General features: G+C 35.9%; 1 protein-coding gene, 1 long non-coding RNA gene and 1 other non-coding gene across 3 annotated transcripts; 1 reads left to right on the top strand and 2 right to left on the bottom strand.

Moving 5' to 3' along the window:
* The first annotated feature begins 6,011 nt into the window (after window positions 1–6,011).
* LOC130822976 (U5 spliceosomal RNA) lies at window positions 6,012–6,127 on the top strand. The gene has a single exon (XR_009046470.1). It is a non-coding gene; the product is annotated as a U5 spliceosomal RNA (small nuclear RNA).
* A 4,008-nt stretch (window positions 6,128–10,135) lies between these two features.
* On the bottom strand, window positions 10,136–30,437 carry LOC130820152 (uncharacterized). Its single transcript, XM_057685415.1, has 3 exons — window positions 29,842–30,437; window positions 17,265–18,720; window positions 10,136–11,599 (listed from the first exon to the last, which is right to left on the bottom strand). The coding sequence occupies exons 1-3, from the start codon at window positions 30,236–30,238 to the stop codon at window positions 10,513–10,515; spliced, it is 2,940 nt and encodes a 979-aa protein (XP_057541398.1). The 5' UTR covers window positions 30,239–30,437; the 3' UTR covers window positions 10,136–10,512.
* Window positions 30,438–38,106: 7,669 nt separating this feature from the next.
* On the bottom strand, window positions 38,107–41,591 carry LOC130820163 (uncharacterized). The gene is made up of 3 exons (XR_009045120.1): window positions 41,307–41,591; window positions 40,244–40,321; window positions 38,107–38,926 (listed from the first exon to the last, which is right to left on the bottom strand). It is a non-coding gene; the product is annotated as an uncharacterized LOC130820163 (long non-coding RNA).
* Window positions 41,592–51,494: the final 9,903 nt, after the last annotated feature.

Genomic DNA, 51,494 nt, shown 5'->3' with positions numbered 1-51,494 from the left:
AGGATGCATTTGAAAAAGAGTTCTCTCAATGTCTTAGTTAGTTCAAAGTCAAGGACAAGATTCATGTCTTTATGAGTTGTCTCAAGAGCTTAGTCAAAGCCATACGACGAGGAAAAAGTAAATAAATTGTCAAAATAAGCAGTAACCAATCGTTCCAAAGCCTTTGACGAGAACCAAACACTATTGTCATCCGTAAGGCTATGGATAATGTTTCTCCTCTGTCTCGAGCTTGCTTTATGAAGAAAGTACTTTGTATTTTTGTCACTGTCCTTCAACGCATATACCAATAAGATTCTTCCATTTGATAAAGATCATAAAGCCTCTTAGACATATTCGAACACAACACAAGGTTAGATGCATCAAGGCTGCACCTTGTGCCTTACAAACTCTTCTTAGTTTTCCGAATTTGCGTTTGATGTTCCGAAAAGTTTGTTCAGGCCCAATAAGATAAATGTTGGGAACAAGAAGTAATACGCCTAACAATGTTTGCACTTGGATGCTCATTCCAAACCTTCTCTACAACAACTCTACAATCATTTCTAGCTAACCACATGAACTCAAAACGAAACTGCATGTCACCCTTCCGATCGTGAACCATAGTAGTATTGAACATGATTGGGGCATAATCCGACCTATAGATGGGAAAATGAGAAACATTAATATGAGGAAACATGGCTAACCAATCACGGTAAACCTATCCAAATGCTCTCTTATCATCATTGCCGGATTATAGCTTCACCTCTATATAAATGAACTCCCACAAAACCCGAGATCTTCCAAACCACACACCTCCAAGCACTGACAAAAAGCATCCATATATGTATTATTATGTGAAACACCACCATCTTTATCGACTGAAAACATGGTCTCTTTAAAATCACTAAAACAAAGAAAATTGCCCCTTAAGCTATCATTAATGAAGCATAAAAGATCCCACAACCTAAATTTATTTAGCACGATCATCCAACCGTAGAAACAACAATGTGATGTTTCAACAAGGAAATAAACGAAATGTTAAGATCCCTCCACCATAATCCAAGACCCCCCCCTGAGTTATCATCAATATCCAAACATATCCTACTAACGAAGCCACATTTTTTCCTAACAATCTCAAGCCTACTCTCATCAATCATAGTTTTCATAACAAAGACTAAATTCTCCCTCTTTCTCCAATACCAATCTTGGAGAGCACTAACTGTCAAGGGTTGTGGGATTGCACAACCCTTGACAGTTCCAACTTTGAATTTTCATTATTCTTTGTGGGGTTGGCAACCTCCACTATTTGGCACACCATAGCCTGAAAATAAGAATCATCCACACAAATCTTTTTTAGCATTATGTCCTCTTCCTCCATAATAATATGTTCATCAATAGTTTTTCGCTTGTAACACTCCTTTTCAAATAAGCTTTAAGCCAACGAACCAATTGTATTCCTTCTGCCATATTCCTTCTCGTGCCCAAGACCCTTTACTAGGCTTTATACCTTGATAAACCTCTTAGATTCATTACCATCTTACCAATGTTAAAAAAATTACTTGATTCCACTGCCCTGCATAACCGTGTACCATCCACCAACACTTGTGAACCAACCTTAGAAAGCACATTAGAATTCAGCACCTCACACGCCCTAGCAGTAGCCATATCAGAACAATCCAACACCGCCACATTAAGAAACAAACAACCCCCTAGACCACATCATGTGGAGAACCGCCCACTACAACGGTTTGCAATCATACGTGCAGACAACCAATAAGATTAAACATTACCCATCATCTCTATCATATGTGCTCTCGATCCATCATCCTCCCATTTTGAAACAAAGCACATATTCTTCATAGATTTGAATACAACCACCTCTTGTAAACTTATTCAACCCTTTTCTAGAGAATCTTTAATGAAAAGACCCCAATGATAACCACCTTTTTTTTTCTCATCCGAAACAACGCTACAATCCTTATTGATATGTGTCATCATCCGACACAAAAAACAAAAGTGCAGGAGACGTTCATATTTGAAGTCCACTTTTAACACAACATTGCCCTTTGGTTTTAATGCATTAGAAACATTTCAAAGGTTTTGTCACATCAAGCATCACCCTAACTCTTTGATAGGGCTCAACATCATATTCATCATCCTCAATCTCGATAATATCCCCCATATTCCATACGATTGATTTAATCTTATTATTTGATCAGTACCCAAAAGGTTGATTATATATCCGAGCCCAATAGGAGACGAAGATAAGGGACATCCGACGGTTACATTTCCTCCAGGATTTCTTGAAGAGCAAGTAATATTTAAACGAAGCACCAACGCCTCCACTGCAAGACTCTTTTGGATTATCTTTCAGATTCCGTGCATGGGACATTGTTTTCTTCAGGGCCTCAAAAATTAATTGGTTTATCTATCAAAAATTTCCCACAATACATAGCGAAATCTTGCTGTCACCGAAAGTTTCTATGGAGCTACCGAAATCCACAATAACATCTTCATCCCCATGTATTGATATTTGAGAACACTAATTAGCTAGATCTTCGGCCATTATGACTATGAGAAGTCCTAACAGAGACAAAAGACTAGTTTTGCACCTAGAGAAAACTCTAACTATAGAGAGAGAGGGCTGTAGATTAGTTATGTCTTTCCTAGTTTTATTTTTTGAGATTTTATTTTACTTTAGCAATATTTATTTTTGTTTATTATTTAGTTTTCTATACCTATCTTTGTACATTTCTATTATTTTTATTTAATATAAAATTAATCATAGACAAATAGTTTTATTGTGTATCAAAATTTTAGGTAACCCAATCCTTCTTCTTCCCTTCTCAAACTTTTGGTGCCCATCAGGCATGAATGGTTCGCATTGATATGATATAGTGCTCTTAGGGACGAGATCGCACGAGTTATTTTTGGGCACCTTTCCAAAATGCATCATACTAATTTGGAGTTTTCAATGTGGGAGTTCGGATGTACACTTAACAATCCTTCCCTAAAACTAAGGACCACATCACTCATGTCCTCTCCTCCAACAACATAATTTGTCCCTCTGCGTCGCCACCTTGCCACATAACCTGCTTCTTTGACTATCATATTAAGAAGACTCGAGATACAAGTCACTAAAATTAGTTTCTCCCAACATGAGGTTACACTAAGAACCTGCCTGCACATATATTCTAGTAATCCTACATGGTACTCATAGAGGTGCTCTACTACACATACTTTTTAGGTCTAACCTTTGGCAGTAATACCAATTGTTGGGTCCACCAGCCGAGAATGATCTATATTCATATGATATTATCCGAATTTGGTTTTAGGCATCTTCCCCCTCATACTAATTTGAAGTTAAATAACTTATATATTTGTCAACACTCTCTTTTTTTTTTTTTTCCGATATGAGAATTGAGATGTACACTCAATAAAAATCTTCCTACTAGTCTAAACCCTAGTCATACCCATTACCCACGGTTGGATCCCAACCATAACCGCCTCATGGCTAACTTTCTCTCTCTCAAAATCAACTTGTTTAGCCTTGGCATCATTTTTGTTTCCTTCAACCCTAAGTATAATGTCAAAATTTTTATTTCCGTCTCACTACATAATGATTCATTCTTTGGTTGCTTTATTCAAAGTTCGAGCACAAGTTCACAATGTGCTTGATCACATCATTCCTCCCATCGATAAAATAGTACTAAAAAGACGTTAATTCCACTCTTTTGAAATATCTCTCGATGACGCCGATCTTATTCCTAATGACTTTATCGAATAAGAATGATGTAGTGTTGCCATCGTGTTTCAAGATACCCAACATTCAAGGGATATTCTTTTTGAATCCCCTCTTAATAATCGTCTTGTTTTAAGAATAATAATAGTTTTGTTTAAATAATGGACTTTGAATTCACAGATGATTACCATAGTTGTATTACCCACATTCAACAAAATGACCCCTTTATTTTCCACCTTTGAAAATGCCAAATCTAAATTTACGCTAGATGCTCATGCAACCAAGATTCTTTAATGTGATGCTTGTGAACTAAAACAAAATGCCTTTTTAGCCAAAAACCTCTACAAAATACCAATTCTTCCAAGACACAATAATCGCCCACTGTACCCCCAAAAGAACACCAATCAAACCATCACCCATGGTGGCCTTGGGTCTGGTGGAAATGAACAAGCAAGAGTTAAAATTATTAGAGCTTCCTTCATTAGTTCACTAACCCTTATTCAAATAGACAACCACGAACTTTAAACATAAAAAATCAAATTTTCCGCTTTCGTACTCCATTAAAATAATTTCAAACTCTTAAAGTGTTTTGGGACATAGTTAATTGATTGAGTAAAATTTAGTCCCTTTTTTTTTTTTTTTTGCATTCTTTCGTCCTTTTAGGATTTGTTTAGAAAGTCTTTGTTAAATCAAATGTAACTCACAATTTACAAATTAATCCTTACTTGCTCATCCTAATTTGATATAAGGTACTTATTTTATTATTTATGTAATTTATTTATTGATTTTATATATTTTTATAATTGTGTATAGTTGATGATGGTAAGAATTTGAATGAGGGTCTCTGAATTAGAATTTGAGTTAGGCTTTTTAGAGTTTCTTTTGCTTTGTTCAATGAACTTGAATATGATGTTGATGCTGAAATTGGTTTGAATGTTTGGTATTCTTGTTATTGGCCTAACTTATCACGCTTTACTCGTTTTTTACCTAGTTTTTAATTTTTTTTATATTCTTTTATAAATTTTTGCACTCAATCGATTTTGTTCAGGAACTTCTCTTTTAATCATTTTTCTAAAGCCGAAGGACTTTTTGGTCGCATCCTCCTTTATGGGTATGAGTTGTCGCTAGAGGTGTTGAAAACAAACCCGACCCGAAAATCCGACCCGGAATCGAAAATTATCCGACCCGAAAAAAAGTAAGTTTTTAGGTTTACCGAACCGCAATTACCCGAGCTGATACTTCACTCGAACCGTTTGATAACCGAAAAGGGCAAAATCGAACTCGAACTGCAACCGAATTTTATAACCGACATATAAACCTTAACCGATGTTACCCGAACTGAACAGTGATCGACTCGAGTCAAATCCGACCCGAATTATGCACGTAACCGAATGTAACCTGACTAAAACCGATTAAGATCGAACTGTTTTTAACCCGAACTGATACAAACCCGATCGATTATTAATCGAACTGTTTTTAACCCGAACTGATACAAATTCGAACCGATTGTAAATCGAACTGTTATAAATCCGAATCAAATTTTCACCTAATTTTAGCAAATTAAGTCCAATTTCAGTTTTCTAATAATACGGAAAAAAGAAGAACACAAGTTCTTTACAGAAGAGATTGCATACGGAATATATATATATATATATATATATATATATATATATATATATATATATATATATATATATATATATATATATATATATATATATATATATATATATATATATATATATATATATATATATATATATATATATATATATATATATATATATATATATATATATATATATATATATATATATATATATATATAAACTAATTGAAATAAATTGATCTGCCTATTAGGGCTGGCAAAAGCTGACCCGACCTGCTAACCTGATCTGAAACCGATTCGAAATTAGCGGGTTTGGGTTTAGATTTTTGACCCAATTAATTAAATGGGTCAACCCGACCTGATCTGTTTATTAAATGGGTTAGGTTTAGGTTGAATATTTAAACCCGAAAAAAACCTATTTAACCCATTTATTAAATTTAAGACGGATCAACATTTGCCAAATACTTCGTAAAACTAAGATAATACCAATTACCATGTATCGAGGGATTTGTCAGCTGAAGATGACTTTCAATAAGAAAGGAAGTTGTCCCACATCGGCTAAGGGATTTGTCAGCTGAAGATGACTTTCAATAACAAAGAAAGTTGTCCCACATCGGCTATGAAAGATACTAATAAAAGAAAAATCCTTTTAATCACTTGCACAGATCTCATACCAACTTACGCAGCCACGCCGTGAGCACAAAGCGAACTATTCTTTCGCCTTTTACTAAAGAATACCGTGTGCTCGCTGCATTAAGTGGCATACGTTTATTTTTGGAGGAAGCCTTTAATTAAGGTTAAATGGGTCAAATGACCTGAAATATATGAATTTAATGACCTAAAAAAAAAGTAGGTTAAATGGGTCATTAGTAGATTGATCCGATTTGCTACAGATCAGGTCGGGGTTTCAATTTTTGACCCATTAATTAAATGGGTCAGGTTCAGGTTACGGGTTTATTGACTCATTTATATATGATCCGAACCTGAAAATGACTCAACCCGACCTGTTTGATACCCCTATCTGCTATATCTGATAAAACAATCGGTAATTATTTTTTGTAAGTAAATGAGCATACATCAATTAAAAACCTGACTATTAACTTATTTCGATATTGACCCGATCAATAGTTACCGTAACCGATAACTACTCGAAAAATAAAGCTCGAACCCGATCTGTACCCGAAAAAACCGAACCAATTAGTAATCGATGACAACCCGAGACCGATTGACACTCGACACGAACTTCAACCGACACCGAACTGATGCTAACCCGATAGCTTGAATAACCGATCTCTAACCGAACCGTGACTAACCGACTCGACCCGAGTGTGACCCGTTGTAACACACAGCCGAAAAATAACCGATCCGAAATGCAACCGAACCGAATAACACCCGTCCGAAACCGACTCGATCAACCGAATGAACACCTCTAGTTGTCGCCTTCCTTTTTTACCCAGACTCTAATTATAGTTTTCTATGAGCGAGACACACTATGTATAATGATGATAGTGATCGTTATGTACAAATTCAAATCCAAAATAAAGAAGTTGAGTATGTTGGTGGTAAACACAAATTATTTGTATGCTATTTGAACATTACCTTAGTTAAATTAAAACTACAAATATGTTGTTGACTCCAAGCTATCATCGTGAATTTAACTTTCAAATATTATGTGAATTAATAATTTTGTAGTCTATCCTATGAGAACGTATTACATGCTATGTAGTTGCATACAAAGTCTATGGGTAATTTTTCTTTAAAGTACTATGTGCATAAGAGAAAGAAAAGACTTATTTATATCTTTTGTTTGAAACAAATGATATAAATAGCATTTATTTATATCTTTGCCTCTAACAAAAAATACAAATAACCAATTTTTTTAAATATTTAAATATATATATATATAAATAAATAAATAAATAAATATATATATATATATATATATATATATATATATATATATATATATATATATATATATATATATATATATATATATATATATATATATATATATATATGATGAATTTGGGTACTTCAATTTGGCCTTCTATTGAAAGTGGGTATGCTTTAAGTTTTTGATAACTCCAATTTAGGGAGTCAATTTTACAATTCAATAGATCTATTTGGAGACGGTACCGTGGTGCATGTTATTCGCAGACGACATAGTGCTGGTAGCAGAAACTAGAGAGAAGGTTAGTAATAAATTGGATGAGTGGAGGGAAGCTTTAGAAGGTAAAGGGTTGCGCATTAGTCGTGCGAAGACCGAGTATTTGCGCTATGACTTTAGTGGGACATCACCGGTAGGTAAACCAAAGGTACCCATTGATAAAGCAGTTGTTAAAAGTACAACCAAGCACAAGTATTTGGGATCGATCATTCAAAGGGATGGGGAGATTGACGGAGATGTAAATCATCCTATACAAGCGGGATGACTCAAGTGGCGAGCAGCCACCGCGATGCTATGTGATAGGAAATTCCCAAGCAAGTTAAAAGGAAAATTCAACCGGGCGGCAATGAGACCTGCTCTGCTATATGGGACCGAGTGTTGGCCTGTAAAGAAGATTTTTTAACATAAGATGGAAGTTACAGAAATTCGTATGCTGAGGTGGATGTGTGGACACACACTGATGGATCAAATTAGGAACCAGGAGTTTAGGGACAAACTAGGGGTAGCCCCTATTTCTAGAAAAATGCACGAAAATAGATTGAGGTGGTTTGGACATGTGCAGAGAAAGACTTTCGACGCCCTTGTGAGGAGGGTAGAAAGCATTATAGTAGAGTGTAAGAGGAGTTGAGGAAGACCCAGGAGAACATAGGATGAGAAAATAAGAGTTGACTTGCATGAGTTAAAACTTTCATGAGAGTCTGACTAGAGATAGGAGTAGTTGGAAACGCCATATCCATGTTTTGGACTATTAATGTCCTCTTTGATTACCTTTTGGTGTTCTGAAGATTTGAAAAAAATAAGATTATTTAACAACTTAATTCCAAAAATAAGCTCCGTGAAAACTTATTTCCCAAAATAAGCGTCCGTACATCCAAGCCTAGCCTCGGGAAGAGTCGCTGTTAGTAACAGCGAAAGTGAAAAAAAAAATTAAAAGCCCAAAGTCGCTGTTAGTAACAACGACTTAAAAAAAAATTAAAAGCCCAAAGTCGCTGTTACTAACAGCGACTTAAAAAAAAATTTTTTTTTTAAGTTGCTGTTAGTAACAGCGACTTAGTGCGTTTTAAGTTTTCAGCTCACCTTAAAGTCGCTGTTACTGGGTGGTTAAGGTTTTTTATTAAATGTTTACTGTTTTAGTACACTAATAAACCATGCATTTCTTTGTTGTATTTTAATTTATTGCTTATATATGTCTGCATTTCTAAAATTGTTCATTTTATCTTTCAGGTTGTCTGATATATGAAATCTTTGCTGGTATGAAGCTTAACAAGACAGAAGAACTCCGAAATACTTCTTCAATTCCAAAGGTATCACATATTTTCTATGTATGATGTCGTTTTATGTTATAGTCAAATTCTTTAAAATAGCTACAAAATTTAATTGTTAATAAGCACGATTTTCTTACATATGCAAAATTATGATGACTTGGCTACTTGGTCCTCAAGATGACAACAATTCTTTTTGTATGTCTTTTTATTATTGTTCTTTCAGTCGTTGCTTCCAGATTATCAGAGATTATTGAGTTTTATGCCGTCCAAGAGATTAAATACTTCCAAGCTTATTGAAAATAGTGGTAAGTTTTGAAAAGTTTCTTGTACCAAGGTTATGATTTCTCTGATTTTTTTACGTTATTCAAGGAGGAATTACACATCTCATTCTCTCCATATGCAATCCTAGAACTATATCTATTGGATAAGTTCATTCATGCCGATACAAGCATGTACAAATGGCCCCATCTTAGTATTTCCCTTTCTAAAATGTAGGTTACGCTGCTGCACAAACTTGGTCATGTCAAATGGGACATGTTGCTGTTACTAATAGCGACTTTAAAAAAAATAATAATAATAAAAAATAAATTTTTTTTTAAGTCGCTGTTACTAACAGCGACTTTGGGCTTTTAATTTTTTTTTTCACTTTCGCTGTTACTAACAGCGACTCTTCCCGAGGCTAGGCTTGGATGTACGGATGCTTATTTTGGGAAATAAGTTTTTACGGAGCTTATTTTGGGAAAAAAGTTGTTAAATCGTCTTACTTTTTTCAAATTTTTTCAATTACCTTCTTGCTTTTTTCGTTTCTTTTACTATTAGTTTTTGTTTTCTTTTATTTTGTAGTTGATTTTACTTATTTATTTTATTTATAGGCATTGAATTTATCTTTCCCGTGTAGTTACGTCTTTATTGTTCTCGAGCCGGGGGATTCTTTTGGCCGCGCTCTCCTTTATGGCTATGAGTTGCCGCCGTCCTTCCCTCCCCAGACCCTGTCCATAGTTTTTCTATGAGCTAAATACACTGGGTAGGATGATGATGATGATGATGATAAGAAAAATTATCATGAATAATATAACCTTTTACTTATTTTTCTATAATAATATCAACTTTTGATTAACCATGAATAATACAACTTAAGTAGGAAAATTAATATGCTAAAAATCAATCTAAAAGAAATTATATGACAAAAAAATTGGTAAATTAGTTAATAAACTAAAATTCGTATTATTTAAAAAAAAACCCTTAAGGTAGTATAATTCATGGTTAATCAAAAATTTGCATTGTTATAGGAAAATTAATAAAAAATACATTATTCGCAGTAATTTTTTCTACATAAAAAAAACATTTCACAGTTCAGTAAAATGAATGGAAAATTTCGGAGAACCAAGCACAGTAAATTAAGGTATTATATTAAAACAATTCAAAGATAGAAGTCTTATATTGTTAGCTTATACAATGGAACATCATCATCAGTTTATGGCCAATTGGCTTTACAATAAAAAGTCTTATATTGTTAGCTGATCGAACAAGCCAATTAAACCAACCAAAAGCTAATAGTCAACAACCATTTGTCAAACACCCTTACTTGTCGGTGAATTCCACGCACGCATGCATGCTTCGCTACTACTTGCCAGTAATCAATTTCGCATAACAGTAAGTCAGTAACCAAGATTTAGCTTAAATGAAGAAGCGCATCAAACTATAAAATTTTGGATTCTTTTAGTTTTACCAGTAAAATTTAGACACTCCTTCACTCTTGCTCCTTTGGTTTGCCCGACTTCTTCAACGTACCCAGAATTACCTGAATTGTATCATCCGTCTCATTCTTGATAGGATTTGCAACGAAGTTATAGTTCTTCTGTGGTCTTTGCTTCCATTCACACTCATCAGAAGCGCATTCACTTTCAAAACTAGCGATTGACGATTTAGACGCCTTTGAATTCTGGTTTGCACCGTCTACTAAAAACTCGACATGAGAACCACGATCCTGAGAGTCATTGGTGGCGTACCATGAGTCCAAGATTTGAATCAAGGAGCTAACATCCTTATTCCCCTTCGACCTGTTTCGATCTTCTGCATTGACCGTTGATGAGGTTGCATTCTCTTCGGGTTCTGAAAACTCCTTATCATCATCTGACAAGGAGGGTTCATAATTGCCATTTACCCGACTTATAATTGAATCTCTCGCTTGTTCAGTAACAGGTCCAAGTTCCTCCCATGGTGATTCACCACCTTCATTCTTCTGTGAATCAGACAGATAGCTATCAGACCCTGAAGACTTCCCGGAAAGGCCAACGGACTTAACGCCAGGAGAGTAAACCACATTATCCTTAAGAATGTAACGACCAACTAGTTTAACATCAGGCATTATCTGTAGAAGTGATACCAATTTTGGGTAACCGAGCTTTTGGTGATCGAGATGATATCCATACTTATCAAAAAAATCCCTTTTGAAGTAAGCAATGTCCAAACCTTCAGGGTTCCGTGGTAAACGCTCATCTAAAAGTCTCTGACAATCGGCTAAGACATCACTTCTTGATTTCTCAGAAGGCTTCTTGTGCTCAGCAGAGATAGCTGTCAAATGTGGCTTTTCTTGAGACGAGCCCATAAACATAGAACTTAAACCCTTTGAGCTTTGGGATTGGACATTTTGAGGTTGGAACTCTACAAAGCTATCCACGGCAGGCTGAGTAATTGTAAATCGAGGGGTTTTAGTAGGAAACTCTTTAATCCATCTCTTGGAAATTAGTAAATCTACCAAGTTATGAAGATCGCTTTCTTGGAGAGTCTGAAGAACCAAAGGTCCTTCGTTTTGAAGCCTTTCAGCAAAATGCTCCCTGAGATGGAAGGCCATAATTAGCCAAAAAACTACCAAAAATAAAAAAAGGAATATTTACTTTCATGCACAAGTGACAGCAATATGTGAAGACATGGCAGACATTTTCAACATTATCATAAAAAATATTGGAATTTTGAATTGTAAAATAAGTTGCGTTAGCTGATAATCACAAAATTATTAGCTGATATCATAGCAAAAAAAAAGAAATGAATTATCAGTGACTCTAGAAATAATACTTCTAATCCGCAAAAAAACTGCAGCCAAAATGCCAAGTTCAAAGAACGCAGATCACTACATGTGACAAAAATATACATTAAAACCTAAAATATACAATGAGCTACTTTTGTAACTGGATCATTCAGTTGTTCACCTATAGGCCGAAACAAAAGGAAGAGTGGCCTTAGTCACGGGAAGCCTGTGGGTCCGCAAATAGTTCTTTATATTTCGATTATAAAGAAACGACTCATTAAATCATGTTCACTTCTTACTTATGTGAAGTTGCAAAGTTGCAGATAATGTTTGTAACCAATGGTCAATCGGGAAACAACCTCTTTGTTATCATTAAAAAGGGTAAGAAACCGTACATCCGGTCCCCAAACCCCCACTTGATGGCATAAGAGTAATGTAATGGATTGCAGGAATTTTCTACTAGTTGAGTTGTTTCGTCTATCGTTATAAATTAGGCTTCTTGTTTTGAAAATGAATTTAGATTACAGAAAGCGTCCTTGGGTCCATGACTTGGCTAACTTGAAGAAAGAAATTGCATAACTAAGGATGGACATAACAGTAAGAACACTAAAATCTCAATTGTGTTTTGTGGTTCCGCTAAAAAGTGCAACAGGCATTAAATATTTTTTAACCTGTACCTTTACAAGGGAAGCCAAAGATAGTCCTATGGATTTGCATCTGAAAGAACATTTTGTCCCTTCCCTCATAAAAAGAAGGGTAAGCCAAAACCATATATAAGCTCTGGGTAGAAAATAGCACGATTCAATCAAAATGTGGTTTAGTTGACAGCAGCAGCAGAATGTGCACAATGCAATATGGTCAGCAAGAGTTATGCTAAATTTGATCAGAACGCAGAAACTTTGATCCTTACCCTTACATAAGTTCTCTTATGAAAGAGTTTTTGGTATTTAAATTTCACTCCAGATTCGTAACTCGTAAGTTACGAGTAACGAATATTGGTTTTCATAGCACTGTGGAAGAGATATATAAAGGAATGACTCGACATCTTGACACCAAAAATACTGATCATGTTGGTTAACGGATACCAACACCCCAAGGCTCTAAAAACTACTCAAGTTAAAATAGAACTTTAGGGAAGATGACTTAGTAAGCAAATAACGAGAATTAATTAATCATGTTTAATCTGGGGTCATGAAGTCACAAACCCTCAACACAGATCCATAATTGCAATCGCAAATAGGGATATTTTACATGGTAGCAAAAGCGAGTGGTAACAAAAATTTTTATTTTTGTCCACGACGTGGCATCAAGTTGTACAATAATTTAACACTGTAAGTAACATTATTTATAGAATTTCGTTAAAATTTCCGTTAATTGTAAAACAAGACTAAAATACCCTTACTTTTTGTTTTTAATATAAAAAACAATTTTATCTCCACCCAATTTTCATGGCTGCCAAAGCTGCACCTTTGCGAAAGCATCTTCAAAAGGGCATGGTTTCTTCTAGCAACAATAAAACAGCACTTAATGACTCCAAGCACCATAACAGTCTGTGTAGCATACCCAAAAGTCATACTACAATTGGATATAATATTTTTAGTGCTTCATATCATGGACACTAAATAACCTCGCATGCTTATTTCTGTTTTATTATTTTTCTTTCATGCCTCCAGTATCCCAATTGATAAATGCTTGAGTGATCTATGGCATTTAGTGAAACAAAAGACCTTACCTCTGATTTTCCTCTCTTCCAAATGCCACAAAACTTGAGAGCTTAAAAATTCAAATATTCCAATGCCAAGGCTTTAATCCCAACAATATGGAGTGAAAATCAAATATTCAAATGCCTATGTAATCTCATTTTCACCAATGCCAAGTGCCAACAAAATGGGGTAAAGCTTCTGAATTCTGCAATCGGTTGAAAAAATTGGCATTTGCATGGTCATCTATGGCTGAAGTTAAAGATGGATACTTAGATCTTTCTTTTGATTTTTTATCCATTAATGAATTCTGAATTTTGATTTTGGTTTGCATGGTCATCTATGGCAGATGTAAAGATGGGATACTTAGATCTTTCTTTGATTTTTTATCCATTATGAATTCTGAAAATTTGATGTAGGTTGATTCAGTAAAATGTAGATGAAGGTTTAATGGTGTTGCTTTCCATCATGATGAAGCCCATGTTTGACGAAGATGCCATGTCATGATGTGTGACGAAGATGGATGATGAGAATAAAAAAAATTTAAGTTCTTTAGCTGTGGCAAAACGGAAATTCAAGTGCATTTTCATTTATTTAACTAAAAGACCCTAATTCTACCTCAAAAATAAAGAAAATTGTAAATAGTTTGGATTCAGAGTGCCAGTTCTCCTACAAAATGTGTCTTCTTCACATAACTTACATAACAAAATCTTGGTGCAAGAGTAAGCCATCTACCTTAGCAAGAGTGTGGGAGGCAAGGATGCTTTAACGAGCAACAATGGGCAAAGGTGGCATTCACATTGACCGCTCAAAAGATCAAGGTAAGTATTCCATTTAATGAGTGGTCAAGTAGGCAGTAGCAGCAAAGGCACTATGCACAAGCGAACAGTTTGGTCGAGCAATGAAGGTTTATGTCCAAGCAAGTGTTGTCTATTGTGTTACTTGAGCATAGATTTTTAGGCTTACGGAATTGTGGTTGGGCTTGCTTGGACGAGCGGAGGAGGTGCTCAAACTTTGGAGATTACACACATCCTAACTTTTAGGAAACTTATGGAAATATTATTTTGAGCATTTGTAGTCTTTGAGATGGAGTCTTAAATACTAAAATCAATGTGTGGTGAAGTGAAGACTTGCTAAAATTCATCAACATCCAATAGAAGCTGAAGAGAGAGTAAGAAAGGAGCCCAAACCTTGATAGGAAGAAGTCTTGTTCAAGAAAATTCAATTGTTGTTGGGTAAGGTAACTCAAGCTGGAGCTTGTTGAAGCTAATTGGGTGGCTATTTTGTGTTGGCTTCCAATTGATCTACCTACCTCAAAATACAAAAATGTTTGTGCAATGATCGGGTTACCCATTTCCCTCTCAAAATCATTTAGGTAATCCAAAATTTTCCTACTGTTGATGCTTTAAGGCCATTAACAAAACTATGCCTATATTTTAAAAAAACGCGCACAATCACTTAAATGCCTCATTAAGTCTAGGCACAACGCGATACAAGAGGCTCTTTAGAAGCATGGCTTTTTGGCGCCTCGTGCGCCTTTTGCGCTTCATGTATTCCAGATGTGGTTTTTAATAAATAACATGACTTTGCATAATATTAATAAAATAACATAGTTGTTTATTGAATGGAATGCCAAAATTTACCCCTCATTCTTGCCCTAAAGCTATCGAGGAGTAAAAATAAAAGAGCAAAGGTTGGTGCTTTACTTTGAAGGTGACACCATCTTCACTTGATCTCCTCTATTGGTTGACGTCCTTACAACCCAGGTATTGTCTTCTCCCTTCCTCTACTTCTTCTTGCTTTCTCTCTTTCTTTTCTTCTTGTTTCTTGCTTTCTCACTTTCGGTTTCTCCTCTTCGTGTTGATTTTGTTTTATAAAAGAGTAAAGGTTGTTGCTTTGTTTAGTATCTACAGTTGTTTTATGTTTAATTTGTTTTAGCGGATGAGGAGAAGGATGCGAAAGAGGAAATTAGTGATGATAATGGTGAAGATGCTTATGAGAATGATGATTCTAATTTAGACTTTTAGTGTTTGTTTAAGTAAGCCACAAAATGTTTTAAGTATCAAGAAACCTTGATTTGCTTTCTTTACTTTTGTCTTTGTTTTACTTTTTATTTCTTTTGTTAACTCAAGACGATGTTATTGACTTATCATATGACCTCGGTTTCAAAACGTTCACCCGATGCGTGAGGCGCACCAAGACGACTAGAAACATGCCTCAGTGCATTACAAGAGGCAAGGACAAACCTACGCCTTGTGCGCCTCCTGTATGTTACCTTTCATTTTTGCTTTTTTTTTTAGTTTCAGGTACTCAACTTTGCTTGATTTACTAGATTCCTTTTATAGAAATAAATGTTTCTTTGAATTTAGATGATAATAGCAACAGGAGCACGCTTGTCTCTTGTTACATTCCCTCGATATTTGTTGAGTAACTCGTCACATACTCCCTCAATCTATCTATAATCTCCTAGACTCAACATCCTTGACAAGGATTCTCTTATTTCTATCATTGATGAATTACAACATACTATCATATTTCTTGATGCATTACTACATAGTAATCATTAGCTTTAGTGTGTCTCCTCTTATTCATTTCATAGTATCCTTCTCCCCTTCCACTAAATCTAAATTTTCGCACGCTCTCGCATGCTTCTTTTGCTTTGGTCGTAGCAGCCTCGTATTTGGCAACATTTTCGTCATTCCGACATTTTCCTTAGGCTAAGTAAACATTATTTGTTCTTCTTCACTGCCACCTTCACTTCAACAATTCACCATATTGTATCACTCTTAACTACAATCTTTTCATTTGACTCACCCTAAATCTTATTAGCCAAACATATAAAAAAATTCTTCATCTTCACCTAAAACGAGTCTACATCCACCTCAATTGCACAATCAAACTCCACAATTGTTTTAAAAGAGGTTTCAATAATTCTTACTTTATCTAATTAACCAATCTCATAGGTTTTTCAATTTTATTTTGCCTTGCTTTATGCAAACATCAACTATATGAAGTTTATGTTGTTTAATTATAGACTCCCTTGTATGACTTTGCAGTCAAGCCAATAACTTTGACAAAAACCGCTTCTTCAAATATATATTCCCCTGCTAAAACTAAAAAGCCAGGGCATATTCCTAAAAGAAAGAGAAAGGAACAACTATTCCCCACTAAATCCACAAAATTTGCAAAATCCTCCAAACTTAATCAAGTATCTAACAGCAGCACAAACATAAACATCGCAAACCCATAATCTGAGGACATTACTGGTTATAAGTGATCCAAAACGCATATAAAATCCTTTATTTTTGTTTTCTTCTTTTGGGTGGGAGGAGGGAGGAGGGAGAACAGCAGAAGTTTTGAATTAAAACACGAGTGGATCGGAACTATAAGAAATATAACATCTCTTTTCTCATAACCACAAAAGGAACATTCTAAAGCACTTCACAATTTTCACAAGACTTGCAGTTTTACACGTTTCACATATGATTTGAGAAATTTATGCAAAAAAGTGAATGAGATCGTGTTCTAATTAGATTAACTTGGTATTTTATCCTCTACTAAGCAAAAAAGTATGCAGATTTTTATAATTGCTCACTTTCACCAGCTGCAAACAATCTAGAATCACCCGAGATTAGGGTAAAAAAACACAATACAATTGTGTTTTCAAAAGTATTTGTACATAGCTCTAAGTTAAACTTCATAAGCTCGGATGTTGGAACACTATTATACAGCTACCAATGAAATGCAAATTTAGGAATATAGTAATAGGAAAACCTGGATGTTGAGCTTGAGACAATGTCGACACCTTTGCATGTCTTAAAAAATGATTGAAGAGCATTCCAGAAAGTATCTTTGTAGAACATCTCAGGTTCAAGCTTCGTTGAGTGTGAACTATCATCCAACATTCTTGAGTTTCCCTCTATTAAGATTTGCTCTAAATTGGTTTGTTCATTTGTTGCATTGATAGATGAATTCGGCCAAGATTTGAACCAGCTTAGTACCCTTGTAAAGATACCTGGACTAGTTTCACATTTATCAGATGCGTCACTTTTAGCATTCTCATCCAATACATTAACCGGAGATGCATCTGCTGAGCGTTGAACAACATGTTGGTTGGATGAAATTGTATCCTCTTCTTTGGGAGTTGACAATACTGGGTTAACACAAGATGTATCTAATTTATCAGAAATATTGTTGCTAGTCTCCTTGACATCTGTAACTGTGCCAAACCATAATCGTTTGAAAAGACCAATCTTGCTTTCAGAGCTTTGTTCTTCCATGGGAGGCACAGGAATATTCATGGCTTGTTTGTCAAATATTTCCTTTCCTGAGAGATCCTCTTTAGAAGTAACTTGGGTGTCAATATGAGGACCACTTAAGTCCTTTTTCTCAGGGATTTCCTCCTTCACCTTCTCTTCCACTGCTTTCTCTGTATGATTAACATAAGGGGACACAGGCGACACCGGCTCAACATCCACCATTCTAGTAATTGCATGAGTCTGATCAGTTTCTTTTTTAGTTACTTTGACATCCTGATTCTTATTCTCAGTGATCAATCCTGAAGTATCATTCCCTTCAACAGGTTTTTGGCTTTTTCGAGATGCTGGATGTAGCAACATCCAGCCACCAGGACTAGTTTCAATCCTCACAATTTGGGGCATCGACCGTAGAAAACGAATAAATTTTTTCTTACTGGAAATGTCTTTTTCTATAGACACTTTATATTTTGCTATGGCAGAGCGTAATTCACTGTAGGTAAGTCCCTCTGGATAATCATCTACAATACGCTGTATCTGCCATAAAATTGGTTTGGGCACGGGACAACACTTAGGCTGTGAGGACTGCTCAGAGTTGGAGATGTTGTCAGTCTCCAGACAGCTTTTCTGCTCAGATGCATCAAATGGATCCTCAAGGGGCCCTCTGTGGTGGCCATACCAAGAATTGAAGGGGCCGTCTGGTGGTTGATTAAAATGCCTACCGGAAAGATTTTCCCCTTTAGCAAGCTCATCCCAGTTCCACATAATGGTTGCAGCACTACAAAGAACACCAGGAGTACTTCCGGCTTCTCGAGCAGCAAGTAGTATATTATAGTTGTTCATTCTCAATTTGTGTATCATCACAGCAAATTCTCTATCACTAGATATCAAAAAGACATGCGCAGGTGGAGGGTTCTGAGAAACCCAATACATAAGGTCCACGAGAAGTGACCTATCAGCACTGTTCTTTCCACCTGCCAAGAACAATATTATAAATAAGGGAACAAGAAAGAAAACAAAGCATAGAATATATAAGCTTAACCTTAAGAGAAATGAAATGATACGAGTTAATATTACAAAATTACAGGAACTTCAGGCAATTGCTACATACTTATGTGGTAGCTACAGCTAATTTTCAAAAGCATTTTACATAGCATTATTGCATGGACTTAATTGCAGTCCAAAATCAATGCTAAACTATCCCCAATTTTCCAGCATAACATAGGGAGGTTCACAATATGAGCAATCAAAACCTTTTACTTAGCAACTTTAATCTGAAAAGTGTGAAACAAAATACTCTTTAATAATCCAGGAGATATATTTTAGCATACATTCCAAAGGGTGACACATGAGTAGGACATGGAAAGTTGGCACATCAGTCACAATCTAGGTCACCACAGTTTTGCTCCTTTTTTCTCAAAACAGGCATGACTGCTGGGTATCCGTATACATATCCAGCATGAGGACAAGTAAATAAACATAGACAAAGGTGCAGGGACAAAGCACTAATGAGTTATGTTCCCGAATGTCAAAACTAATGGCATGTGCATGAGCAACTGATAGTATAGAGGAACGAACGGAGGAGGAACATAATGTGATAAATCATATCTATTGATATTATTAATGATAATTCTTAGATTAGTATTATAGATAAGGGCCAAACAAAGTATAAACTTATAAGGGACAAAGCACTAATAAAATATGTTCCCAAATTTCAAAACGAATGACATGTGCATGAGCAACTGATATTATAGAAGAACAACCGGAGGAGGAACATAAATTTGACAAATCATATGAATTGATATTATTAATGAAAATCTTAGATTAGTATTATATATAAGAGCCGAACAAAGTATAAACTTATAAGGGACAAAGAACTAATAAAATATGTTCCCAAATTTCAAAACAAATGACATGTGCATGAGCAACTGATAGTATGGAGGAACAACCGGAGGAGGAACATAAATTTGATAAATCATATGAATTGATATTATTAATGATAACTCTTAGATTAGTATTACATATAAGGGCCGAACAAAGTATAAACTTATTAGGACAATTCTTCTCATGTTGGTTTATTTGGTTTACATAGCGGACCCCATATATGGGATTGATACTTTGGCATTGTTGTTGTGTTGTATTATCAAAATGAAGGTGCTTTTTTTTGGTTCCAAAGTTCAAATACATACATAGATTTGCTAGTTTTGTTAACTTATGTCCTCAAGCCCACATATACTGGTCATATATCCTCTCCCTCTTATTTTTACATTTTTTTAATATGCAAATCAAAATATTTGAAGTTGGATGAAATTGAATGGAGAATTAAATATTATATATCTTAAGACACTAATAAACCTAGCTATGTGGTCTTCCATAAAAAGACCCAACTTTGGATTATCCCTTGTTGGTCATAATTCATAACTTTTATCCCGATTTATTTAATTGGGCCCCATAAAGACTGAACTAACTACTAACAATACCCCCCTTTTCTTTGAGCTACTTTTGAAAATTTTTCGATAAACACCATTATCACTAACTCATCATCACCACCATATCTCTTTTGCCTCTCCCGAGTTCCTTGATTCATGATTTGATTTAATAAAAGTTGAATTATTTCTTTGAATGACCTAAACAAATATGTTTTTAGTTTTGTTGTAATTCTTTCCCATTTCAAAATCAGGAGCCTTGTATACAAATCAATATTCATTGATTACATGTATCCATTTCTCGTTTTTTAACAATTCCTTTTCGAATTTCGAATTTCTTTCCCATTTCCAAATCAAGGGCCTTGTATACAAATCAACTCAAAAATTATGAGAACCGCAAACATTTAATCAATGAATATGCAAAGCATATTTAAGATTTTAATTGAGAGAAAATCACAATTTTGATATCCTCTACACATGACGTTATGTACTCCCACCAACAAACACCTCTAACTATGGTCTAACATGCACCACCAACCCTATCACTCAAAAACGCCGCCCACCATTCAACCCCCATTCACCACCAAACTCAATACTCACCCACAATCACCATCAAAACACTCCCAACCACAGACCAAACCCACCATTGGCCCGAACAAGCTCACATAGTCACATCAGGCGCTTCGTTGTTGCTCTCTTCTTAATGACATTACTAAAAGCACAATTTTTTTCTTCCTACTGCTCTGATTTGGACATGATTCCAAACAAGCAGAGAAAGTACTAGTAGCAACAAGCCATTGCTCTCACAAGAAAAAAATGAGGAATTATGAAGGTGTGAACCAAAAGAATTGATCTATCACAGTATCATGATCAGAAGGATGGTAGTGATATGAGAGTAGCATCAAATGGAAAACATCTATAAAACCTAAATGACGGAATACTCTTTCAATAAAACACTAAAAATATGTATTTAAGACATAGTATCATAGAAGAGTTAAAACAGTTAGTTCAAAATGAAGCAATATTTGTACTAGGCTCACGCTGAACTTCATAGGATCTATAATTTGAAAAGTCTTACCTAGACACTTGAAAAACAGTTGCATTTCAAAGAATAAATAAAATCAACCCTTTTTATCAGCCACAAGTTGAACTTAGGGTGTTTGTTTAAAGGTTGTTGTAATTTTCTAATGAATAATACTACAAGCTTGTAATTTATTGGATGCACTAACAACCATGTAATCTCATGCATTTTTGTAATGATCAAATGATTGAGACACGAGTCCACTTTTAGGTCATTCCCAAATCTCATATTGCTTCCATGTCGCTTAAATGCTTTTATGTACACCCAATAAATTCTCCAGCAATATTCTATAATTAATACTTGATCAAATTTGAATTCCCATTTTTCTTTTTAAAGTAAAATGAAACTTGCATTATCGCACACATTTTCATTATAGCTCTAAGCCATAGTTCACAATTTTCGTATCACTATCAAAAAAGAAAATGCACTCATCCTAAGAAGTGAAAATTAAATGACAAATTAAATGTTTCCTCTCACTTATACATTACATATCACATCTACTGTACTACTATAATCTTAGTTTTAAAAAGTACAAGGCGCACCAAGGCGCAAAAGGTCCTTAGAGCCTAGGTGCAAAGCACAGGCAAAGGTGTGAATTTCTTTTTGGCGAGGCACACTTCCTCGCTAAATATCTTTAAGTAATCAATTAAAAACATATATAAAATGCTTACAACATGACATTCATAGTTAGTATCAATAAGCTTAAAAACATTCATTATCGTTGCAGTAAAAACCACTTTGGCACATAACTATCATAAGAAGAATATGAAGGATACCTAGTTATTTTCTTCTTTATCACCAACATTTTTTTTAAAGTAATATTTTCTCAAACATAAGTAAATTTGGGTTTTGAGTTTTATTTTATTTTCAAATAAATAAGCATAAGTTTCCTTATCCAACATTTGCACTGTTACGAATCAAGCTACTGTGCACACAATTTGTAAAAGAAAGTTAGGAATAGGGGAAGAGAGAAGAACAGAATACAGAGAAATGAGAGAAGAAGAGGGAAAAGAATAGATAGAATGACAGAGATAGGATTAAGAAAAGGAGGAGAATGTATTAGTATATCATTGCATACAATACTTTATTACATAAGCATATTTATAGAGCTAATGAGGCCTAATAACCTGCTGCCCTTTTTGGATTAGTTAAGATTCCCTTTCTAGAGTATTTCTCCTATTACCCCTCCTATAACAGAATTCTGTTAATTAGCTAGCCAACTCATCATTCATTTCCCCTTTTTTGCGCCTTTGATGCACCTTAAGAGTCTTGGTGAGTAGTGTAGGTACAACACTACCCGCGGCCAAGAGTTGCACCTTGTCCTCAAGGTGGGAGTCAGGAAAAGTAGCAATAAGCTGGTGGTAGTTCTCCCAAGTGGCCTCGGATGGTGGTAAGCCTTGCCACTGGATCAAAACTTCCCAAATGGATGAACTAGGCTGGCGTAAGCTGAGTATGTCCTCTGGAGTGGTGACAGAAACCAAATCTTCAGAAATGTGAGGGGAATATCAACAGAGTCAGGAATGCCCACAGCAGGTTTCAATTGAGAGACATGAAAAACCGAATGGATGAGACTATGTGAAGGCCAAGCAATATGCTACTTTGCCAATCTTTTGAGTGATCTTATAGGGCCCATAATAGCGAGGTGTTAACTCTCATGTGGGCGACGAGCGAGAGATTGCTAGCGATATGGTTGGAGCTTCAAGAAAACCGAATCACCTTTTGAAAAAACAACTTCACGACGTTTTGAGTTAGCATAATGGAGCATGCTTTGCTGAGCTTTAACCAAGGCGAAATGAATCTCATCCAACATGGCATCTCTCTCTTGGAGTAGGTGCTCAGCACTGTCAACTACGGTGTTGCCTTGGCCAAAACGCACTAAGTGTGGTGGAGGTTTGCCATATAAAGCCTGAAATGAGACATACGAATGGAGGAATGGGGTGCGGTGTTGTAACAAAATTCAGCCCATGAAAGCCATTTAGCCCACTATTTAGGTTTGCCCTTGATGAAGCAACGAAGGAAAGTCTCTAAGGTCTTGTTAACAATCTCAGTTTGGCCGTCGGTTTGGAGATGAAATGTCGTACTGCGAAGGACTTTAATGCCCTGGAGACGAAAAAGCTCGCGCCAAAAATTACTCAAGAAAACCCGGTCCCTGGAGATGAAATGTCCGTCACAATGGAGGAGGGAAACCCATGCAAACGAACTACATCCTTAATAAATAAGGCTGCCACAGAACCTGTTGTAAAAGGGTAAGTCAACCCTACAAAATGTGCATATTTAGTAAAGCGATCAACAACCACAAGAACGGTATCGATGCCATGGGATTTCGAAAGACCCGCAACAAAATCCATGAAAATATGCTTCCATACACTAATGGCTAAAGGCAGTGGCTGTAGGAGGCCAGCAGGTGATTGATACGAAGCTTTTTGTTGTTGGCAAGTACGGCATTGTTGAACGTATTGGGTGACCTGCCGGCGCATACCTCCTCCCAGTACCATTTTGAGGCGCGTCTTTGACATGTTTTAACTTCACCAGCATGACCCCCAAGAGACGTATCGTGGTACTCATGTAATAAGATGCGAATGAAAGGCCTGGATTTTGCAAGGACAAACCGCCCTTTATAAAATAAGTCATCATTGAACAAGGAGAAACCCACTGGAATATCCTCACCTTTTTGAATAGCTTGTTTAATGCGGGCCAGGGTTGAATCCTTATCAACTTCTTGACGAAGAACAAGCCGATCAATACTGTTGGAGCTGTAGAGAGTGCATTCGACCAACTCATGAGAGCGTCGGGATAAGGCATCGACAACTTTATTAGACAACCCCAGATTATAAATGATAAGTCAAATGCCATCATTTTTAAGAGCCATTTTTGATACTCGACACCCACCTCACGCTGCTCAAGGATGAACTTTAAACTGCTTTGATCCGTTTTAACCCATAAAATGATTCCCCATTAGGTAATGCTTCCAACGAAGGATGGCAAAAAAAATAGCCATGAGTTCGTGTTCATAGATGGACTTCCGTTGCGCCTGTGGGCCTAAGATACGGCTAAAGAAAGCAATAGGATAAGCCACTTGGATTAGAACAGCCCATAGGCCCGAACCTGAGGCATCGGACTCAATGGTAAAAGGTAGAGTATAATCGGGGAGAGCGAGCACAGGAACTGTAGTGAGAGCATGTTTGAGGACGGAAAAGGCTGCCTCAACTTTCGTACTCCTATGGAACGCGTCTTTCTTAAGTAGGGTTGTGAGTGCCTAGGCAATCTGGTTATATCCTTTAACAAACCTCCTATAATAACCGGTGAGACCCAAAAAAGGCCCTATAGCTCACTGATATTTTTGGGGGATGGCCAACCAGATATTGCCTTGATTTTGTCTTAGTCCACCGAAACTCCATGACAAGAGATGACATGACCCAGATAAGCAACTTGAGTTACCCCAAAGTGACATTTCTTCCCATTGAGAACCAAGGAGTGAGCCATGAGTGTATAAAGAACAGTGGCAACATGGTTGACATGGTCGCTCTCGGTTTTACTATAAATGAGAATGTCATTAATAAAGACCAAAACAAATTTCCGAAGGAAAGGCCGAAATACCTCGTTCATTAAGGACTGAAAAGTAGCCAGAGCATTCATGAGACCAAAGTGCATGACGACGAACTCATAGCGGCCGCCATGGGTGCGAAAGGCCGTTTGGGAATTATCCTCCAGCTTCATATGGATTTGATGATAACCAGATCGGAGGTCTAATTTAGTGAAGGCCATGGCTCCCCCAACTCATCTAGCAACTCATCGATCACCAGGATAAGGGAATTTGTTTGGAACAATGGCTTTGTTTAGGGTTCGATAGTCAACACAGAAATGCCATGACCCATCCTTCTTTTTGACGAGAATGATAGGGCTGGTGGAAGGCCTAATCATGCTCGCTTTGAGCATATCATGGACGAGACGTTCAATTTCAACCTTTTGAACGTGAGGGTAACGGAAGGGACGCACACTAATGGGATTGGTCCCTTCCTTCAATACTATAGAGTGGTCATGAGTGGGTGGGGAGGAAGGGCTGATGGGGGTTGGAATAAGAGAGAGTAACGGTTGATAGTAGAGGTGAGGAAAGGTGGTATGTCGAGTGATGGTGGGTCCTCCATATTGCTCAAGCCCATAGTCTCAATGAGTACCCCCTGCTCTTCATGGTGCAATATTTTCAGTAGTGCTTTCATGGATATCTGAGAGCAACGGAGGGAAGGGTCGCCATGTAAACATATTTCGTAGCCCCTGATTGAAACTGCATCTCATGTGTCTTCTAGATGATAGTGAATGTCCCCAATTTTTCAAGCCATTGCACTCCCAAAATTACATCCAAGCTGCCCAACTCCAAAGAGAAAAAATCCTCCACAATCTCCACTCCTTGTGAGGACAAATAGACCTGCCTACAGATTCCTTCTCCATAAACTTTCGTACCCGTCCCCAAAGTAACCCCAAAAGGTTCGTAATCTGTACATGGAAATCCCAATCTGCGAGCTACGGAAGTGGAAATATTGCTCGTTGCCCCAGAGTCAATGAGGACTAGTACTGTGTTTCCCTTAATACTCCCCTCCATCTTCATAGTCTTCGGATTCGTAAACCCGATCAGTGATTGAAGTGAGATCCCTTGGAGAGGGTCCTCGGCTGCCATTTCATTTTTGAGCTCCTCCATGTCCTCCAAGTCACTCGAGGAAACCCCGCCTTCCTCAACTAGGATGAGGCGAAGCTCGCGGTTGCGGCAAACATGCATGACTGACCACTTCTCATCACATTTAAAACAGAGCCCTTTAGAGCGTTTTTCCCGCAGTTTGCCGTCGTTGAGGCGTATAGAACGCTGTTGATCTTCCGAGTAGGGTGGTGTTTGGATCTGTAGTGCGTGGGGATGGTGGGTTAGGTTTGTTTTGTGGGTAAGCAAAGTTTTGGGTAAATCTAGAAAGTTTTGGGTGAGGGGTATATTGGTAATTTGGACGGTAGGGCCATTTTGTCTCATAAATTTAGCCTTGACAGCATCCTTTTCCTCAATCTTTTCAGCCCATTCCATAGCTATTTTAAGTGAGGTGGGGTCCATCAATCTTAACTCACACTGTATATCTTCCTAAAGCCCATTTATAAAAGCCACTAAAGCAAAGTCTCTGGGTGCTTTACCTATGGGTGAGGCTTTCTCTACCAACTCCCGACAGTATTCCGCCACCATTCATGTCTGCCTTAACGCCAACCACTGCTCTACCAGTCCTCCCTGATTGGCTAGCCGGAATCGCCTGAGGATGAGGGCCTTCAAGTCAACCCACCGAGTAATCGACTCTTGTTGATCTTCCTAGTGGTACCAAGCTAGGGCATCACCATCCATGCTTATGACTGCCGCCACCATACGTTCCTCCTCCGACAGATTGTAGTAGGTAAAGTATCGCTCCGCCTTCAAAATCCACCAATCGGGTTTCTCACAGGTAAACATGGGTATGTCCACCTTCTTATTTTTCCACTGATTGTTTACCTGGCTATTTTGGAAAGCCGTAAAGCCCAAATTCTCATCAATAAAATTGTCATGGTTCTCTTGTTGATTGATGCTCTGGCGATTTTGGTTGTTAACCACCAGCACCGGACTTCGTCTCTACAAATTTTGCGAGCTCCCAAGAATGCTGGTCATGGGTTGTGGCCTTGAGTTACTGGCCATGAACAACGTGAGAGTCTCCTGCATTTTTACTAGGCCTTCATCCATAGCGGTGATGGATTTCTTCAAGTCTCCATACTTAGTTTCAAGAACCGCTTGATTCAACAACTTCCTCTCCTCTAGTTGCGATATTTCAAAGTGCAACTGAGAAGTAAATTGTTGGGTGAGATTATCAAGCTCATGCTCAAACTGCTCGATCCTCTGCTGATTTGTTGGATTTCCTATAGCAAAGAAAGAAAAAATTGCTCTGATACCAGTTTGTTATGAATCAAGCTACTGTGCTCACAATATGTAAGAGGAAGTTAGAAATAGGGGAAGAGAGAAGAACAAAATGCAGAGAAATGAGAGAAGAACAGGGAGAAGAATAGATAGAATGACAGAGATAGGATTAAGAAGTGGAGGAGAATGTATTAGTATATCATTGCATACAATCCTTTATTACATAAGCATATTTATAGAGCTAATGAGGCCTAACAACCTGCTGCCCTTTTTGGATTAGTTATAAGATTCCCCTTCTAGAGTATTTCTCCTATTACCCCTCCTAAAACAGAATTCTGTTAATTAGCTTGCCAACTCATCATTCATTCCCCCTTTTTTGCGCCTTTGATACACCTTAAGAGCCTTGGTGCGTTGTGTAGGTATGACATGCACATTCTAAACTGATCTTGTGCATTTGTTATTATGTGAAACTACGTATGGTGTTAAAAAAACAAAAGTCAATATGAAACAATATTTTTGTTTTAAATAAAATGAATGCCAAAATTTTGACTTCACCTTACCTAAGTGGGGATCACTTTTAACTTGAGGACGGGGAGAATAGCAAGTAGAAATTAGACAACTAAAATACAATAGAAGTGAAAGAAATTATTATTGCAATAATTTCAATAACAAAGTATGTTGATAAACAACAGAGCATATAAAATACAAGAGCTACTAATATTGTGTGCTAGTCTTAAATCTTAAGCTACAACACAAATTTATGAAACAATAAGAAGCAATCTTACCGAAACAGAAATACAGTATTGGGATTAAAAATCGCAATGCAAAACGTTACTTTTGGATAGGAATAGTACATATCATAGGGTCCTACTTTTATATGATATTTTAAATAATTGTAATTTTAACAATATTTTGCAACAACATTAAATAGGAATTCAGAAAAATGATGTTTCTTAAAATAGTCAAGAGTTTTGGGGACAAGTTTTTGATGTGACATTTGGTGGGAAATTTCTGATTTCATGCAACTAAGAATGGAGGCTTAATACTAATAAGTTGACAAATATACATCAACCAAACAATTATTTCAAAAAATAAGGAATAAACACAGGCGAAATCTTTAAAGAGAGTGAGTGAGTGACCCATCAATTGCTCCATTGCTCCTATCAGATCATTTCAGTTATACAAGTATACGCACATCTCCATTTGTGGTGTTTTTTGGTTGGGAGGCATGGAATTTGGTTTCCCTTTTACACTTCCTCTAGAAATCTTCCCAATATGTAAAATCCCCAAATAAAAAAAAGAAAAGAAAAAAGAGTAGTTTCCATCCTAAACTCTATATTGAAGCTTAGCCCCTAAACGAGTGCAAAATCAAATAGGCACAAGGAGTATACCAATTGAGATTTGGAACGAGTGGACCATACAAAAAATGAAAAGGTCTAATATGGACTTAGTTCACACTAATATTAGTATGGACCAACCCTTACACTCCACTCTACTCCACTCTTCCACTCCCTTCTACTCCACTCTTACATTCCACTCCACTCTTACACTCCAATTCACTCCACTCTTCCACTCCATTCCACTCCACCCTTATACTCTAACACTTCACTCCACTCCACTCCACTCCACTCTTATACTTTTATGCTCCACTCCACTTCACTCTTATACTCTTAAGCTCTTACACTCCACTCCACTCTTAATAAAAAAATTAAAATCACGTGACCATTTTTTTTCCAATTTATTTTTAAGAAGTTTTTTTTCCGGTTACTTTGAAGTATGTAATAAAGGGTAAATTTTTCATACAAAAGAGGTAACATTATATCACAATAGGGGTCACCGTGATTGTAAACTTAAAACTAAATAATTATTTTGTAACACGACAAATCAATTTCAAATTTATTGTGCATGTGGTAGAAATACAAAAGTACAAGTTTTACGTTAATTACACCCTACAAGACAGACACCTTTTGTATATCATAAAGGATAACTTTGTCTTACTAGGGGGTAACATCGAATCAAAATAGATGTCATCTTCATTATAAACTTAAAAATAAATAATAATTTTAGAGGAACCACAGATTAAATTCAAAATTTGTTGTTAATATGATAAAATTTTAAACCAAACACAACAAATACAAGCTAATTACATTATAGGAGAAGGATAACAATCATATAACATAGGGTAACTTTGTCTTACAACAAGGGTAACATTAAATCATAATAGGAGTCATATTGATTACTATAAAGAGTGAGTAGAAATAGGAGTGATGGATTATAGGAGTGATGAAACTTAATCCACACCATTTTAGTGTGGACCAAATCCACACGAGTTTCTCATAAATAATTACCCCCACAAAAATTAGTTTCCATCAATTACTGCCCTAGCTTAAAAACAAGGCTGCATTAGTTGTAAGAATTTCAAAACAAACGAATCGATATTCCCACCCTAAAGGTTTATAAAAATCGCATTTTCCACAGCATAAAGGGATATCTTATAATTTGAGCGACATTTAAACGTTATGATAATCGCATCAGTCTCATTACCCAATCACCGTTCTTACCAGGATTGCGACTGACACCACATTTTTAGACAATGATTACTACAGACCATAAACATTTAGAAAAAAAAAAGATACACATAAAAAATTTTATAGAAGAAGAAAGGGAATCGAAATAAGACCTTTAGGAATATGAACAAGATTGACACCAGTACTAGACAGAGCCTCTTGATTAGCCCTGGAAAGGCATAAAACATCACCAAAGGCAGTAACTTGAACAGAACCCTTGATCCCATTTGCTCTAACAGCTGAAGTGATGAAATGGGAAATCTTATAAGCATTAACCCTAGTTGGAACACCACAGTTTTCTATGTCCCACCACACCGAAACCCTAACATTTTTACTCTCTTCTTCATAACGCCGCGATGCCGAAAAGTGTTGATGATTAGAGGGAGAATTAGGGTGAGAAGAAGTGGAAAAGAAAGAGATGCATAACACTCTTGAGTGTGACGAAATGGAGAAAGGTCTTGAAAGAAGAACGCGAGAAATGAGCTTTGATTTTGAAGAGAGCGTATTCATGAAGGTTCAAGAAAATTAGGGGTTTCGGTTAATAGTGAAATTAAGAAATTGGATGTTTAGGGGAGTGAGGAATAAGATTAAACAAGAGTGAAATTTTGCTCATTTGAATTCTAGTTTCATAGAAGCCATGATCGTTGATTAAAGGTTTTGTAATTGAGGATGTTTGGGCGAAATCATGTGACGGCTAAAACCCTTCATAAACCCTACGCATTCGTTCCTCACGTGATGAATCCTTCATAGGTTGCCTATATTGCTCGCTCCTTAAAATTAGGGGTGAAAGTTCTCTGTTTGGTTTGGATTATATACAAATTTAAATTAAATCAAATTAAATTTGGTGTTGAAATTTTCAATCCAAATTTAAATTATACTTTTTACAATTCAAATTGAACAAAATTGAATTTGAAAATTTTAGTCCAAATCGCACTGAATTAATCAAATAGAACTGAACTAGTTCAGTTTGGCCGAATCGATTCCAATAGAAAATTTCCAACTATCAGTCCATTCATTAATCATTACAACTTAAAGTGTTCATTAAAAATAGACTAAAACAACTTAAAATGTTCATCAAACATTGAAATAAATTTAAAAGTTCATTACAAAATACAAATTCCATATTACAATTTACAAAATACAAAGTTCATCAATCTTCAATTTCAATGGGTTGAGATATGTTGAGCCATCATCGTCGAGATCTTCCAACACCATTTTACTCAAATCTTGCAAAAAAACACAAAAAAAGAATTAATAAACTCATTTTTGTCTATATTACAAAATAATGTAATTTGTAAATAAGTTACCTTCTTCAAGTTGTTCAAGATCTTCCAAAGCTTCTTCAACATTAGGAATAAGGGATGAATGAAGCCAATCTTGAGCACAAATTAAACTCTCCACAACTTTAGGAGTAAGAGAACTCTTAAAAGGATCAAGAACCCTTCCACTCGTACTAAATACACTTTCTGAAGCCACAGTGGAGATCGGGATGGCCAACACATCACGTGCTATTTTTTCCATGGTAGAAAACCTAAGACTATTAAACTTCCACAAACTTAGAATATCAAAATTCTCAAATCCTCTTCAGTATCTTCATCTAAATACTTATCCAATTCAGCCTTTAATTCTCCCTCTTTCTCACACTTTTGTTTCTTATATTTGTTCTTCAAATACTCAATTTTCTTTTGTGCAAATGAAACATTCCCATCCTTAATAGAAGATGACACTTCTTCCTTATTCGATTCACTTGATGATGAACCTCGATACTCCTCAAACAAAGCATTCAAACTCTCCCTTAATTTCAAAGCAATTGACTTGGCTTTCTTTTCCTTATAAATTTCAGTCAACATCCGCTCCACATAATCAATCTTATAGCGAGGATCAAATACTACAGCAATTAAAATGACCAAGTTTATTTTTTCAAGATCACCCCAATACTTGTCATATTTCTCTTTCATTTTATTAGCCATCGTTGACATTTCAAAGTCATGACCAACACTTAACTCTTTCAAAAGTGCAGAAACATTCACAAGTTCATGAAAAAACAAATTAGTGGTAACATACTTAGATTCAGAAACACACAAAGTCAACTCATAAGACCTTCCTAAGAATTCACAAAATCTCTTAACATTCTCCCAATCATCATGTTCAGGCTTGCCTAATTTCTCTCTTTCTTTTAACTCAGCCTCATATATGAGGATCCTCCTCTGCGTACCTCTAAAATCCAAGCACGAGATCAATAGCGGCACTCAACATCAAAAGGTAGAATTCCACCTAGTAATCACATCAAGACATAACAATTTTTTGGAACTACTTTTCTCATCTAAAACACTATTTTTAAATCTTTGTAATCTTGCAGGTGACTGCATAATGAATCTAACAGCTTGCCTCACGCGTTGAATTGAATCATTATCAAGTTTCATTCCATCACCAACCACCAAATTAATTATATGAGCTACGCAACGCATATGTAAGAATTGACACTTAAGAACCCCTGTTTTCCAACCGTTTATCTTTTTTTCAAATAAACAATAGCAGTGTCATTAGTGGAAGCATTGTTAACTGTGATACAAAATATATTATCAAGCCCCCATTCAAGCTAACATTTTTCTACAGCATTACCAATATCATCACCCTTGTGACTAGAAACTGGACAAAATTTAAAACTCTCTTTTGTAATTTCCAATCATTATCAATAAAATGAGCAGTCAAACACATGTAATTAATTTGTTGAATAGAAGTCCATGTATCAGTAGTTAAAGAAATTCTAGCATTAATCTTTTTCAAGTAACTCTTAGGCTTTCTTTTTTCAGATATAAAAATCTCATAACAATCTTTAGCAATAGTCACTTTACAAGGCACACGAAACCTAGGCTCTAAAACACTTGAATAATGCAAAAAACCTAGACCCTCAACAAACTTAAATGGAAGCTCATCAACTATTATCATAAAAGACAAGGCTATTCTACAACTCATTGCATCAAATTTATTCTAAGTAATACTAACATTACCAGCTTGCTTATCTTTACCATCATATTGAAAGGAAAGTAAACTTTGCTTTGAATCTTTAGGGGTATTGTAACACCCCCGAGATTTTGTGACGTCATTAATTAATACTTTAATGACTTGTGGGTGTTTTAAATTATATTAAATTAATTTTGAAGTAGTTTTAATAAATTTCTTTCACATACGAATTTAAATATTAACATATATTTATATTAAAAATACAATTGCAATTCCTAAATAAAGAGGTTCGAATCAAAATTATTATTTTATTAATATGTGTGAGTACACATAGGTGAGTCTCTTAGTTGAGCCTCGCAATAAAATAAATCTAGATTAAATAAATAAATGAATAAAACATAATAATAATAATAACCATGATAAAAAGGGCACGAAACCCTCGTTGCCTTCCCATAAGCCGTCACTCCCTCCTTCTTCCTTCTCCCTCTTCCTCTTCTCCCTGTGACACCATACTCCCTCAAAGCCTCACGTTTGAAGCCTCCCAACAGCACCACCAATCTCACTCACGGCAGCCGGCAGCAGGAAGGCTGCTTCTCTCCTCCTTCACGGCAGCGAGCAGTAGGTAGGCTGCATGTCTCTCCCCACCCCCCAGCAGCCGTGCCACTGTGACCACCACCAGCAGCGTGCCGTGTTGCTTTTGTTCTCCTCTACAGGCGGCCACCGCACCACAACCCTCTTCTCCCTCCTCCCTCGCTGGAGCAGCCGGCAGCCAACCCACGAGCAGCCGCCAGCTGCTGGATGATTTTGGGCTTCTCTCCAGCCATTTTTGGCCCTTGTGCGCCACCACCACAAGAACCACCAACCTCTTGACCCATTTTCTAGTTTCACCTTTGTGAGCCATCTCTTCTCTTTTCTCCAATTAATTTTCTAGTCTTATTTGGAGTTTTATTAAGTGTATTGAGTTTGATGTTGATTTTGTGTGAAGTTCATTGAATCTTTTTGGTGGATAACAATTTGATTGATGAATTAAACATGTTTATGACTTAGGGTTTGAAGTGTGATTTGAAACTATGGGTTGTGTGTTGATTTTGTACTAGCTTCTTTGAATCTTAGTATGGGTAGTGTTGAAATACACAAAGATGGTCGAATGCAACAAGAGGAGGGGTGAATTGTTGTGTATCAAGCTTTACTACGTTTTTCTTCTAATTTGCGGAATTTTAACAAACAAAATAAAGCTTAAACTTAAAAAGCAAAAGATAAAAAGGAGACAAAGATTTTACGTGGAAACCTTCTTGGCCTAATGAGAAGGAAAACCACGACCCCCCGGGATTTCAAAATTCTCACTATGTTTTAGGCAATCAATTACAATTACATAAAACAGTTTGCTTCTCTTGAACCTTCTCTACTCTAGGCATAATTCTCTTTCTCTACTTTCTCCTTCTCTTTCTCTTCTTACGCTTCTCTTCTCTATTCCCTTAGACTTCTCATAAGTCTAATTACAACAAATCACTCAATAACCCTTACAAGGCCAATTCTCAAGAGGATAAAAATTAAAATAATTACTTAAGAAAAATATAATAAATTAATTGGCATTTAAAAACAAAAAATATTTTTCTTAAATGATCTCCCTTTAATGAACACTCTTGGATTGATTTCCGGTTTGAGCATAGTCCCTCCTATTTATAGTGTGAACAGCCAGCAGTTACCTTAGACACACCTCCCACTATCCTCCACGTTCTCAAAAAGAAAGGATAGTGGTCTTGCCAAAAAGTAAACGTCCGGCTGTCATTTGCTCAAAGAGAGAGGCGGTTTCCTTAAGCTAAAAATAGCATAGGAATTAAAACACAAGATCCTAAAAAATAGGAGATCTTAATCTTAAGAAGAAAAAGTCTTAGGCTATTTTTAGATAATCTAAAAATAGTTTAGCCAATTAACTTACTAATTAATTTAAGCAACTAATTTGAGATTTAACCGTTTACATCAACTAAAAACAGAATAATAAAATAACTGCAATTTTCCAGTCGATGTTTTTCTCCAGCTTCAACTTCTGTTAGATTGTTCATTTTGGGAACAGTAGACTGTACATCTACTTTCAACATTATAACACTTATCTAACTTCTTGGATCTTTAAGACATGTACAACTTCCACGAACCAAGTCATAGGCTTCATCAACGATTTCAACAAAATCGGATATATACCTACAAAACAATCTCTAAAACATGTTTGTTTATTTAAAAGTGAAGTCATCATCAAAACCTTAAGAGCCAACAAATTTCCCCTTTTTGATGATGACAAACTTTATAAACAAACTTAAGTATACTAGAGTAAAACAAATTTCTTAGAGCATACTAGAGATTAAAGCAACTCTAAATAACTTAGTAAATCAACTTGTTACAATATAATTTACCAAGCATACATAAACCAACTTACTCTATAAAAACATAATATCAAATATGATTTAAAAATTTCAAAAATAATTAAACTAAAACAAACTAAAATAAAATAGACTAAAACATAAATTATTAAGTATTTTCAAAAGAAACAAAGAAACAACTTTAAAACAATTAATCAAAATATCCATAAAACTTAATATCAACACAGATGATCAGATTCTAAGCTATCATAAACACAACACATTAACTTCCATAAAAAGCAATATAAATCAATCAAGATATGTACTGTGTATTCACAGCTCTCCTTAAGTTTGTGCATAATCTTCCCCCTTTTGTCATCAATCAAAAAGAATTTGGGGTTATCAAACCTCAGCACAAACCATATAGATTTGTCAGTGATGAAAGCAAGAAACAATAATGAAAGTAAGCACCATAAGAAGTAATCAAATCTGCATAATGTTAGTCATCACAGACTAGAAATAAAAACAAAAGAAAGAAATATAGCAGATGTTCAAATACAAACTTGTACCCCAGATGGTACAAAGACAAAAGTGAAATTGTTTGATTAATGTTACAGCCAACAAATCATTAAAAACATGGGAAGAGGAATCAGGGAGCAGTCTCTTCTTCATCTATGTATTCGGTCTGCACTTCAACAGTATCCAACTTTGCACCAAGACGGTTCTCCATCAAGGTAAGTTGATCAACGATTGAAGCAAGTGAGACTCGAATTTCATCTTGAAAAACAGTGAATTGAGACTGTAGGTCAAGGAGCTTGGAGAGAATGAAGTTTGAAGAAGCTGCAGGAACAGAATCAGGATTAGCACAACTCGTACCTGGTGAGGACTGAGATGGTGGTGGTGTAAAGTGAATAGGTGATTGAGGTGGTGATGTGGTTGGCTTGGGAGAGGGAGGTTTATTGGATGTAGACTCAGGCATGGTCTCAAATGTGGTATCATCAACCAATGTAGCCTTACGTTTCGAGGCTAACCTCCTACTCTTCCTCTGAACAGATTTAGCCTTTCTCCTCAATGCTATCACAGTCTCTTCATCACTTGAATCATTACAGAGATTGTGATAAGCATCTTCTCCTAAGACTCCCTCCTGTTCTGCTTCCCCCTTACTAGCTTCTCCATCCTGTTCCCCTTTTTCTTCTGTTTCAATATTATCAGTGGGAACAGGTCCTTGCTCCTTTTCCTCTTTTTCTTCCTATTCTTCCTCCCTCAATTTTTCTTCTTCTTTTTCAATCCCTTCTTCTTCAGAACCAACTTCAATTTTCTCCTCTAAATAATGTATTAACATCCCTTCATCATTTAATTTTAAGTGCAAATTTTGTAAACACTTTGCACCTACTTTCATGTTGGGTCCCATTGGGAACTCCAACCCTTCCAAAGGGACATCAAATTTTCTGAATATCCAGGTCAACAATCCTCCATAACCAACAAATTTTTTCTTCTCAATACAATCAGACAAATGAGATATCATCAAAGATGGAAAATTTATCTTTATGTGATTAGCCATGTAGTAAATCAATGTATCATCACGTAAACTTACTTCACTCCTTTTGGAGTTTCTTGGCAAAATAAATCTACGTGCAATATTGTACAGTAATTTATGCAGAGGATTCAAAATGTTATGGCTTATTTTCCCTTTTCTTTGCTCAATCCCTAAAAATTTTAAGACCGTTTTTTCATTTATCCCAAAAAATGCTATTTTTGAACCAACGTAGTAAGTATCAAACCCAACATTGGGAACATTAAGCCATTCCCCCAGCAATGCACTATTAAATTCTATTTTGATGTTCTTGACAGTACTAGAGCACATCCCACAATTATTTGAGAAATTTGAAATAAATTCTCGCATTAGATTTGGAAAAATGGAATTGCAACTAAAATTTGACATCAAAACTTCCCATTCTTGATGTAACACCCCAGAATTTCCGACCCCTCAACGAAGCCAAAACCGTAAAGGACGGGAGGAAATTCGGGTGTTACATTAAAGAAAAAGGAAAAGAATTTAGATAAACTTTAATTATTAACTTTAAAAAGGAGAGTGGAAATTTTGGCAGCATCTGCCTTAAAACTTTGCGTCTTTGTAGAAAAACAAAAGTTAATTCAGAAACTAATAAAGTAAAGGCACCAACGGCCTATCAAAGTTATGCCACACGATTACAAAGGCCAAGAGCCTCAACCTAGTAAGAATAATAACTTCAAATGAAAATATTAAGGTAATTTCAGTTTGAACAACAATACTAATGTGATAATTTAGTCCAACTAATATAACATTATCTTTAAACACTTTGAGACGTTGAAAACAATCTCTTAACTTAAACTCATCATTATATGAAGAATATATCAATCATACTCTTATAAACCATGGTTCAAAATTGGGGGTTGAATTCTCAAACTATAAACTCTTAGCGTGCTCTCGATCTTCTGCTTATATCTAGGTTTTAACACATCTGTACTTTAACTATGACCACATTATTATCATCAACTGGTGATTAAAAAAAAATTTATTTACAAGGTATCGCATACATGACCCCTTTTTTTTTTCATTTACTATATATCGAATTCTTATTGCCCTTTAGCTCTTATCCTTATTTTAATTCAAACTACTTACGCTCGTACTTGCACAGTCATTCAACATATTCAAGAGAATTATGATCACCAACTTCTATGTTATGATATGATGGACGAATGCACTTGACAAAGGAAATGCTCAAGCAGATAAATAAATAGTGGCTTCATGTATAGAATCAATATCAAAAGTAGTAAGCTTTATGAAAGCAATTAACATGAACAAATACTCAAACACATAAAACTAAATTTCATATAATCATCACGAGCAAGAGGAAGTTCCCGATGCAACCAAATTCTCTAGAATTTCTTCATTCATATTTCATATCTTCATAATGACTACTTATAATACAACTCATGAGTTGAACCAAATACTCAAAAATTTCATTATTTCTTGATAATACATCATTCAACTCTACTGATTTGTTAAATCATGTCATCATTCAAACCAGCATCATAATTATTATTTATAATAACAACACACATGAGAATGAGTCTCATAAAAAGCTAAACAAACTATATATTGATCTATGCACGTGCAATGGTAATCATTATGCATGAATATGTAATGTATGCACCTATCCCATATCTACCCAAACTCTCAAGAATGACTTCTAACTTCAAGCAATTTCTACACGATTTTGAGGACACAAAGCGTCGAAAATAGGGACCACTGGCTCTGGTAACCACCTGTAACATCCCAGAATTTCCGACCCCTCAACGAAGCAAAAACCGTAAAGGACGGAAGGAAATTCGGGTGTTACATAAAAGAAAAAGGAAAAGAATTTAGATAAACTTTAATTATTAACTTTAAAAAGGAGAGTGGAAATTTTGGCAGCATCTGCCTTAAAACTGTGCGTCTTTGTAGAAAAACAAAAGTTAATTCAGAAACTAATAAAGTAAAGGCACCAACGGCCTATCAAAGCTATGTCAGGGCGGAATAATTCGTCGCCGGCTTCTCAAATCAACATGCCAAGCATGAATCGTGGTTCCAGTGTCGACGTTTGCGTTTTAAAAAGACTTAACTCCTCAAAACCATACAGAGTTATAAACTACGCAGCGGAAATACAAATATGCGAGGGAGGACGCAAGGCCTCATAACAAAACATATACAACCATGGTTTACAAAAGATAACAAAAACTACGAAATCGAAAGGTAGCGGTATGACACAGGGTATGCTTCGCTCTCGTCACTCTTCCCAAATGCAATGCAATGCAAAAGAAGCTCCAGTACCTGCTACGCTTGTCTATAATCCCCCTGCTGCTCGACATTAGACCAAAGGCCAATGTGTCATAGCAGGACAATCATAGAAAGTCATCAACAAACAGACATAAACACAAACACGTACACGTCAGTAACTAGCATCAAATATAGTAAGGCCAACTACTAGATAATATTATATCATAAAACAACATAAGATGATTTCATAAAACGCAAGCACAGATAGTAACTGTTTATCGGCCACTTATACTTCTTATTTTCATTACGTGCTTTCCAACCCGAACCATGTGCTCTTAGGTAGAATGCAGGTCTTCACGCTCCTCTTTTCAAACATAAACTCTTGAAAAACACGCATAGTTTAATTCGACCAAGGCATTAACAGAATACCTAACACGTGACCTTATAGAGCTTGTCTATCTTGAGGTAAGTTTGACTATAGTCCGTAATACCCTTGAGGTAACTTAACTTAGGCACACTTCTCGCTAGCATAAACTATTCTATCAATAAGTAGATATTCTATCAATGAGTAAATATTCTATCAAAGAGTAAACGTTTTATCAACGCGTAAGCTTTCTACCAAAGAATGAACCTACTATCAATAAATAACATTCAATCAATGAATAAATCTTCTATCACTGAATAGTTTTCTATCAGTGGATCTTTTCTCTACTTTCTGACATAGTGACACGGCCAAGGGCGTTATCGGCCATCCAGCGCCCATGGCAAAGTATGAGCTCATGCCCCCTCCAGCTGACCCTCTCGAGTCCTACCTTCGGGAAAAACCTAACACACTGGGGTACTAAACCAATGAAGAGGCCACCATATTGGGGTTTGCAAGGCCCGCATGGTATCACCTCGGTCAAGGGGCGGTATCGGCCATCCGGCGCCCAGTGACCCAAGCATGCTCATACCCCCCTTACGATGGTCCCGTCGAACCTCACCTAGGGGACTAATAAAACAACCGGACATAGTCCAGTTATGTCACGCCAGCTAATCATAATATAGTACCTTATCAGATGGGAATAACTTTCACTCTCAATTATTAATGAGCGCGGGGATAGCAGCGCGCCAAAACCCACCGAGCCACTCAATAGAATATGAAATTCACCTATAAAGGAGTCATTCTAACTCCAATTAGGCATAATCTAATTCTTAAATAAATAAGGGGTAGTTCTCGTCCTCTATTAACTCTCATTCTCTAAACTATTCTAAGCGCAAGGATTTCATAGTCGATAGCTCTTCATGTAAAGTGTACTCAATAGTATCTCATAGTTTCAATGCAATGTATATTATCACAATAAACAATAATTTCTTAAAGCAAATTACATATAAGGGTTAGTTTCTGCGTGTACGTACCTGTAAGCGTCACTGCACGATCAAAAGTCACAAAATCACCCCAACTAAGGCTCCATTTTCCTCTTACGAAATGGCCACCTATATGAGTTATGAGTAGAACTAATAAGTTCTCTTAACTACTTGACATACCAAACTAAATATCCAAGTAACAGCTATCACCCATTCAACATGAGTTTTCGACTACTCTAACACGCACACAACTCATTCAATACAAGTCAAAATCATTGACTCAACACAGCGTAAGTATTTCCATCAATTTAAAGTAGAAGTATGTGTGAATCGTTTCTTTGCATTAACTAATTTTGAGCATATCGGCTCGCGTTACCCAAAAATAACTAATCACAACTAAATCTTACGATTTTAATATAATATTAATATAACGATAAAGCAAATCTTAGAGTTATCATATCGGGATATCATTCGTTGCATTCTCCAAGGCTATTATGAACTATAATCAAAACAACACGACAAATAACTTTAGCAACCATCTACGATAAGTTGACATTATGCTCTTGGCTTATCAATATCATGTATCTATGATTTCAAAAACAACCTAATAAGGGTATTTTTAATTTACAACAATTAACCCACAACAATTAGTAACTAGTATTCCCAATATAATCAATCGAAATCACTTTCATAGTCAACTAACATCATCACCATTACTAATTGTTCACAATAATAACCAATCGACTAAATCTTAAAACAACTTTTAAAGTTATCTAATCAATCATCACCAAAATATAGTATAACACACATTATTAGTAATTTTTTATCTCTAAATCCAAGCCCTAATCGTTTCATGTTCAAAGGTAACACATTTAATCACTACACATATCAATATTCGAAGAAACTAATACGAAAACCAACACACAACCCATAATTTCAATCACACTTCAAACCCTAAGTCATAAACATGTTTAATTCATCAATTAAATTCTTACCCACAAAAAGATTCAATGAAAATAACACAAAAAAAAAAAAATCAACATCACACTCAAACTTCATAAAACCTTAAATTGAAAACAAGAAGAATCAAATGGGAGAAGAAGAGATGGCTTACAAAGTTAAAAGTAGTAAAAATGGTGAAGAGGTGGATAAGGTTGTGGTGGTGGTGAACCAGCGTTGTGGGGGATGGTGGAGGAAGCACCGAGTGCGGCTGCTCCTGCTGGCGGCACAAAGCAGCCTGACTGCTGATGGGAAGAGAAAGGCACGTAGCCTGCTTGCTTGCTGCTTGGGGCTGCTCGCAGAGGAGGGCAGCGTGGCTGCCGATTCCGATTTGGGTTGTGGTGAGCTGCGGTTTGGGCTGTGGTGAGGGTACAGCCGTGAGGGAGAGGAAGAGAGCAAGGTAAAAGAAGAGGAGAGGGAATGGCGGCTCCCTGTCATGAGTATTTAGGGTTTCTTATACTCATTATTATTATTATTATTATTATTATTATTATTATTATTATTATTATTATATTTATTTATTTTTATCTCGGTTTATTTTCTTGCGAGACTCAACTAAGAGACTCACCTTCGTGGGCTCAGACATTTTAATAAAATAGTTATTTTGATTCAAACCTCTTTATTTAGAAGTCGTAATTGTATTTTTAATATAAATATATGTTAATATTTAAATTCATATACGAAAGGAATTTATTAAAACTACTTCAAAATTAATTTAATATAATTATAAAATACCCAAAAATCACTAAAATATTAGTTAATGACGTCAGAGGATCTCGGGGTGTTACACTTGATGTTGCAAAATGTCATGCAGTTGAGGAAAATGGGTAGAGTCATATCAGTATTTGTCGAGTCCTAAACCAACAGACATTTCCTTTGAGATTTCTTCAGCACTATTAGGGTCAACATGCTTCGAACGTTTGACTATTTTGGAAGATGAACCACTTTTTGGTGATGAAATCTTGCGTTTGGTACTGGTAGGTTCAGTAGTGTGTTTGGGTGATTCTTTTGTGGTTTCTGTGGTTGTGGGTGGTGCAGCATCCAGTAATGGTGGAGGATGAACCACTCTTAGAGGTTGTGGCTGGGTATGTGTACGGGATTTAGGGGTTTTCTTGCCTGATTTTGAAGATCTTGGGGTTTTCATTTTGAACTTTTGAAAAGGTTGAGAGAAAAGAAGGAGAACGGTTTCTTGAGGAAGAGGAAGATGTATGCGTATTATGATGTACGGTGACAGCTTTTAAAAGTTTTGAAATGACGGTTACCTTAAGTCCCATCTCATCAATGCCATCATCATTACTTGTGATTTGGAAGGATTATATGAAGAAATGAAAACCGTTTTCCATATTTTTTATTGATTTATGTTGACTATATATTAAAAAAATTAAGAACAAAATTATGAAATATTAAATTATAAAAAGAATGAATTATGATGTTATAAAATATTATATGAAGAGAACAATGAACATACTGCTTTGGTCTGATCAAATTAACAACATACAAACGAGAAGACATTCGTAGTACAAACTTTATTAAGTGTTTACCTGATTCATTCAATAATTGATTCTCAATCAAGATATTAAGGTTGATTCCTAACCTTTTTCATTCTCATGATGCTTCATTGGGAATTTCATGCAACCAACTTTAGTGGAGCTTGATCATACCAAGTTCCAATCTCATCTTTTCATATTGTTCCCTTGGAAGTGGTTTGGTCAGAATATCTGCAACTTGTTCATTTGTATTAACATGCTTTAATACAATATTTTTGTTTTCTACATTATCCTTAAGAAAATGATGTCTAATATGTATATGTTTAGCTCGTGAGTGATGCACTGGATCTTTAGATATACATATAGCACTGGTATTATCACAATAAATAGGAATGCATTCAATTTTAATACCAAAATCTCTTAGTTGTTGTTTTATCCAAAGCATTTGGGAATAGCAAGCTGCTGCTGCTACGTATTCAGCTTCGGCTGTGGATAATGCAACCGTGTTTTGTTTCTTGGAACTCCATGAAACTAAACATGAGCCAAGAAATTGTACCATACCTGACATGCTTTTTCTATTAACTAGATCACCTGCATAATCTGCATCACTGAAGCCTTTTAAATCATAAACATCACTTTTAGGATAAAATAGGGACAAGTCGTCTATTCCCTTCAAATATCTTAAAATTTGTTTTACTGCTGTGAGATGTGATTCTTTGGGTTTGGACTGAAATCTAGCACATAAACCAACACTAAATGAAATATCGGGTCTACTTGCAGTTAGATATAATAAGGAACCTATCATGCCTCGATACATTGTTTGATCTATGTTAGTTCCTTTTAGGTCTTCATCTAATCTAACATTTGTAGCCATGGGTGTATGGTTGGTTTTAGCGTTGTTTAGCCCATACTTCTTAAGAAGTTCTTTTATGTATTTTTGTTGATGAATAAAAATACCATTTTCAGTTTGTTTAATTTGCAAACCAAGGAAGAAATTTAATTCTCCCATCATGCTCATTTCAAATTCTGTGCCCATAAGGTTGGCAAATTCTTTACATAACAAATCATTGGTCGCACCAAAAATAATATCATCAACATAAATTTGAACAACCAAAATATCATAACCTTTATTCTTAAAGAATAAGGTTTTGTCAATTTTTCCTCTAATAAAGTTATTTTGTATCAAAAACTTTGACAGTCTTTCATACCATTGCCTAGGGGCTTGCTTCAAGCCATATAAAGCTTTATCAAGCTTGTAGACATGATCAGGACAAGAGGTATTTTCAAAACCTGGGGGTTGTTCAACAAAAACTTCTTCATCAAGAAAGCCATTTAAAAAAGCACATTTCACATCCATTTGATATAACTTAAAGTTCATAAATGCAGCAAAAGAAATTAAAATTCTAATAGCCTCTAACCTTGCTACCGGAGCAAATGTCTCAGTGTAATCAATACCTTCTTGTTGATTGTACCCTTTGACCACGAGTCTTGCTTTGTTTCTTACAATTATTCCATGCTCATCTAGCTTATTCCGAAATACCCATTTCAAACCAATTACCTTCTTGTGTTTTGGTTTGGGTTCCAAGTGTCATACCTTATTTCTTTCAAACTCGTTCAATTCATCTTGCATAGCTACTATCCATTCGGAATCCTTTAGAGCTTCTTCGTGATTTTTGGGTTCAAGTGATGATAGAAACGCAAAATGTGCACAAAAGTTTCTCAGTTGGGATCTGGTTTGTGTTCCCTTATTCATATCACTTATAATCAAATCAAGAGGATGATAACTTTGATATTTCCAAGTTTTGGGCACAAATTCTCTTGAGGGAACAATAGCATATTCTGGCTCAACAGCTTGATTGACATTTTGTTCAGCTACTGGACCATTTTGCTCATCTGCGGGAACAACTGAATTGGGAACAGTTTGCTGGTCCAGTTGTGTTGGCAGTTCCTGGACTTGGTCAGTTTCTTCTTCGTCTTCTTGTATTGGCTGTTCACCTGCTGTTCCTTGATCTTGCACCTTTATTTCTTCATCATCTTCTAGATTTGCAAGACCTATTTTGACATTGTTTATTTCCTGTTCACTTGTTGAAAAGTTAGTTTCATCAAAGATTATGTGAATGGATTCCTCCACGCACATTGTTCTCTTATTATAAACTCTGTAAGCTTTGCTATGTGATGAATAACCGAGAAATACTGCTTCATCACTTCTTTCATCAAATTTACCTATATTTCGTTTTCCATTAACATGTACAAAACATTTGCATCCAAATATACGAAAACAGGAAATGTTTGGTTTAACACCTTTGAGTAATTCGTAGGGTGTTTTTGAAGAGATTGGTCTTATTAACACACGATTCATAATATAACAAGCAGTATTAATGGCCTCAGCCCAAAAATTTCTAGGTAAACTGCTAGCAATCAACATGGTTCTGGCCATTTCTTCTAAAGTTCTATTTTTCCTTTCTACCACACCATTTTGTTGGGGTGTTCTAGGTGCGGAAAAATTGTGATTAATTCCATGTTCATTGCAATACATAGTAAAATTTGAATTTTCAAATTCTTTTCCATGATCAGATCTTATGTGAACAATTAGATTATTGGTAGATTTTTGTATTTTGTTAGCAAAAGAAACAAACTCATCAAAAGCTTCATCTTTGCTTACTAAAAATAGGGTCCAAGTAAATCTACTATAGTCATCAACTATGACAAACACATATCTCTTGCCACTACGGCTTTGTGTTCTCATAGGTCCACACAGATCCATATGAATTAATTCTAATGGTCTAGCGGTAGTCACCATATTTTTTGATTTGAAAGATGACCTCACTTGTTTTCCTTTGGCACAAGGATCGCAAATTTCTTCCTTAAGGAATTTTATAGCTGGTAGTCCTCTAACTAGGTCTTTTGATCTTAATGTATTAATCAATGTAAAACTAGCATTACCTAGACGCTTGTGCCAAAGTAGTGGGTCTTCTTCTATAACGCTTAAACACGTTAGACTGATTTTGGGAACAGTGTCTAGGTCCACAACATAAGTGTTCCCTTTTCCGATTCCCTCAAGCACAGGGTCTCCTGTGTTGTTCCTAGAAATTATGCATCGTTCAGAAGTAAACTTAACAGAGTTACCTTTGTCACAAAATTGAGAAATACTTAAAAGATTGTGTTTTAAATTCTCGACTAAAAATACATTGTCAATGGCATGGAAACTTGACCTTCCAACCTTTCCTTTGGCGATTATCTTACCCTTCATATTATCACCGAAGGTTACAGTTCCCCCATCATATGCTTCAAGTGAGAGAAATTTAGATTTGTCACCCGTCATGTGCTTGGAACACCCACTATCGAGATACCATGAGTTGTTCCCCCTCACTTGAACCTGCACAGCAAATTAAGAGTTAGGTTTAGGAACCCAATTATCCTTGGGTTCCTTTTCGATTATACATGAATCATATTTCTTGATCCATAACTGTTCGACATGAATTTTATTTGCTATGTGGTGTTGTTCCCTTTTTATACAATGATATTTTAGATGTCCAATTTTACCACAAAAGGAACAAATTTTACTACAAGGGATATCAACATAGACCTTTTTCTTTTTATCATTTTTAACATAACCTAGGCCTTCTTTATTCTTTGGTTTAGCATTTAGAATCCATTTGGGAACTTCAATGATTTTCCCTTTTCCTTTTAAATTAAGTTGATCTTTTAGATACTTATTTTCTCTTTCACATGATTCTAATTTTAATTTCATTTCTTGAAATTCCGTGCTAAACACATGAGTGAATTTATCATTTTCATCCCATTTTAATTCTAGCAATTTGTTTTGATTCTTTTCAATGTTAAGAATGATGAATTCCTGCTTTATTTTCTCCAATTGCTCTTTTAAAATGATATTCTTATCTAACAAATCAAAAAATCTACTTTGCACATCGATCCTAAAAGTATTTAAGTATAGGATGTGATCTTTACTTAACTTAAGGTCTTTCTCAATTTGGAGACACTTAGCTGTTTTTTCTTCCAACTTCTCTTGTGTTTCCAAAAATAACTTAATTAATTTATCCTTACTTAAACTGAATAGATGTTTAGGAAAAGAACTAGAAGACATTACCTCTCTTTCCTTAGTCTCTTCATGAGATGCCATGAGACACAGATTTGCGGTTTCTTCCTTTACTGGAACTTCAATTTCAGCTTCGCTTTCAGTGTCACCCCAAGCTGCGATCATTGCTTTACGAAAATCTGTTCTGAAGTTTCCCTTCTTTGGCATTCTTCCAGCTTCCCTTGTCTTCCCTTTACCCTTCTCATTCTTCCATAGAGGGCAATCCTTGATGAAGTGATCAGTACTTCCACATTTGTGGCATTCAAAATTTGTCTTCATGTTAGCAGTTCCTCTTTCCTTATTATTTCTTTGGTTTCTATATCTGCTGTTCCTGAAGAATTTTTTGAATTTACGTGCCAACATAGCAGCTTCCTCTTCACCAGCTTCTGATTCTTCACTATCATCAGCTGCTAGAGCCAGTCCTTTATTTCAGGAACTGTCCGCTGTTCCCAAATGCAGTTCGTGTGTCATGAGTGAACCAGCCAGCTCCTCCAAATTGAACTTGGTGAAATCTTTGGACTTCTGGATGGCTGTGACCTTAGCTCTCCAGCGCTCATCTTGTGGAAGACTTCTCAGTATTTTCTTGACTTGTTCATCAACGGGAATAATCTTGCCAAGAGAGACAAGTTCGTTTGTAATGTTGGTGAACCTGGTAAACATCTCTTGGATGTTTTCCTTAGGTTCCATAACAAACCTTTCATATTTGGACATTAGGAGGTCAATCTTGGATCGGTTAACTTCACTGGTACCTTAATGGGTAACTTCCAGCAGGTTCCAAATCTGCTTTGCCGTTTTACAACCCATGATACGATTATGTTCATTTGGCCCGAGACCACAGTGAAGCAGCTTGATAGCAAGAGCGTTCATCTCCATCTTTTGAAAGTCTTCCTTTTCATATTCAGTGATTGGTTTTGGAATTGATTCATTGTTGGAGTTGATGGTCGTCATCTCGAAATCTCCTATTTCAATTACTCTCCATACTTGGTAATTTTCGTCCTTTATAAAAATTTCCATCCTATTTTTTCAATAGGTATAGAATTTCCCATCGAACATGGGTGGCCTTTGCGTAAAGTACCCTTCTTCCATGCGTTCGTTCATCTTCAACATCTTGCCAGGGAACAGGATACTGCTCTCAGGGTTTCCTGATTAAATGAGGAACAAGGCTCTGATACCAATTGTTGAAATACACAAAGATGGTCGAATGCAACAAGAGGAGGGGTGAATTGTTGTATATCAAGCTTTACTACGTTTTTCTTCTAATTTTCGGAATTTTAACAAACAAAATATAGCTTAAACTTAAAAAGCAAAAGATAAAAAGGAGACAAAGATTTTACGTGGAAACCTTCTTGGCCTAATGAGAAGGAAAACCACGACCCCCCGGGATTTCAAAATTCTCACTATGTTTTAGGCAATCAATTACAATTACATAAAACAGTTTGCTTCTCTTGAAGCTTCTCTACTCTAGGCCTAATTCTCTTTCTCTACTTTCTCCTTCTCTTTCTCTTCTTACGCTTCTCTTCTCTATTCCCTTAGACTTCTCATAAGTCTAATTACAACAAATCACTCAATAACCCTTACAAGGCCAATTCTCAAGAGGATAAAAATTAAAATAATTACTTAAGAAAAATATAATAAATTAATTGGCATTTAAAAACAGAAAATATTTTTCTTAAATGATATCTCTTTAATGAACACTCTTGGATTGATTTCCGGTTTGAGCATAGTCCCTCCTATTTATAGTGTGAACAGCCAGCAGTTACCTTAGACACACCTCCCACTATCCTCCACGTTCTCAAAGAGAAAGGATAGTGGTCTTGCCAAAAAGTAAACGTCCGGCTGTCATTTGCTCAAAGAGAGAGGCGGTTTCCTTAAGCTAAAAATAGCATAGGAATTAAAACACAAGATCCTAAAAAATAGGAGATCTTAATCTTAAGAAGAAAAAGTCTTAGGCTATTTTTAGATAATCTAAAAATAGTTTAGCCAATTAACTTACTAATTAATTTAAGCAACTAATTTGAGATTTAACCGTTTACATCAACTAAAAACAGAATAATAAAATAACTGCAATTTTCCAGTCGATGTTTTCCTCCAGACCTGCTACGTAAGAACAGCGTACTGTCTCCAGCTTCAACTTCTGTTAGATTGTTCATTTTGGGAACAGTAGACTGTACATCTACTTTCAACATTATAACACTTATCTAACTTCTTGGATCTTTAAGACATGTACAACTTCCACGAACCAAGTCATAGGCTTCATCAACGATTTCAACAAAATCGGATATATACCTACAAAACAATCTCTAAAACATGTTTGTTTATTTAAAAGTGAAGTCATCATCAAAACCTTAAGAGCCAATAGGTAGTAATTAAATATGTTATCTTTGAACATGAAACGATTAGGGCTTGGATTTAGAGATGAAATTACTAATGATGTGTGTTTTATTCTATATTTTAGTGATGATTGATTAAATAACTTTAAAAGTTACTTTAAGATTTGGTCGATTGGTTATTGTTGTGAATAATTAGTAACGGTGATGATGTTAGTTGACTATGAAAGTGATTTTGATTGATTAAATTAGGAATAATAGTTACTAATTGTTGTGGTTTGATGGTTGTGAATTACAAATACCCTTATTAGGTTGTTATTGAAGTTATAGATACATGGTATTAGTAAGCCAAGAGCATAATGTCAACTTATCGTCAATGGTTGCTAGAGTAATTTGTCGTGTTGTTTTGACTATATTTCTTAATAGCTTTGGAGAATGTAACAAATTATATCCCGATACGACAACTCTAAGATTTGCCTTATTGTTATATTAATGTTATATTAAAATTGTAAGATTTAGTTGTGATTAGTTATTTTTGGGTAACGCGAGCCGATATGCACAAATTTAGTTAATGTAAAGAAACGATTCACACATACTTCTACTTTAAATTGATGGAAAGACTTATCTTGTGTTGAGTTAATGATTTTGACTTGTATTGAATGAGTTGTGTGCGTGCTAGGGTAATCGGAAACTCATGTTGAATGGGTGATAGCGGTTAATTTGGTATTTAGTTTGGTATGTCAAAGTAGTTAAGGGAACTTATTAGTTCTACTCATAACTTATATAGGTTCCCATTTCGTAAGAGGAAAGTAGAGCCTTAGTTGGGTGATTTTGTGACTTTTGATCGTGCAGTGACGCTTACAGGTACGTACACGCAGTAATAACCCTTATATGCAATTTTCTTTAAGACATTGTTTATTTTGATAGTATGCATTGTATCGAAACTATGAAGTGCTAGTGAATACACTTTATATGAAGAGTTATCGACTATGAAGTCCTTGCGCTTAGAATAGTTTAGAGAATGAGAGTGTTGATAGAAGGCGGGAACCACCCCCTTAATTATTTAAGAATTATATTATGCCTTAATTGGAGTTAGAATGACTCCGTTATAGGTGAATTTAATATTCTATTAGTGGCTCAGTGGGTTTTGGCGCACTGCTATCCTAGGGCGCTCATTAATAGTTGAGAGTAGAAGTTATTCCCATCTGATAAGATACTAGATTATGATTAGCTGGCGTGACTCAACTGGATTATTTTCGGTTGTTTTATTAGACCCCTAGGTAAGGTTCGACGGGACCACCGTAAGGGGGGTATGAGCATGCTTGGGTCATTGGGCGCCGGGTGGCCGATAACGCCCCTTGACCGAGGTGTTACCATGCGGGCCTTGCAAACCCCAATATGGTGGCCTCTTCACTGGTTTAGTATCCCAGTGTGTTAGTTTTTCCCTAAGGTAGGACTCGAGAGGGTCAGCTGGATGGGGCATGAGCTCATACTTTGCCAAGGGCGCCGGGTGGCCGATAACGCCCTTGGCCGTGTCACTATGCCAGGAATTAAAGAAAAGATCCACTGATAGAAAACTATTTAGTGATAGAAAGTTTATTCATTGATCGAAAGTTATTTAATGATAGAAGGTTCATTCTTTGGTAGAAAGCTTACGTGTCGATAGAAAGTACTCTTTGATAGAACATCTACTTATTGATAGAATTTTATGCTAGTAAGAAGTGTGCCTAAGTTAAGTTACCTCAAGGGTATTACGGACTATGATCACACTTACCTTAAGATAGACAAGCTCTATAAGGTCATGTGTTAGGTATTTTGTTAATGCCTTGGTCGAGTTGAACTATGCGTGTTTGGCAAGAGTTTATGTTTGAAAAGAGGAGCGTGAAGACCTGCATTCTACCTAAGAACACCTGGATCGGGTTGGAAAGCACGTAATGAAATTAAGAAGTATAAGTGGCCGATAAACGGTTACTATCTGTGCTTGCGTTTTATGAAATCATCTTATGTTGTTTGATGATATAATGCTATCTAGTAGTTGGCCTTATTATATTTGATGCTAGTTACTGACGTGTACGTGTTTGTGTTTATGTTTGTTTGTTGATGACTTTCTATGATTGTCCTGCTATGACACATTGGCCTTGGGTCTAATGTCGAGCAGCAGGGGGATCATAGACAAGCATAGCAGGTACTAAAGCTTCTTTTGCATTTCATTGCATTTGGGGAGTGTGATGAGGGCGAAGCATACCCTACGTTATACCGCTATCTTTCGATTTTGTAGTTTTTGTTATCTTTTATAAACTTTGGTTGTATATGTTTTGTTATGAGGCCTTGCGTCCTTCCTCGTATATTTGTATTTCCGCTGCGTAGTTTATAACTCTGTATGGTTTTAAGGA

The sequence above is a fragment of the Amaranthus tricolor genome, chromosome 8 (genome assembly GCF_026212465.1).
Source record: "Amaranthus tricolor cultivar Red isolate AtriRed21 chromosome 8, ASM2621246v1, whole genome shotgun sequence".
NCBI lineage: Eukaryota > Viridiplantae > Streptophyta > Magnoliopsida > Caryophyllales > Amaranthaceae > Amaranthus > Amaranthus tricolor.
The sequence above is the reverse complement of the archived record's forward strand: the minus strand, read 5'-3'. Positions and strand labels throughout refer to the sequence as shown.

Coding starts and splice junctions, on each gene's coding strand:
- LOC130820152 (XM_057685415.1), bottom strand. CDS start 30,238: ATGAATACGCTCTCTTCAAAATCAAAGCTCATTTCTCGCGTTCTTCTT. Junction 18,721..29,841: donor TCTTGTTCATATTCCTAAAG/GTCTTATTTCGA, acceptor TGTTCTTGGCAG/GTGGAAAGAACAGTGCTGAT. Junction 11,600..17,264: donor GTCTCAAGCTCAACATCCAG/GTTTTCCTATTA, acceptor CTTCCATCTCAG/GGAGCATTTTGCTGAAAGGC.